At 48.9% G+C, this 63,164-nt stretch overlaps 3 protein-coding genes across 3 annotated transcripts in view; 2 read left to right on the forward strand and 1 right to left on the reverse strand.

Moving 5' to 3' along the window:
* Positions 1–16,827, forward strand: part of Lck (LCK proto-oncogene, Src family tyrosine kinase) — a 23,461-nt gene extending 6,634 nt beyond the window's left edge. Inside the window, exons 2-13 of the mRNA XM_021159293.3 lie at positions 8,267–8,376; positions 8,763–8,844; positions 9,015–9,105; positions 9,350–9,448; positions 9,726–9,829; positions 10,035–10,184; positions 10,465–10,617; positions 10,752–10,931; positions 13,232–13,308; positions 13,386–13,539; positions 13,620–13,751; positions 16,198–16,827. Coding sequence (XP_021014952.1) covers positions 8,272–8,376; positions 8,763–8,844; positions 9,015–9,105; positions 9,350–9,448; positions 9,726–9,829; positions 10,035–10,184; positions 10,465–10,617; positions 10,752–10,931; positions 13,232–13,308; positions 13,386–13,539; positions 13,620–13,751; positions 16,198–16,400 — 1,530 coding nt within the window. The 5' untranslated portion in view covers positions 8,267–8,271 and the 3' untranslated portion in view covers positions 16,401–16,827. The remainder of the gene's footprint in view (positions 1–8,266; positions 8,377–8,762; positions 8,845–9,014; positions 9,106–9,349; positions 9,449–9,725; positions 9,830–10,034; positions 10,185–10,464; positions 10,618–10,751; positions 10,932–13,231; positions 13,309–13,385; positions 13,540–13,619; positions 13,752–16,197) is intronic.
* Positions 16,828–22,725: 5,898 nt separating this feature from the next.
* On the forward strand, positions 22,726–47,244 carry Hdac1 (histone deacetylase 1). The gene is made up of 14 exons (XM_021159533.3): positions 22,726–22,855; positions 30,818–30,930; positions 34,517–34,634; positions 39,238–39,312; positions 40,432–40,570; positions 41,034–41,175; positions 42,121–42,213; positions 44,188–44,296; positions 44,377–44,517; positions 45,238–45,346; positions 45,433–45,563; positions 45,832–45,984; positions 46,392–46,440; positions 46,682–47,244. Exons 1-14 carry the CDS (start codon positions 22,807–22,809, stop codon positions 46,707–46,709), a joined length of 1,449 nt encoding a protein of 482 aa, XP_021015192.1. The 5' UTR covers positions 22,726–22,806; the 3' UTR covers positions 46,710–47,244.
* A 149-nt stretch (positions 47,245–47,393) lies between these two features.
* Marcksl1 (MARCKS like 1) lies at positions 47,394–49,660 on the reverse strand. The gene is made up of 2 exons (XM_021160903.3): positions 49,453–49,660; positions 47,394–48,652 (listed from the first exon to the last, which is right to left on the reverse strand). Exons 1-2 carry the CDS (start codon positions 49,537–49,539, stop codon positions 48,137–48,139), a joined length of 603 nt encoding a protein of 200 aa, XP_021016562.2. The 5' UTR covers positions 49,540–49,660; the 3' UTR covers positions 47,394–48,136.
* Between the last annotated feature and the right edge of the window lie 13,504 nt (positions 49,661–63,164).

Consider the following 63,164-nt stretch of genomic DNA (forward strand, 5'->3'; position numbering starts at 1 on the left):
CTGACTCCACTCTCCAAGTTAGAAACACTGGGGTGGGGTAGCCCTTTGATAATGGGCAAACGGTGCCTAGTGGACCAGACACGGCTTTGAGTTGGACCAAGGGCATTGCAAGTCCTACTGAAAGATGGATTCGAATCCACACCACTGTCATTCTTGAGCAAGGGGTGGACAAAGAGGAGGTTCTTCATTCATGCCAGAGCCTGTCATCCGCCATTCTAGAGTCCTGAGGACTGCCTTTTTTTCCCTTTCCATTACAGACAATGAGAAATTTACAGTTTTTTAATGTTGATCTCTGTATTTGTTGTTTTTTAATTTTTAAAAAATTTTATAAGATTAGATGTGTCGGGCTGGAGAGATGGCTCAGTGGGTAAGAGCACCCGACTGCTCTTCCGAAGGTCCGGAGTTCAAATCCCAGCAACCACATGGTGGCTCACAACCATCTGTAATGAGATCTGACTCCCTCTTCTGGAGTGTCTGAAGACAGCTACAGTGTACTTACATATAATAAATAAATCTTTAAAAAAAAAAAAAGATTAGATGTGTCTATGTACCGTATGTATTCAGTGCCCATGGAAGCCAGAGAGGGCATTGGATCTCCTGGGCCTGGACCTAGAGTTACAGATGGTTATGAGCCACCATGTGGATGCTGGGAATGGAACCCTGGTCCTCAGAGAGAGCAGCCAGCGCTTTTGACAAATGACTCATCACCCCATCCTGAGCTTTCATCTCTTTATATTGAACCTGTTCCTAATCTGTTTCCAACACATCTGGCTACTTGACAACCTTTGTTTTTAACCTCGACCAGTGAGGTGGGACTCACATTTTGTGTAAAAAGAAGCACCTTACAATTTAGAGACAGGCATAGCTTTGCACACCACCCATTCGCTCACACAGGGAGTCTAGCAAACATATGGTTTTGCATGATGTAAGCAAGATACTGGGTTATGTACACAGACTTGCATTCCCTGGTCAGGTGAATGTACATCTAAATGCATTCCAAGTAGAGAGAGAATTTCTTGATGAAAAGGCCTTTGTTGACGGTACAATGGTCAAGTGTGTGTGCTTGTGTGTGTGCTTGTGTGTGTGTACTTGTGTGTGTGCATGTGTGCTTGTTCGTGGGTGTGTGTGCTTGTGTGTGTGTTTGTGCGTGTGTGTGCATGTGTGCATGTGTGTGTGCGTGTGTGCATGTGTGTACACGTGTGTGTGTTTGTGTGTGTGCTTGTGTGCTTGTGTGTATGTGTGTGTGTGCCCGTGTGTGTGTGTGTGTACATGAGAGGGGGGTGATTTTGTGACAGGGTAACACTATGTAGCTCTGACTAGTTTGGAACTCCATCTGTAGCCCAGGATGTTTTAGAACTCACAAAGACCCTCCCGCCTCTACCCCCACGTGCTGGAATTAATTAAGGTGTGTGTCACCACACCTGGCAACGGTGGTCATGTTTCAGATGAGGAATCTTCACTTCCAGTTCTGTGTCCCTGTCTAGCTTCCTTTGTGACTTCTCATGACCCAACTCTTTGGTGTAAACAGATGCATGCAGGGGTGAACAGTAGAAGACAAGACACCTATCTGTAAAAGATGGATGCTTCTGATGTCTTCTTGTGTTTCTTGTGTTGGCTGGTTTGTTTGTTTGTTTTTTGCTTGCTTGTTTTATTTTGTTCTTTTTTTTTTTAAGATTTATTTATTTATTTATTTATTTATTTATTTATTTATTACATGTAAGTACACTGTAGCTGTCTTCAGACACTCCAGAAGAGGGAGTCAGATCTTGTTACGGATGGTTGTGAGCCACCATGTGGTTGCTGGGATTTGAACTAAGGACATTCGGAAGAGCAGTCGGATGCTCTTACCTGCTGAGCCATCTCACCAACCCTATTTTGTTCTTTTTTGAGACAAGTCTCTGTATTTGGTCCTGGTTGTTCTGTACTTGCTGTGCAGATACAGCTGGCCTCAAACTCAGGAAATCTGTCTCTGTGTGCTGGGATTAAGGAGATGGTCCATGACAGACAGCTGTGATTTGATTTTGCTTTTGCCAGAACCCAGCAGTGTGTTGTTGGGAAAGATCACTGAACGTCTCTAATCTCACAGATCTTCTTATGACTTATCTATTGGCTGGTGCGTGCATTTTTTAAAACTATGTGTGTGTGCGTGTGTGCACATGTGTGCATGTGTACATGAGTCTAGGTGTCTATCAAAGGAGGCAGAAGAGGGCATAGAATACCTTAGTGGTAGAGTTGGGAGACAACTTGTTGGAATCTGGGAGCTGAACTTGGGTCCTCTGCAAAAGCAGTATGAGTTCCTAGTTGCTGAGCCATCTCTCCAGCCCTCTGTGTACGCGTCTGTTCGCTGTGTACACATGTGTAAGCAGACGCTTCTGAATGTTTATGGGTGTGGAGGCCAGAGGTCAGGCGCCATGGGTTTTTTCTTTCCTTTTATTGAAACAGGATCTCACTGTGTAGCTCTGGCTGTTCAGGAACTCACTGTAGGAGACCAGGCAGCTGGCCTCAAATTCACAGAGATCCATCTGCCTCTGTCTCCTGAGTGCTGGGGTTAAAGACAGGCGCCACCACGCCCAGACAAAGTGTCATTCTTAGGGAGCTGTTCACCTTGACTTTCAAGGCAGGGTCTCTTCATCTGTTGCTCTGTGGTAAGTTTGGCTGGCCGGTGAGCTTCCAAATGATACCATCGCGCCAGACCTTGCACACGGGAACACAGGACTCAGGTCCTCGTGCTGTGCGACAAACACTTTCCTAACTGAGATGTCACCCCAGCCACTGTCTGCTCTTTAAAAATCTGTGTGCATGTGGGTGTGCATATGTCATAGTGTATGTGTGGAAGCCAGAGGACAAATGGGAGGCATTAGGACTCTCTCGATACCATGTCCTAGAGATCAAGGTCAGATCCTTGGCTTGGTGGCAAGGAAGATTACCTCCTGGGACATCTCACTGGCTCACAACCCCACCCTCTTCCCTTTAACATGGAGTCTCACACTGCACGTCAGGCTGGCTTTAAAAATCACGGCTATCTTCCTTCCTCAACCTCTTGAGTTTAAAGGTGTATACCAACACTCCTGATTTCTTTCTTTCTTTCCTTTTTCTTTTTTCTTTTTAAAGATTTATCTATTATATCTAAATACACTGTAGCTGTCTTCAGACACACCAAAAGGAGGCATCCACTCTCATTACAAATGGTTGTGAGCCACCATGTGGTTGCTGGGATTTGAACTCAGTTTGTAGACCAGGCTGGCCTCGAACTCAGAAATCTGCCTGCCTCTGCCTCCTGAGTGCTGGGATTAAAGGTGTGTGCCACCACGCCCGGCCCAAATTTTTTTTTAAGATTTAATTTTATTTATATGAGTACACTGTCACTGTCTTCAGACACACCAGAAGAGGGCATCAGAGCCAATTAAAGGTGGTTGTGAGCCACCATGTGGTTGCTGGAAATTGAACTCAGGACCAATATATATATATATATTTATATATATATATATTTATAATATATAATTTATTATATATTAATATATATATATTTATATAATTTATATATATATATATATATATATATATAAATTCAGGCTGGGCGGTGGTGGTGCAAGCCTTTAATCCTAGCACTCGGGAGGCAGAGGCAGGCAGATTTCTGAGTTCGAGGCCAGCCTGGTCTACAGAGTGAGTTCCAGGACAGCCAAGGCTACACAGAGAAATCCTGTCTCGAAAAACCAAAAAAATAAAAAATATATGAACTCAGGACCTCTGAAGAACAATCAGTGCTCTTAACCACCTTGAGATTACAAATTTGTACCCATCATGTCCTGCTACACAATTATCCTACCTACCTATCTACCTACCTACCTATCTATCCATTTATGTGTATGTACACCTGTGCATTGCATGCATACAAAAGGAGCCCCAGCATGCATATGGAGGTCAGAGGACAGTGTTGTGAGGATTGGTTCTCTCCTTCCACCATATGGGCCTCAGGGATTGAACTCAGGTCCTCAGGTTTGGCTGCAAGTGCCTTTACCTGCTGAACCATTAAGCAGGCCATATATATATATGGCCTGCTTAATATATAATATAATATATATATATTATATGTAAGTACACTGTAGCTGTCTTCAGACACACCAGAAGAGGGCATTTGGATCCCACTACAGATGGTTGTGAGCCACCGTGTGGTTGATGGGATTTGAACTCAGGACAGCAGTCAGTGCTCTTAACCTCTGAGCCATCTTTCCAGCCCCAGAGTCTCTTTATATAGCCCTGGCTGTCCTGAAACTCACTCTGTAGACCAGGCTGGCCTTAACTCACAGGGACCTACCTGCTTCTGCCTCCTGAGTGCTCAGATTAAAGTTGTGTGCCACCACGCCCGGTCTAGGCCCCAGTCTGACAGGTGACAGGTACTTTATGAAGGCCAGACCCAGCCCAGAATTCATTTCTTCCCTGAATGCTCTCTTAGTTCAAAACCAACTTCTTCTCCAGTCTCTGAAGATTCCTTCTGCTCCTTCTTCTGGGTTTCCTTCACCTCTGTATACCATCCATGGCTTATTATTATTATTATTATTATTTTTTTTTTTTTTTGGTTTTTCGAGACAGGGTTTCTCTGTGTAGCCCTGGCTGTCCTGGAACTCACTTTGTAGACCAGGCTGGCCTCGAACTCAGAAATCCGACTGCCTCTGCCTCCCGAGTGCTGGGATTAAAGGCGTGCGCCACCACGCCCGGCTTTTATTATTATTATTATTATTATTATTATTATTACTCGTTTTTGGCAGCAAGGGTTCCTAACCAAGGAGCCATCTCTCCAGCCCCTGAATCACCCTCCTTAACCCCAAACTTATCTCTCTGTTTTCCTTTTCTTTTTTTTTTTTTTTTTTTTTTTGTTCCTTTGAGACACACTGCATATCTCATTGGCCTGAAACTCAACATGTAAACCAGGCTAACATAGACCTAGTAGAAATCTGCCTGCATCTGCCTTCCAGTACTGAGAGCTCAGACTAAAGGCATAAATCATCACACCCAGTCTCTCTTGCTTTTTCCCACAGCTTCCAAAAATGTCAGTTCTAAAAGGTACCTTACTGCTCTAAGTACACAGACCATCTTCTGTGGGTACTTCGGTTATAGCTTAACCAACCTGTGTTTTCCTCGGGCCCATGTAAATCACAAACAGGATGCTCACTCACTCCCCACTCTTCTCTGGGAGTTCCTATCACTGCCAGCTGCTTTCTGGTCATAAGATAACTGAGCTGATAAGACAGCAATTGGAGCCATGACAAGTCGGCTTATGGTCTCACTGTCATGGGTTGAAGAAAGAGTGAATGTGTTTGTGTACTCATTCCTCTCTCTCTCTCTCTCTCTCTCTCTCTCTCTCTCTCTCTCTCTCTCTCTCTCTTTCTTTCTTTTTTTTTGAGACAGGGTTTCTCTGTAGCCCTGGCTGTCCTGGAACTCACTCTGTAGTTCCAGGCTGGCCTCAAACTCAGAAATCCCCCTGCCTCTGCCTCCCGGGTGCTGGGATTTGTGTACTCGTTTCTTGAGTCTCCCCCTCCCCACTCCAAGTTTCTGAGGCAAGGTCTCTTTGTATCCCAACTAATCTTGAAGTCCTGATCCTCCTGTCTCCACTCCAGGGCTGGAACTACTCACATGCAACACACACCAAGTCCAAGTCTATTCAGTGCTGGAGATTTGAAGCTTAGTGTACTTGGCAAAGCACTATCCACTGAGCTTCATCCACCACCGTTCTGAAGAAGTGTCTTGATTTGGCTTATTTCTCCATGGATGTGTATTTTTCTCCCATATCAGTACATTGTTTAAAGTCGAATACCCAAGAGGAAAGCACACTGAAAGTCCCAGGACCCATGAGATGCTCTGACTAGCTCAGATTGTGAGCCTGAAGAGGGTTACTCTCCAGTCTCATTTTCTCACAGTCCCATGCAGGGGTGGGTAAAGCTGCAGGGTACTTTGCAAACTCCCGTAAACTGAGCTAACTAACGTATGTAGGGTGGTGAAAAGGAGTTGACAATCTCAGTGACAGATGACAAGAAGGTTTGGACAAAATCAGGCACGCTAGCATTATCTTACTGTATTATGTTTTCAGGGGTTTCGTTCTTGATCCATTGAGTTTCTGAGAGAGGATGTCATGGAATCCAGGCTGGTCTCGAACTCGCTGTGTAGTGAGGATTGATCTTGAACTTTTGATCCAGCCTCTACCTCCCAAGTGCCAGGACCACAGACCTACCTGCACGACTATGTCTAGAATACAGCTAATATTTGAGCATAAGACCTTCAGATTCTTCAGCTGGGTCTTCTGAATTTTGCTAACCAGATGTCTCCCCTGCTCTCACATCCACTTGGACACAACATAAATTAGCAAGTCTTGTTTTGTTCCACTGCAAATGTGTGGCTCAAGGTGGGCCTCCCCAGGGCTTGCTTTGATCGTCTAAAATAGAAAGTCAAAGCTACGTATGACACTGTGCATCCAGCTACCTAAGATGCTGAGCAGAAAGTCAATTGAACACAAGAGTGCTGGACCAGCCTGGGCAATACATGGAAACCCTGTCTGAAAAATAAACACATAAACAAACAAACAAAACCAGAGGTTAGACCTCTGTAGGTGGGAGAATCTGTGCTTAGTCTCCAGGTCACCCAGTGATGGGTGTTGCAGGCGTCTGAGCAGGTGACACACAGTTTCAATTCTTTTATGTTTGTTTATTTGTTGGTTTGTTTTTTTTTCGAGACAGGGTTTCTCTGTGTGGGCCTGGCCATCTTGGAACTCACTTTGTAGACCAGGCTGGCCTCGAACTCAGAAATCCGCCTGCCTCTGCCTCCCAAGTGCTGGGATTAAAGGTCTGTGCCACCACACCCAGCTTCTTCTTCTTCTTTTTTTTTTTTAAGATTTATTTTTATTTATTTCATGTATGTGAGTACACTGTCACTGTCTTCAGACACACTAGAAGAAGACATCAGATCCCTGGTACAGATGGTTATGAGCCACCATGTGGTTGCTGGGAATTGAACTCAGGACCTCTGGAAGAGCAGTCAGTGTTCTTTTTGTTTGTTTGTTTGGTTGGTTTTTTTTTTCGAGACAGGGTTTCTCTGTGTAGCCGTGTGTGTGGGGTAGCCCTGTGTGTGTGTGTGTGTGTGTGTGTGTGTGTGTGTGTGTGGTATGTTGCAAAATAGATTAAACAACTGAGAGATGGAATAGGCCTTCTTGACATCAAAAACATGATCGAGAACCCCTTTATTAAGCCTAACACTCAGAGACAGGCACATCTCTGCAAGCTTGAGGCCAGCCTGGTCTACAGAATGAATTTCAGGTCTCAAGGCCAGCTTGGTCTACAAAGTGAGTTTCAGATCTCAAGGCCAGCCAAGACTATGCAGTAAGACCTTAGCTAAAATAAAGAAAAGAAAAGAAAAGAAAAGAAAAGAAAAGAAAAGAAAAGAAAAGAAAAGAAAAGTTAATCTTCGCTTGGCAAACCGATAATTGAGGACCAGTGCTCAGGAAGGAGGCACACGGGAGTTCCAGAGGCTTCAGAGGGAGCCTTGCTCTGACCTGGTTAGAGCACCTCTACTTCACTGGCTGTGTCTATGAGGTTCTGCTTGATTTCATTTGACAAAAAGTTTCCACAGCTAAACCAGGCAAGTGAGCCGAAGTAGTCACAGCCACCCGGGCTGCGCCAACAGGTTTCTCTCTGCTGCTGAGAAGCAAAGGCATGTTTGAAGAAACCCTCTGAAGGAGACTGTGGTTGAGTGTGGGGGTAGGGGTGCTGGGGTTGGGCTGAGGCTGAGGGTTGACTCTAAGGAGCTGGAACCTCTCAGCTTCGGTGGCTAGGCAGGGGAGTCGTAATGAAGAGGGACAGGTACCCTCCTTGGTGGAGGAGGCTGGAATGAAACTCTAGGTTTCCCCCAGAACTTGACAAAGTGTGTGTGATGTCTCCCAGGTAGTCCCCCCCAAAGGAGGAGGCTAGCAGAGCTGGGGAGGCAGGAAGTGGGTAACTAGACTAACAAAGATGCCTGTGGCGGTTTGCCCATCCCAGGTGGGAGGGTGGGACTAGCCTTGGGCCTGGGCCTCCTGTGAGCTTGTTGCTTGAGGGCTCAGAGTGAACCCAGTCAGAAGCTTGAATCCCACCTTTCAGTGCTTCTGTCTGCGGCCAATGGGGGCCTCTGAGCTGACAATCTCAGGTACTTCTTGTGACTTCCAGAGCAGGGCTCTAGGATGTCTGATGTTGGGGCGAGTGGCTTAGGGGCAGCTCCTTCAGGCCTCTCTACATTCCTTCAGGGATCATGGGCTGTGTCTGCAGCTCAAATCCTGAAGATGACTGGATGGAGAACATTGACGTGTGTGAAAACTGCCACTATCCCATAGTCCCGCTGGACAGCAAGACCTTGGTAAGAGGAAGATGGGATTAGTGAAGGGTTGGTGAAGGGATGGGGGCAGGGGAAGATAGGATTTGGTGGAGGAATGGGGGCAGAGGACATAAGATTGGTGAAGGGATGGCATAGGGTTGAAGGTTATGTATCCAGGAGAAAAAACTAAGTGGACCATAACTAAAGGCTCTGGAAAATAGCAGCACTCCTATCTTTCCTAGCATACATCACAGAAGAGGCCCAGCTAGAGGAAGGGACCTTCCTAATGTACACATAGTTGGTGAATTCAGAGACAAGGTTCAACCAGGCTGGAGAAACGGAAAGAAGAGTAGAGGAGAGGGGAGCAGGGGAGCTAGGGTCAGATCCTGTCTTTTTCTTTGACCCTAGCCTCATTTCCTACCCTGCAGTTGCCCATCCGGAATGGCTCTGAAGTGCGGGACCCACTGGTCACCTATGAGGGATCTCTCCCACCAGCCTCCCCGCTGCAAGGTGACTTCATCCAGCAGCCTGTGAAACATGATACGGCCTGGGGATGTTTGGTTGTTCGTGTCCATACTGTCTTCATCTTCTCTCCACCTTGTCTGCATCCTGTGCCTCTAGAATTCCACTGTTCCTGTCAGCCCCAGGCTGGCTTTTCTTGACTCTTCTTATCTTTACAGACAACCTGGTTATCGCCCTGCACAGCTATGAGCCCTCCCATGATGGAGACTTGGGCTTTGAGAAGGGTGAACAGCTCCGAATCCTGGAGCAGTGAGTATACTTCTAACCCACCTTGTCTGGTGTGTGGTGTGTGTGTGTGTGTGTGTATGTGTGTGTGTGTCCTCAGCCCTCCTGCACCCCTTACAGGCTCTGGCCTCAGCTGAGGGGTTTTGGAATGAGGTAGAAATAAATCTCCAGGGTGCTTGATCCAGGGGAGTAATTATCTGGCTTAATTGGGGACTCTGAGGGGTCTCCAGTGGCTATGTACACCATGATGATGGTCTCTGTGGTGCAGGAGCGGTGAGTGGTGGAAGGCTCAGTCCCTGACGACTGGCCAAGAAGGCTTCATTCCCTTCAACTTCGTGGCGAAAGCAAACAGCCTGGAGCCTGAACCGTGAGCAGGAGACCTCCGTGGGAATGGGGGTCACATCCAAGGATCTCAGAACAGGGCGCGGTCCGGGGAGTAGGGGATGTTTGGCTGGGATGGAGGAAGAATTGGACAAAGGTGGCACAGGCTTTTAAACCCAGCATTCGGGAGGGAGGGGCAGGCAGATCTCTGAGTTTAAGGCCAGTCTGGTGTACAGAGGGAGTTCCAGGACAGCTAGGGCCGCACAAAAAAAAAAAAAAAAAAATCGATCAACAGTCGACGGTCTTGCTTCTGTCTTATATAGTTGGTTCTTCAAGAATCTGAGCCGTAAGGACGCCGAGCGGCAGCTTTTGGCGCCCGGGAACACGCATGGATCCTTCCTGATCCGGGAAAGCGAAAGCACTGCGGGTGAGAGGGCTTGGTGGGCGGAGCCCGGTGTGGGCGTGGCTGTGAAGTGAGGGCGGGCGCCTCCGGGCGAGAAGGGGGAGGGGGCGGGGAGCTGTAGGAAACGGGGGCGGTGACCACCTGATTTATGGAAGGCCATCCGCCACATTTTCTTTTCCCTCTTCAACTTCTCTTCTCTTCCCTCCTCCCATCTCCAACCTTTCTTCAGGATCCTTTTCCCTGTCGGTCAGAGACTTCGACCAGAACCAGGGAGAAGTGGTGAAACATTACAAGATCCGTAACCTAGACAACGGTGGCTTCTACATCTCCCCTCGTATCACTTTTCCCGGACTGCACGATCTAGTCCGCCATTACACCAGTGAGCTCCGGCGGCATGCGTTCACCTGTGCCCATCCTAGCAGCCTCTCTCCCCCGCACCCAGTCCTTCTTAGGGACCCTCCAAACGTCTATCATTCCCCTTCAGTGGATGAGGGGTATAGAACCTGACCCTAGACCCTGCCGGCTAATGTTGAATGACCCACGTTTTCCCTCCCATGCCAGTCTGTTTCCCCTGCGAGGAAAGTGGAGAGAGGGTAGGGGCTGGAGGGAGCATCCAAGGTCTCTAGTGACCGCCTTTCCCTTCTCCTTTGTCCATGCAGACGCCTCTGATGGGCTGTGCACAAAGTTGAGCCGTCCTTGCCAGACCCAGAAGCCCCAGAAACCATGGTGGGAGGACGAATGGGAAGTTCCCAGGGAAACACTGAAGTTGGTGGAGCGGCTGGGAGCTGGCCAGTTCGGGGAAGTGTGGATGGGTGAGTGTGGCCCTCGGGACTGATTGGAAAGAGGAGAGGGAATGTGAGCTTCCTCTCACACTGGCCTATTCAGGATGGCTGCCTAGTTCGTCAGGATCTTGACCTCTGTAACTTCTCCACCCGTACCCCATCAGGGTACTACAACGGGCACACGAAGGTGGCGGTGAAGAGTCTGAAGCAAGGGAGCATGTCCCCCGACGCCTTCCTGGCTGAGGCTAACCTCATGAAGCAGCTGCAGCACCCGCGGCTAGTCCGGCTTTATGCAGTGGTCACCCAGGAACCCATCTACATCATCACGGAATACATGGAGAACGGTGGGTGCCCTGCTATGTCTAGCCGCTTGAGGGCGCTATTGTGGTCCCACTACCCTTTGGACCCAGGGAAGGAAGGTGCTTTTACAACTCTGACCTTCTAAAGACTCTTTTCTGGGTCCCTAAACTTTGGAAGAACGTTCCATCTGAGTCCCTGATCTGCAGTTTCTGTCCCTTTCTTCCAATGCGCACCTGGGTTTCAGAATGCTTGACCGAAGAAATGGTGTATGGTGCCTGAAGAGATCAGAAAGGCGTGTGGGATACCCTGGAGTTACAGCTGTGAGCTACTAGGGATCAAACGCGGGTCCTCTGGAAGAGCAGCCAGTGCCCTAAAACGCTGAGCTATCTTTCTAGCATGTTTGTTAAGGATCCAAGAGTCTGACTGCCTGGATAGAGTTGAGGCTTTATAATTGTATAGCTTTGGGCTGATCCCATCACAGCTTTCTGCTCCAAATAGTTCTTTTTCATCTGTAAAATAGTGGGTTTAGGGCCAGCAAGATGGCTCAGCAGGTAAAGGTGCTTGCTGACAAGCCTGATGAGCAGGAGTTCAATGCCTGGAATCCACAGGAGGGAGGGAAAGAGCTGGCTCTTGTCCTCTGGTCTCCATACGTGTGTAATGGCTCATGCATGTGCTGCCCCCTATGAATAAATTCATGTAATTAAAGCATAGTGGCACTAGTGGAAGAGCTGCATCTCTACATGGTTGCTATGGGGATGGAAGAGCAGTTCCTGTCCAGCCTTGCTTTTATGCGGGTTAGATTGTTTGGAGTGCAAATCTTCCAGGAAGGGAAACAACCCATTCATTGGTTAATGATACCTGGAAAGGGCAAATAGGCTTTCTTTTTGGTAGTTTCTTTTTTTCTTTTCGAGACAGGGTTTCTTCGTGTAGCCCTGGCTGTCCTGGAACTCACTCTGTAGACCAGGCTGGCCCTGAAGTCAGAAATCCACCCACCTCTGCCTCCTGAGTGCTAGGATCAGAGGTGTTTGCCATCATAACCAGCCGAAACCTGATTTTGATAATGGACACTGAGAAAAGCAGTTTGTGACCTAGGGATTTTCCCAAATACCCCAGGAGTGTAGACAGCGAAGGTATTTTCCTCTCTCTCTCTCTCTCTCTCTCTCTCTCTCTCTCTCTCTCTCTCTCTTTCTTTCTTCCGTCTTTCTTTCTTTTTTTGGCTCGGCTTTTCAAGACAGGGTTTCTCTGTGTCCCCTGCCTCCCTAGCACAGGGATTAAAGGCATGTGCCACCACCACCAGGCATTTTTTTTTTTTTTTAACACAAGGTTTCTCTGTATAGTCTTCTCTGCTCTAGAACTCACTCTGTAGACCAGGCTGTCTTTGAACTCACAGAGATCCCTCCATCTCTGCCTCCCACCTCCTGCCTCCCTAGGGATTAAAGCTGTGCATCACCACTCCCTGGCCTCTTTTTGTTGTTATTGTTTTTTGTGGGTTTTTTGTTTTTGTTTTGAGATAGGGTTTCTCTGTGTAGCTCTGACTCTCCTGGTCCCGAACTCCAAGATCTGCCTACCTCTGCCTCCAAAGTGCTGGGATTAAAATTGTGTGTCACAGTTGCTCTGCTAATTAGCTGAAGGAATTCATGACAGCTGGTAGGAACAGTGTAGAAGAGTGGTCCAGCTGGACAGGAAAAGGAAAGGAGAAACTTGTAGAAGACAAGAAATGAAGCAAAGAGACTTTGAAGGAAGAGTCTAGCTATCTGTGTGGAGAATCCAACAATAGTCTGTGATAGAGAAAGACAGGTCTATGGGAAGAAGACACAGGCATGAAGCATGTCAGCTTTGGCTGCTGTGGAGATGGGGCTCTGTCTTAACTAGAGGCAAGAAGCCTCTGGATCCTCTGCTCATATCCCAACCTAGCCCTCTGGAAAAGGCCATCCCATATGCTGAGCATCTCCTCCTTGTGCACAGCATCCCCCCTTATGCACAGCATCCCTCCTTGTGCACAGCATCCCTCCTTGTGCACAGCATCCCCCTCTTGTGCACAGCATCTCCCCCTTGTGCACAGCATCCCCACCTTGCACAAGCATCATCCCCCCCCTTGTGCACAGCATCCCCCCTTATGCACAGCATCCCCCTCTTGTGCATAGCATCCCCACCTTGCACAAGCATTCTCTCCCCTTGCTCACAGCATCCCCCCCTTCCACCCCCAAGCTCACACTCTTTTTTCTCAGTCCTCATTCTTCCTTGCCATGGTCAGGCACTGCTTCCAGATCCTAGGTGGATCTGGAAGGGTCTACAGGCTTCCTCCTGGGCAATTTAAGTCAACAACTCTTGCTTTTGCTCATAGGGAGCCTAGTAGATTTTCTCAAGACTCCCTCGGGCATCAAGTTGAATGTCAACAAACTTTTGGACATGGCAGCCCAGGTAAGGAGCCAGGCAAAGGGCTGGGTATGGCTGCAGATCAGTGGGGTAAGAACTGGTGACCTATTCCTGGCCTGCAGATTGCAGAGGGCATGGCGTTCATCGAAGAGCAGAATTACATCCATCGGGACCTGCGCGCCGCCAACATCCTGGTGTCTGACACTCTGAGCTGCAAGATTGCAGACTTTGGCCTGGCGCGCCTCATTGAGGACAATGAGTACACGGCCCGGGAGGGTAGGTGTGGGATAGAGAGGAGGTTCATGGCCAGCAGGAGAGCAAGCACACACAGGCGGACTAACTTTGCTTCTCTCTAGGGGCCAAATTTCCCATTAAGTGGACAGCACCAGAAGCCATTAACTATGGGACCTTCACCATCAAGTCAGACGTGTGGTCCTTTGGGATCCTGCTTACAGAGATTGTCACCCACGGTCGAATCCCTTACCCAGGTGAGCTTTCCTTAAGACAAGCAACTCTAAATCTTCAAGGAAGGGGAGCCAAACCATACCTTCCTGCTCACCTCTACCCAGGCTCAGACTCTGAAACCTCGAGTTACCTCTCTCCCATCCATTTGGGCTTGTGACTCCGAAATCTTCTGTTAGATGCTTCATTCCATCTCTGCCTCTGAGTGCCCACTTCCCAAAATTCCAGTTCTTCCTTGCTTGGTTATAGCAGAGGCTACCTAGTATGTCAGAAGTGGACAGGAGGTACAACCTTCCTCTCTCTCTCTCTCTCTCTCTCTCTCTCTCTCTGTGTGTGTGTGTGTGTGTGTGTGTGTGTGTTTGAGACAAGGTTTCTCTGTTTGGCCCTGGCTATCCAGGAACTCACCATGTAGACCAGGCTGGCCTTAAAACTCAGAGATCCATTTTGTCTCTGCCTCCAAAATGCTGGGACTAAAAGTGTGCCACCACTGCCTGACCTCCAGTTTCTTCATAGGAGATCAGAATAGTGCTTAGGCCACACTAAGTCATTACTAGTCATTACTCTGGGAATGTCATGTTGCCCTCTGAGCTTCAGTTTCCCCACACGTAGAACAAGAGACTTTGTGAAACACTTTGACCGAGCTGCTTAGTAAGCACTGATCTTTCCTACTGAGATGTCACAGCTAAAGAGAGAAGCCATGTAGATCCCTCCTTCTAGGAAAGGTCCTTACCCCGTGTTCAACCATGATAGGTAGGATTTTATTGAATGTCTGTTTTTTAGCCATTAGGTTTTTTTTTTTTGGAGACAATGTCTTACGTAGCCTAAGCTAACCTCTAACACTCTATGAATCTGAAGATGTCCCCTGAGCTCCCAATACTCCTGCTTCTGCCTCACTGGGAGGTGCTTGTATTACATAGCATGTGCCTATGTACCTGGGGATCAAACCCAGGTCCTGTGCATGCAAGGTAAGTGCGCTGCCCCTGAGCCATGCTCTAAGCCTGGGGGTGGGATTTTTCTAGAAGGAATTTGATAACCTCTGTGGGAAGAAAACGCCACAGAAAAGAGTAGGAGGTTATAGAGTTCAGAGGTCAGATTGGCAGAAACTTCCCACAGGCCCAAGGCAATAGGCACTTTAAATTTGATGTAAAGGCACTTTGAATCTCACAGTTAGAGGCTAGAAGAGTTCCCAGCTCTGGGCTTGTTCTATCTCACAGCCCAGTATTCATCTCCTAGGCCCAAAAGCTAGAGATACCTCAACACTGCCCTGGCTGTGGGCTCTCATCCCATCCTGAGCCCTGACTACCCCATCATTGCCATCAAATACGAACAACCCCAGGTACACCTTATAAAAGAACACCCCCTAGTCAGGCACCTCTTATATATGATTCTTTTAGTCCTCGTTAAAACTCGGTGATTCACTCTATGCCAGAAGAGGAAGCCGAGGAGGTGACCCAGTCAAGGTCCTGCGGCTGGCATGTATGTTATTGAGTGTGTCGGCACTATAGTCGTGGGCCTGACATTCATTCAGCAGGAAATGCTAGTGTGCCTTACCTTAATGAAGACTAGCATCAGGTTGGATTGGTAGTTCCATATTCTGAACCTTACCTGTGTTGGTCAGCATTCCATTACTGAAAACAAAAACAACCAAAGACTCCCGAGACATTTTCAGGTGACCCAAGCTTGGGTGACTTGCTGAGTAAGCCTGATGACCCAAGTTCAATCCCCGGTATTCCTGGAAGGGTAGAAGAAGAAAACCTGCATTCATTCATTCATTCATTCATTCATCTATTTTTGATTTTTTGGAGACAGGGTTTCTCTGTATAGTCCTTGGCTCTCTTGGAACTCACTTTGTAGACCAGGATGTCCTTGAACTCCCAGAGATCTGATTGCCTCTGCCTCCTGAGTATTGAGATTAAAGGCAGGGTGGCCTGGCTGAGATCCCATACTTAAAAATTGTTGTCTGAGGGGGATGGGGAGACTGGAGAGATGACTTAGTAGCTAAGAGCACTGGCTGCTCTTCCAGAGGACCTGGGTTCAGGTCTCAGCACCCATAAAGCAGATTACAGCTGTCTGTAATTCCAGTTCCAGAGAATTTAGTGCCCTCTTCTGGCCTCCTTGAGCACTGCACACATGCGATATGTGTACATGGAAAACACACTTACAGAAATAAAATTTTAAGCTGAAAATGGTGGCACACACCTTTAATCCCAGAAACACATGAATCTGAGTTTGAGACCAGCTTGATTTACAGAGTTCCAGGACAGCCAGGGATATAGAGAGAAACCCTGTCTTGAAAAACAAAAAACAAGAAACAAAAAAAAAAAGAAAGAAAGAGAGAAAGAAGATAGATAGATAGATAGATAGATAAAATAGATAGGAAAGAAAGAGAACTGGAGTCAGTTTAGCATCAGCCTTGCTTTTGAGTTTCCAAAGATTAAAGTCTTGATGTTTTTTCTTCCATCAACGTTCCAGGAATGACCAACCCTGAAGTCATTCAGAACCTGGAGAGAGGCTACCGAATGGTGCGACCGGACAACTGTCCGGAAGAGCTGTACCACCTCATGATGCTGTGCTGGAAGGAGCGCCCAGAGGACCGGCCCACGTTTGACTACCTTCGGAGCGTTCTGGATGACTTCTTCACAGCCACAGAGGGCCAGTACCAGCCCCAGCCTTGACAGGCCTTTTGGTCCCAAGATCCTCCCAACCACTGTGCCCTGGCTAGGGCAGATGGAATTCTTGTGGCATATCTGTGTGGCCTGTGCACCCATGGACTCTGACTCTGTACATGAAACCTGTGTGTGTGCCACACTTAATGCAGTTTCTGTCTTGTACACACATCTGTAGGTATATGGGTTCTACACATGTGTCTTATACCTGTGGAGCATGTGAGTCTAAGCCTTGAATACCTCCTAAGATGTCTCTTCCTATACTGTTCCATTTCCTGAAGCCATAGAGAGGAGAAGGCCTGGGATTGATGAGTGTCTCTGTCTACCACTGCCTTTCAGAGGGCCTCCAGGAAGGCAGGCCCTCCTTGTGGGCTGCCATCCAATCTCATGTCTCTGTGTGTTCTGCCCTGGTGCCTAGCACACACCAGGAGCTCAATAAAAGTCTGTTGAATTAAGGTTGTATATTTTTCTACTGCATACTTTATTTCTTTATGGCAAATAGTGTGGGGGGTCAGATGATGGAGACTGGGGTTACTGTTGGATCACCCACACTAGATTCTCCTGTTCTGAGTTGCCACTATCACTACAGGATATTCTACCTATAATCTAAGTGTATCTCTCCACTGAACATGGAATGAGCCATTATCATGTAAAACATATGGTGTGAAGCCCTGCTGATTGAGAGTCAATTCACCTGAGTCACAAGTGCTGGGGTCTCTGGGGAGTTATCACTCAAACCATGTCGTATACCATCTCAGTTAAACAAGACTAGTTTGAGCCGGGCGATGGTGCCGCACACCTTTAATTCCAGCACTTGGGAGGCAGAGACAGGCAGATTTCTGAGTACCAGGCCAGCCTGGTCTACAAAGTGAGTTCCAGGATAGCCAGGGCAAAACAGAGAAACCCTGTCTCAAAAAGGGCATCAGATCTCATTATGGATGGTTGTGAGCCACCATGTGGTTGCTGGGATTTGAACTCTGGACTTTCAGAAGAGCAGTCAGGTGCTCTTACCCACTGAGCCATCTCGCCAGCCCTGTAGATTTATTTTTATATCTGTAAATGTTTTGCCTGCAAGTCTGTATGTGATTACCATGTGTGTGTCTAGTGCCCTTGGAAGCAGATGTTGGAAATGGAGTTAGGGATAATTGTGTGCCACCATGGGGTGCTGGGAACAGTCTCCTATGCGCGCAGCAAGTGCTCCTAACAGCTGGGACATCCGTCTAAATTACCATGTCATCTAAAGTGTGTGTGTGTGTGTGTGTATGTGTGTGTATGAAGATCATATATATGATCTAAAAGGTTAGATCACAGCTGCTGCCCTGTAGAACAGATGAGTCACAGCTTGTGTCCTATACAGAACTTTCTCTAAGATGCTCCTAGCATGTTGTACGATGGTACAATAGTATTTATTTCCTAGCTTAAGGCTTTATAGCCAATCTAGCACTGCTACTGGCCCAAGCTCAGAGATCCCCTCCTATCTTAAGCCAGGCATCCCTTACCTTTAAAGTCTGTAAGTGCAAGGACTGTGCTTTGTTTTGTTGACTTCTGCCTGATCTCTTATCCTAATTTCCCGGGGCTAGGAAGGCCCAGCACTCCTAAGGGACATTTCACCTGAAAAACAAACAAATCAAGAGGGAAATCCTGAGTTGGGGTGAGAGTCAGGATAAGTGAAAGTCTGACCTTTTTACAAAAGTGTATGTGTGTGTGTGTTTGTGTATATGTGCATGCTCAGACGTGCATGTCATGGTGGAGTCTTGGTGTATGACTGCATATCGCAGAGTCAGAGGACAACATTAGAGAGTCAGTCCTATCTTTCTACCTTGTGGGTCTTGAGCAGCAAACTCATATCCTCAAATTTTTTTTTTTTTTTTTTTTTTTTTTTTGGTTTTTCGAGACAGGGTTTCTCTGTATAGCCCTGGCTGTCCTGGAACTCACTCTGTAGACCAGGCTGGCCTCGAACTCAGAAATCCGCCTGCCTCTGCCTCCCGAGTGCTGGGATTAAAGGCGTGAGCCACCACGCCCAGCCATATCCTCAAATTTAAGACAAGGACCTTTACTAACGAAGCCCGTCTCACTGGCCCAGGCCAGCATTCTTTACCCCTCTGATCCAACTTCACTTCACAAGTCCTAAACAGTAAGTGTGACTGAGTTACCTCCCTTTTATACGTGGCCATCAGTTTTTTTTTTTTTTCTTTTTCTTTTTCTTTCTTCATTTCTTTCTTTTTTTTTTTTTTTTTTTTTTTTTTTTGGTTTTTCAAGACAGGGTTTCTCTGTATAGCTCTGGCTGTGTCCTGGAACTCACTTTCTAGACCAGGCTGGCCTTGAACTCTGAAATCTACCTGCCTCTGCCTCCCGAGTGCTGGGATTAAAGGCGTGTGCCACCACCACCTGGCTCAGGGCCTCTTGAAGAACAGTCAGTGCTCTTAACCGCTGAACCATCTCTCCAGCCCCAGTGGTAGAGATTTTTGTGCTAAGGTTGGAGCACCTTAACCGTGGATAAAACCTTATGTATGCTCAGCAAATACTCCACCAGTTTTGACATTAGGGACACCTCCAGTCCACGAAGGCTTTGTTTGTTTGCTCCCCTGAACTCCCGACTTTCCTATATTTGGGTCCTGAGCACCAGGATTACAGACGTGCCCTACAGGGTTCAGTATTTTCACCTGTATTTTAAAAATAAGTAAGCCGGGCGTTGGTGGCGCACGCCTTTAATCCCAGCACTCGGGAGGCAGAGGCAGGCGGATTTCTGAGTTCGAGGCCAGCCTGGTCTACAGAGTGAGTTCCAGGACAGCCAGGGCTACACAGAGAAACCCTGTCTCGAAAAACCAAAAAAAAAAAAAAAAAAAAATAAGTGAATTCACTTAGCTAATTTCTAAAACTGGGAAGATTTTATATGCAAAACTCTAGATCTGGGCTGTCTCTTCAACAATGAGAGGTTTGGTTTCCTGGGTTTGTCTGTCCTAGTGGAGCAAGTACTGGCCATCCAGTTCAGTTGGGACATGAGTTTTCCATCCCTGCCAGGGTCCCTTCCACCCACTACTATCCTAAGCCAAGTGTTAATAGCTATTTATCACCAAACTTGGTGCTGCTGTTCTCAGGATAAAGAGGAAAGTAAAGAAAGAAATTTTTTTAAAAATCAAAGATTAAAAAAAAAGTCTGAAGCCAGGCGTGGTGGTGCACGCCTTTAATCCCAGACTTGGGAGGCAGAGGCAGGCGGATTTCTGAGTTCGAGGCCAGCCTGGTCTACAAAGTGAGTTCCAGGACAGCCAGGGCTACACAGAGAAACCCTGTCTCGAAAAAACCAAACCAAACCAAACCAAAACAAACCAAAACAAAACAAAAAGTCTGAGTTTAAAAAGTTAAACTCGGGCTGGTGAGATGGCTCAGTGGGTAAGAGCACCCGACTGCTCTTCCGAAGGTCCAGAGTTCAAATCCCAGCAACCACATGGTGGCTCACAACCACCCAAAATGAGATCTGACATCCTCTTCTGGTGTGTCTGAAGACAGCTACAGTGTACTTACATATAAGAAATAAATAAATCTTTAAAAAAAAAAAAAAGAGATCATATATTCCTGTAAGGAAGTTAAAAGCTCCAAGCTTTAAAATGAGCAAACAAACAATATCTGAGCCATAAGAATATAAACTCATTCATTTATACCACCTGCCTGGCCTCTGTGGGCATGTGAGGTTGTAACCCTTGCTCTACATCTTACAAATGCTTCAATACCCATGATTCTGTCCCATAGTGGGTACTGTGGACAGCCATGGAGCGGGGAAACTTTGGAGTCCTCTTCTGTCTACACTGCAAAGATGGGACAGGAGGCCTAGAAGCGATGAGGAGACTCACCTAAAGCCAGAAGGGTAGCAGCGGTGTAGAAATGGAAGTCTGTGACCTGGCCCTCTGCCATCACACAGCCTCCCTGTCACTAAAGGCCCTGTGCAATTCCCAAGGGAGTGACGCTGAGCATACAAGGGCTGGCGGTTGTGGTGCAAGCCTCAATCCCAGCTTTTCAGGACAGGGCTTCATTGTGTAGCTCTGGCTGTCTTGGAACTCACTATGTAGACTAGGGTGGCTTCCATTCACAGAGATCTACAGCCCAGTGCTGGTATTAAATGCGTGTGCTACTATGTCCAACTGTTGTAGGAAAAAACAAACAAACAAACAACAAAACCCAAAAAAACAAAAAACTCAGCACAGAGCCTTTTGGTGGATCAATAATGGCTACTTGAAGATTGGGAGCATGGGAGATGGTGGTTTTCTGCTATCTAGACACTCCCAGACATTTGTCAATGTGTAAGGACAATTTTGGGTGTCACAGTATGGGCGTGTGTGGGGGGTGTTGCTACTGGCATCTAAGAAGGCCAAGTAGTCAATTAACATCTAAAAGGCCCGAAGACAGCCCCTACAACAGAGAGTGTCAGTAATTGCAAGGTTAAGAAATTTTGCTGGGGAGGGGTAATGGAGGACTTTTGGGATAGCATTGGAAATGTAATTGAGGAAAATACGTAATAAAAAAATATATATAAAAAAAAGAAATTTTGCTGGCATGGCTTGAGGGTGGGGGAGTGGTGAAGGTCTTTTGTTTGTTTGTTTGTCTTTGTTTTTTGTTGTTGTTTTTTGAGACAGGGTTTCTCTATATAGCCATGGCTGTCCTGGAACTCACTCTGTAGACCAGGCTGGCCTCAAATTTTGCCTCTGCCTCCCAAGTGCTGGGATTAAAGACATGTGCCACCACTGCCCGGCTGAAGGTCTTAATCCCAACACTCTGGGGATAGAGGCAGGCAGATTTCTGAGTTGAAGACTAGCCTGGTCTACAGAGTGAGTTCCAGAACAGTCAGGGCTACACAGAGAAACCCTGTCTCTAAAAACAAAAACAAGGCCGGGCGTGGTGGCACACACCTTTAATCCCAGCACTCGGGAGGCAGAGGCAGGCGGATTTCTGAGTTCGAGGCCAGCCTGGTCTACAAAGTGAGTTCCAGGACAGCCAGGGCTATACAGAGAAACCCTGTCTCGAAAAAAAAAAAAAAAAAACAAGGTCTGGAAAGATGGCTCAGCAGTTAAGAGCACTGACTGCTCTTCTGAAAGTCCTGAGTTCAAATCCCAGCAAGTACATGGATGGTTTACAACCATCCATGAGATCTGACGCCCTTCTGGTCTGGTGTGTGTCTGAAGGCAGCTACAGTGTACTTAATAAATAAATAAATCTTAAAAAAAAATGCCAGGTGTGGTGGGGCACACCTTTAATCCCAGCACTCAGGAGGCAGAGGCAGGCGGATATCTGAGTTCGTGCCCAGTTTGGTCTACAGAGTGAGTTCCAGGTCAGCTAGGGCTATACAGAGAAACCCTGTCTTGAAAAACAAACAAACAAAAAAAGCAAAAACAAACGAAGAAACAACTCCTGCCCCCCAAAACAACAACTTAGGCTTTCAATTTAGAAAAATTAAGTTCTGGGTAGGTGAGATGGTTGCTGCCACCATGCCTGACCCGAGTTCAATTTTCTGGATGGATCGCCCCGCCCCCACCCAGAGACATTATTACGTAGGAGCACTCCCTTCAGGAAATTAAAAACTAAACACCAAGTTCTGTTACTTTGTCACGGTGCTCGGGCATATTGGATTTTGTCTTTTTTTTTTTTTAAAAGAATATGTACAATTGGAGCCGGAATTTAATTTGTAACACTGAACAAGCTCTTTCAGCTTTACCTGTAAAATTGTTTTGTTACTTTTTGAGACATGCTTTCACTAAGGAGAGCAAGTTGGCCTCAGATTACAGAGATCTTCCTGACTCTGCCTCCTGAGTGCTGGGATCAAACACATAGCAACCACGCCCAACTGAAAAGGTGCTTTGACATTAAAAAAGAAAAGTCCGTCAGAACTTATGAGCACATAAAGGTCTTGCCCCACTACAGTAGGCCTCTGGATATTTTCTTTCTGATTCTTGCCATTCATTTCTCTCTCCAGTTCTACTCCAAACCTAGTCTTTTAGCTGCGTGACCTTGCGCAAGCATCTTTCCCCGGAAAGCCTCGGCGTATTCTCGGTAAAACGAGAAAGTTGGCCTCTGATCTTTGCACACGCTCCCAACTGTGAAGCGGGCTGCAGAGTTTACGGAGCCGACTCCCTCTCCCGGGACTCGATGGTACGGCCCCCGGTCTCCCCCACCCCTCCGCGCCGGACTTTGGTACAGGCCCAGGGGGCCCGCGGTGGCTTCTCTAAGCTGCCCTTGCCCCCCGCCGAGTTCCGGGCCCGACCCCGCGCATGCCGATTGGTTAGAGTGAGGCCCGGGCTGTGCGGCTATAGGTGATCCCGGAGGGTGGGCGGGGCTACGAGGCCGGCCCCTCCCCCGGGTCGGACGCCGTAAGGAGCCGCGGGCGGGCGGGCGGACAGACTGACGGGAGGGCCGGGCGGCGAGCAAGATGGCGCAGACTCAGGGCACCAAGAGGAAAGTCTGTTACTACTACGACGGTGAGCTGCGGGTGGGCGGCGCGGGCCGGGCGTTGGGGAAAGGCTTGGGGAGGAGGCTGGGAGGAGGCTGAAGCCCCGGGGAGGCTGAGGGAAAGTCGAGGCTGAAGGAGGAGGTTGGAGAGAGGAAGTCGAGGCTGAGGCCGGAGATGAGGTGGGGGTCGTGGAAGGGGTAGCCTGCGGTAATCCCGGTGGCGGAGATTCTCGGGGAATCCGACCTGAAGTTGGAGTGGGATTCCTGGAGGGAAGCCTAAGCCTGGCGGCGGGGATCGGAATATGATGGAGACGGTTTGCCTGGATATCTTCCCCTGCTGAGAATACAAAGGTTTTTCACTGTCCCCATTCTCTCTTTCTCTTTTTTCTTTCTTTCTTTTGGTGAGTTCTGCAGGACTGGCCACTCATATCCCCTCCCCCACTCCATCCCCCAAGTCTATGAGTAGGGCCTGCAGTTGCTAGTTGGGAAATGGGGCTCCCCGGGGATGCAAGGAGAGAGGTGAATGAAACTTGTTAAAAACGACTTTTCGTTGAGCCAGCGCGAGCATCTTACTCTGTCCTGGGTTGTGTTTTCTGTTGGGGCTGGAGGGCTCATCGAGGCACATTTCCCGTGTTGAGTTCCCGTCTGAAGGGGGAGCTAGACAATGTCACAGGTATCTTTCGGTGTTAGCGCCGGGACAAGGGAATGTGGGGTGGAGGAGAACACACAGCAGGAGCCTCAGCCCAACCTGAGAGGAGCAGGTTGCCTGTCAGTGCTTAGGACCCAAGAACTGGAGTTACAAGCCAGGCCCTGGCAAGTGGAGCCAGCAGCAGGGGGAGGGGACAGCACCTTTATCTGAGAAAGGGTCTCACAGTGTAACTCACGTTGGTCTTCGTTTAAGCCCCTTCTACTTACTCTGACTCCAGGCTTACACCACTTAGTCCAGCATTTGTGGTTTAGGAATAGCAGTTGAGTTGTTCAGGGGACATCTAGCCAGCCAGCCAGTAGGCAGTTGGCTGTTTAGATCTGAAATTGTCGGTATAAAATAATTCAGATAGTAATTTTAGCTGGATTAGAAAAGGGTGTGATAACTCCAGTTGTAGAGGGTGAAGAGCTATGTTGATTTTTTTTTTTTTTTTTTGAAATGGTCTCTGTATACCCTGGTTAGCCTGGAACTCACTTTGTATACCAGGCTTCCTTCCTCCCCCCTCCCAAGTGCTAGGATTAAGGCATGTGCCACAACCCTGGCCTGTCTTAATTCTGAAGAAGTGGACTAAGAAGGTTCAGTGGTCCTGATTGCTCCTTCGCTATGCTGTCTTTCAACTGTTAGCCACATTCCTGTTTCAGTCTTGCCCAGTGCTGTGGGGTGACCGACCTTAGCCACCAAGCCTGGCGTCTTGTTTCTGTTCTGTTTTGTTTTGACAGGCAGGGTCTGTCTCTAACAGCCCTAGCTGTCCTGGAAGTTGCTTTGTAGACTAGGCTGGCCTCTGAACTCAGAGAGATCGCCCTGCCTCTCCCTCCTGAGTGCTGGTATTAAAGGGGTACACCAGTGTGTCTAGCAGCCTCATTTTTTTGTTTAGGTTCTTTTTGTTTGTTTGGTTTGGTTTGGTTTTGGTTTTTCGAGACGGTTTCTCTGCGTAGCCCTTGCTGTCCTGGAACTTACTCTGTAGACCAGGCTGGCCTCAAACTTAGAAATCCGTCTGCCTCTGCCCACCAAGTGCTGGGAATTTTTTTTTTCTTCTTGTTTTTTTGTAGATAATACATTTCTTGGAGAAAAGTCTCCATATCCCCACTTCTTAAAAGGTTGGGTAGTATAATAGGCATAATTTTTTTTTTAAGAATTATTTATTTTATGTATGTGAGCACACTGTAGCTGTCTTCAGACACACCAGAAGAGGGCATCAGATCTCATTACAGATGGTTGTGAGCCACCATGTGGTTGCTGGGAAACGAACCCAGGACCTCTGGAAGAGCAGTAAGTGCTCCCAACTGCTGAGCCATCTCTCCAGCCCCATTTTTTTTTTGAGATTATAATAGAATTACATAATTTCCCCTCCTTTTCTCTTTTTTCCTCAAGACAGGGTTTCTCTGTATAGCCCTGGCTGTCCTGGAACTGGTGCTGTAGACCACTAGATTGTTCTTGAACTCACAGAGATCCTCCTTTCTCTGCCTCCCAGGTGCTGGGATTAAAGGCCGGCCGGCCCTAATACTTCCTTGCAGAGGTTTTCCTTGCTTTGTCAACTCTGAGAAAGGAGGGGCCTGAGAGATGGCTCAGCAGTTGGTAGTGCATACTGCCCTTGCAGAGGACAAAGTTCAGTTCCTAGCATCCACCTTGGGAGGCTCACAGATGTCTGTGACTCCAGATACAGGGATCCAGCGCCCTCTTCTGGCTTCCACAGCTCCCTGCACTCACGGGTACACCCATACCGCAGACACACACAGCAGTTTAGAGCACTTCCTACTGAGATGCTGCGCTCAATTCCCAGGGCCCCCACAGCCACTTGTAACTCCTGTTGGAAGGAATCCGGTGACCTCTTCAGGCTTCAAGTGCTAGACGGGAATGTGGTGCTTGGACATACACGCAGGCAAAACTTCACACACACAAAAGAGTGGGAAAATCTTATTGCTTTTCCCAGAATAGGCTTTCTCAGACTGTCCTAGAACTGGTCTATAGACGAGGTGGCCGTGAACTCAAGGAGATCTGCCTACCTAGTTTTCCTGCTGGGACTAAAGCCTGCGCTAGTGGGGAAGTGCGGGGAGGGATTGGGGCGGGAGCTAGTTTGGGGTAGGTTCAGAATAAGTGGAGAGAAGAATGCTTTAGCTTGCAGTTTTTTGATTGATTGGTTGGTTTTTTGAGACAGGGTTTCTCTGTGTAGCCCTGGCTGTCCTGGAACTCATTCTGTAGACCTGGCTGGCCTCGAACTCAGAAATCTGCCAGCCTCTGCCTCCCAAGTGCTGGAGCTAAAGGTGTGGGCCACCACTGCCCAGCTAGCTTGCAATTTTATTTTTGAGACAGGGTCTCTGTGTATTCTGCCTGGCCTTGGAACTAACAGAGACCCACCCGCCTCTGCCTACTAGTGCTTGCACTAAAGGTGTGTACCACTACACCCTTCTAAGAGAGGAAGTTTTTTTTTTTTTTTTTTTTTTTGGTTTTTTGAGACAGGGTTTCTCTGTGTAGTCCTGGCTGTCCTGGAACTCACTTTGTAGACCAGGCTGGCCTCGAACTCAGAAATCTGCCTGCCTCTGCCTCCCGAGTGCTGGGATTAAAGGCGTGCGCCACCACGCCCAGCGAGGAAGTCTTCTTTTGTGGCCTTGAAAGAGTCTTTACAAAACCAGGTGGGTGGTGGCACACCCTGTCTTGAACAACCAAAAAAAAAAAAAAGGCATAACAACAAGAGAGGTTGCAGTGATGGCAATTATGGAGGGCACAGGTGAGAGAGTAGCCAGCATCCGTACAGGGCTACAGGTCTGCTTGCTGTCAGTTGGGTTTGTGACAAAGAATTGTTCAAGTTTGAAGGCAGAAATAGGGGGGAAATGCTGGAAAGCCTCCAGGTGAAGTAAGAGTGTTCTTGAGCCATCAGGGAAGCACTTTCCTGCCATCTTGAGAGGCAGAGGCAGGAAGGTCTTGGAGTTTCTAGCCAGCCTACACAGTACAGTGAATACAAGACTATTCCTCTCATGGAATGTGATGTAGGACTTTGGAGAGTGGGAACTTTAGCAGTTGTGAAGGAGAGAGCCAGGGGAGAGTAAAAAGACTTCAGTCGTAGAAAAGAGACTTCCGGTTGGGACTCAGCTCTTGCTGTCAGGTTTGCTGGAGTAGGCAAGCCACTTTACCTTTTGTAAGTCACCTTTCCCTCGCCTCCCTTCCCCTCTCTCTTCTCTCGCTTCTTCTCTCCCTCCTTTCCTTCCTTTCTTTTCTTTCTTTCCTCTGTGACAGGGTTTCTCTGTGTAGTCTTGGAATTTGTTCTGTAGACCAGGCTGGTCTCTAACCCACAGAGATCCTCCTATCCCTGCCTTTCAAGCACTGGCATCAAGAGTTGTGTGCCACCATTGCCTGGCTTTCTAGAAAACGGAAAGAACAGTTTCTATTGAGAGCAGTAGTGAGAAAGAACATTTAGAATGCATGGTTCCCTTATTTGGCCCCCAGTATTAAAAAAAGAAAGTTAAATTGTCTAAGTGGAAGGGATTTTGTTTGTAGTTCTGGCTGTGGCCTGGAGTCATCAAGCTGGCCTCCAAGTTACAGAGACCTGCCCGACTCTGCTTCCCAAGTGTTTGCTGCCGCTGTGGCCAGCAAAAAGAGTGAATTTTTTTGGGACGAGGGGATACAGTAGCCCAATTAGAATCCATTAAGCTGTGAGTGGTGCCTGGAGCCAGTAGTTCCATACTTGGGAGACTGAGTCAGAAAGATGGCTGGACTCTCAAGCCCAGCCTGATCCACAGTGACACTCTCAGAACAATAGACTCACGTCTTCGGTCATCTGTATGTTGAAACGGTCTCTCTAGATTTCAGACTGGCCTTGAACTCAACTCCCCTCTTTGCCTGTGGCCGTGATTATTTGCAAGCCACCATTCACAGAGCTCTCTAGATTAGATGCAGACTTGAAGTAGGTGCCTGGGAACCTAAGGTGCCTTTCTCTGTCCTGGATTTGGAGTCTTTCTGACAGTTTATAGCTGTGACCTTAGACAGGGCACTTAATTTCCCTGAGTTAAATGTAATCCATTGCATGCTTATTGAGTTCATGATGTAAACAGTATATAGTCTTTGCCTTCAAGTCTTTTTTTCGAGACAGGGTTTCTCTGTGCAGCCCTGGCTGTCCTGGAGCTCACTTTGTAGACCAGGCTGGCCTCGAACTCAGAAATCTGCCTGCCTCTGCCTCCCAAGTGCTGGGATTAAAGAAAGGCGTGCGCCACCACGCCCGCTGCCTTCAAGTCTTAGGAGTGTAAGTAAGTGTGTATATGCAAGATGAGTTAGGTGCTGTGTGAGTTCTTTTAGTTTAATCACTTGGATCTATAAAGTATTTGGAGCCTGAACTGGCCCTGGTAGCATGAGCCCATAATCCCAGCAGCCAGGGAGCCGAGACAGGAGAATGAGGTTTTTTTGTTTTTAAAAAAGATTTATTTATGCCAGGTGTGGTGGCGCAGCCTGGTCTCCCCAGAAGAGAGCATCAGATCTAATCATGGATGGTTGTGAGCCACCATGTGTTTGCTGGGATTTGAACTCAGGACCTTCGGAAGAGCAGTCAGTGCTCTTAACAGCTGAGCCATCTTACCAGCCCAGAGAATGAGTTTTAACTAGCCTGGACTGCATGGTGAGGCCCTGTCTGAAAGAATCTTTTAAGGAGCAGGTAAAAGCGCTTGCCATAACCTGGTGAGCTGTGAGAGTTGAAAGGACGGACTCGGGCTGGTGAGATGGCTCAATGGGTAAGAGCACCCGACTGCTCTTCCGAAGGTCCAGAGTTCAATTCCCAGCAACCACATGGTGGCTCACAACCATCTGTAACGAGATCTGGCGCCCTCTTCTGGAGTGTCTGAAGACAGCTACAGTGTACTTACATATAATAAATAAATAAATCTTTAAAAAAAAAAAAAAAAAAAAAAGAAAGGACGGACTCCTGAGAGCTGTCCCTGGCCTCACATATGCTCTACAGCACTGCCTCGCTCAGTCACACACAAGCATGATGGTGTATTTAGCCCGGGTTTGAGGATCTGTTGAAACTGAGGATATGTTGGATCAAGGTGAATACCATGTGTGTGATGCTGTTAATCTGGTTTGTCTGTATTGCAGACTGGCAGACATTTTCTGTGAAGCGAAGGGAAGGGCCAGGCAGTAAATATTTTGTTTAGGGCATGTTTTTGTTTTTTGTTTTTTTGGGTGGTGGTGAGGCTGTTTCAACATAGGGTTTCTCTGTGTAGCCTTGGCTGTCCTGGAACTCACTTTGTAGACCAGGCTGGCCTTGAAATCTGCCTGCCTCTGCCTCCCAAGTGCTGGGATTAAAGATGTGTGCCACCACTGCCTGGCTTGGCTTTTGTTTTTTGATATGGGGTCTCACTCTGTAGCCCTGTCTCACCTGGAACTTTCTATGTAGACAAGGCTGGCCTTGAACTCATGAGACACTCTCACCGTGTGTCCCAGGCTAGCTCTCTAGCCTCCTGCCTCAGCCTCTCAGGTGTAAGGATTACAGGTGTAGATTGCCATACCTGGTTTATTTTAGGCGTCATTTTGAACATATAGTAGATTGGTCTCTGCAGCAATTACGTAACTACTCAGGTGCTATATGAACTAATGGCTAGGCTGTTCCTAGCAGAAATTTACTTATGAAAATACACAACCAGGGTGGTGGTTGATGGACAGCCACAGAGGAAGCAGGAAAGGCAGTCAGTGTCTTTTTTTTTTTTTTTTTTGTGGTTTTTTTGAGACAGGGTTTCTCTGTGTAGCCCTGGCTGTCCTAGAACTCACTCTGTAGACCAGGCTGGCCTCGAACTCAGAAATCCGCCTGCCTCTGCCTTCCGAGTGCTGGGATTAAAGGCGTGCGCCACCACGCCCGGCGGCAGTCAGTGTCTTAAGTCAGGGTTTCTGTTGCTGCTACAGAACTTCATGACCAGAAAGTAAGTTGGGGAGAAAAGGGTTTATGGGGCTTGTACCTTCATGTTGCAGTCCATCACTGAAGGACGTCAGGACAGGAACTCAAACAGCAAAAACCTGGAAGCAGGACTGATGCAGAGGCCATGGAGGGGTGCTGCTTGCTGGCTTGTTCCTCGTGGTTTGTTCAGTCGGCTTTCTTACAGAACTCAGGACTGCCACCTTGGGCATGACCCCACCCACAATGGACTGGACCCTCCGTCATTAATTACTAATTGAGAAAATATTCTACAGGCTGGCCCAGAGCCATTTTCGCAGTTGAGGTTTCTCCTCTCCAGTGACCATAGTTTGTGTCAAATTGACCTAAATCGAGTCAGCACAAGGTAGATTGAACGAATGTTGACTTCCAGCCTATTGAAGTCATAGCCCGGAGGCAAGAGGAGCCAGTAGATGTTCGGAGCTGTACGTTAGGAGAAATAGCTGGTCATGATGTGGCAGGCAGAGAGCTTGAATCGCAGGCTAGGAACCAGTTAGAAGCAATTTCTATAGCTGAAACAAGCAACAAGGAAGTTTGGTTTCATCTGTAGGCTGTGGGTTATAGTCCCAGGTAGTAGTGAGTGGTTTGTCGTGGAAAAGGAATTCTGTAGAGGTGCAGTGAGTTGAGTCACCACACTGCCTGTTCATTCCCAGTCAATTTTATCCCATGTATATGTGTTCTAGATTCACCCTTAAATACTGGCTTATGTAGGAACCACAGGCTCTTCCTTTTATTTAAGGTGAGGAATATTCATGGAAACTAGAAATGAGCATTAGAGTTCTGGGAGTTTGCTGGGTCCTCCCAGGAGAGTGTCTAACTGTGTTACTAAAGCTGCCTCTCTAAGAGCTGGAGAGGTGGCTCAGTAGTTAAGAGCACTGAGTGTTCTTCAAGAGGACCAGGGTTCAATTCCCAGCACCCACATTAGGCATTTACCAGGAGACACCTGCACCAGCATGTACATGTCCATACACATTTATGTGTAATTGAAAATGAAATCTTTTTTTGTTTGTTTAATTTATTTATTTTTATTGTATGTGCATTAGTGTTTGAGGGTATCAGACTCCCTGGAACTGGAGCTTCCATATGGTTGCTGGGAATTGAACTTTAGACCTCTGGAAGAGCAGTCAATGCTCTTACCCACTGAGCCATCTCTTCAGTCCAAAAATGAAATCTTACAAACCAGAGAACCCGGGGTTATCTGTGGTGTCTTTAATCCCAGTACTTGGCAGAGTTAGGTAGATCTCCGAGTTTGAAGACAGTGTCGTCTACAGAGTGAGTTCCAGGACAGCCAGGGGTGCACAGAGAATCCCTGTCTGCACAGGGGTGCACGGGAAAACCAAAATAAATAATAAAGCAAACTGTCTTCTCTTTCAGGGGACGTTGGAAACTACTATTATGGACAAGGGCACCCCATGAAGCCTCACCGAATCCGCATGACTCACAATTTGCTACTCAACTATGGTCTCTACCGAAAAATGGAAATCTATGTGAGTTCCTGAATGCTGCCCCTGCCTGCCTTGTCAGCTTGGGTTCCCTGCCTGCATTCTTTTTTGGGGGGGGGGCGCGGGGTTCGAGACAGGGTTTCTCTGTGTAGCCCTGGCTGTCCTGGAACTCACTCTGTAGACCAGGCTGGCCTCGAATTCAGAAATCCGCCTGCCTCTGCCTCTCAAGTGCTGGGGTTAAAGGCGTGCGCCACCACACCTGGCTCCCTGCCTGCATTCTTTAGTTTCCTTTTCTCAGCTGCTCATTCATTCAGTGGCTATAATTTGGCGAGTAGATGAAGATTCTGTTTTTCTATTTTTAAGCACTTTAGTGTCAGTACGTGTAAGCTAACCAAGTTTACCATGTCTGTGTAACAATTCAAGAATGCTAATGGTAGAGAGGTGAGAAGTGAAGAAAGGAGCCGTGGAGGCTGAAGACAGACTAGAAAGTCAGGGATGAGGCTGTGGTTCTAGCACTTTGGGAGAGGTAGGATTGGGGTTTCAAGGCCACTCTCGGCAATTCACAGCCAGCCCCGGTACAGGAGACCCTGTCTCCAAAGAATGAAAATACCTAGAACTTAGTGCAGCGTTCACAAAGGGACTGGTATCCAAGTCAAGGGTTGGACATAGGCACAGACAGAAGTGAGGATGACATGGTGTTTGGAGAAAGTAAAAGTCTTAAGTAAGTGCACTGTAAGGCAAACATGGAAGCCCAGTGTGTGGGTACTGAGGCCGTGGATGGCTGGGGATTCAAGGCTGGCCTGGGCTACAGTCTTAAATGAGTTCGAGCTAATCTTAGGCTAGAATAAAACCTTGTCCCATCGAAAAAAACCCAACAAACATGCTGGGTAGTGGTGCTTTGAGTCCCAGCCTTTAGGAGGCAGAGGCAGTCACATCCCTGAGTTGAGGCCAGCACACAGTACACAGACAGACAGAGTATGGACTGTTTCTGACTTGGGGGCTCTCATTGTCTTCATTGAAGCACATAGCTGAAGATGACCTTGGCACTTGTGATCCTCTCGGCTCCCCTCTGAAGAGCTGAGTTCCAGGGTTCCACGCAGGCACACCTTCTTATACAGCGCTGTCGCTGTCTTCCAGTGCTGCACTTCCAGCCTCACTGTAAACTCATGTCTTGTTCCCACATACAGCTCTAACTAATTTTGTCTGAGCTTCCAATTTTAAAAGAAAAACTGGAACTTTGGATTATATAATACTGCCTAAGTTTAAAATGTTGGCTTGAGGTTTTGTCTTTGTTTTAATTTTTGGCTATAATTCCCAAATCTGTTTTTATTTTTTAGCATATGTGTAAAGAATACCAATGTATGTGTAGACTAAATTTGGCTTGATTCTCAGTTTGCCTCTTCTGCAGGCAGTGTGGTACAGATCGAGAGCTTTTTTCCATTTGGTTTGTTGAGGCAGGGTTTTGTTGAATTCGTAGTCCCAACTGGCCCCAGACGTAGGCAAACTACCGGCCTCCCAAACACATTGTCACAGGTTGGCTTCCAGCTCAGTCTGTGGGGAACGATGACCTTGGGCTTCAGACCTCCTGCTTCCTCCCAAGGCCTGGATTACCAAGATTTATTTATTTATTATATGTAGTTACACTGTAGCTGTCTTCAGACACTCCAGAAGAGGGCATCAGATCTCATTACAGATGCTTGTGAGCCATCATGTGGTTGCTGGGATTTGAATTCACGAGAGCAGTCAGTGCTCTTAACTGCTGAACCATCTCTCCAGCCCCATGTCTAGTTCTTACAGCACTGGAGACTTGAACCCAGGACTTCATGAACACTAAGTATTCTGGCTGCTCTGCAGTGGCGGATACTTGTTAGCTGGGTGTGGTGGTGCATGCCTTTGCTCCTAGTACTTGAGAGGCAGAGGTAGTTGAGTCTCTGTGAATTCAAGGTCAATGTGGTCTACATGTCAAGTCCCAGGCTAGCCAAGACTACATAGAGACACCTTAAAAATTTCTTAAAAATAAAATGCAGGACTGGAGAGACTGCTCAGCTGTTAAGAGTACTGACTGTTCTTCTGAAGGTCCTGAGTTCAAATCCCAGCAACCATATGTTGGCTCATGACCATCTGTAATGGGATCTGATGCCCTCTTCTGGTATGCCTGAAGACAGTAACAGTGTACTTTACTCATAAATAAAATAAATATTTAAATTTTTAAAAAAAAATACAATGTAGCCGGGTGGTGGTGGCGCAGGCCTTTAATCCCTGCAACTGGGAGGCAGAGGCAGGTGGATTTCTGAGTTCCAGGACATCCAGGGCTACACAGAGAAACCCTGTCTCAAAAACCAAAAAAAAAAAAAAAAGTAAAAATCAAAGGAATAACAGCAATAGGGAGGCCAGGTACCTTTGGGATTATCCCAGCAGAATGAGACAGGCTCAGGGCCTCTGGTCACTCTATGGCACAGAGTTTGCTGTTAGTGGCTGTCTTCATAGCTTGAGTAAACTAGCAATAGCAGCAGCCTCCTCAGAGATAGAAAGTGGATGAATCTACTTTCCCAGATGCCTTTGTCCAGTTTTCCGAGCCAGTGGAAATGCCTGAAAAAGCAAGGAGGGAAAACTGACAGACGACGAAGGTGGCTTTGAACTGTTGATTTTCTCCTCCCTCCCTACCTCCCTCCCTCCCTCCCTCCCTCCAAGTGCTGGGACGATAGGCATGAAGCACTGCACATAGCCCGTGTTGTGCTGGGGCTTTGTGCGAGCTAGGAAAGTGCTAGGCCATCTTAGCTGACTTCCCAGTCCTTTCCTCCGTTGTTAGAGGGAAAACCCTTTTTAGAAGGTTCTTAGCAGAATCCCAGCCTTGATGGATTTTGTGATTTGATCCTGTGGGTGGGTTTATCAGTATGTTTCCAGGGAGAGTGCCACTATACCTGGCTCTTTATACAAATATGAGTGTTTTTGTTTTGCCTGCATGTATATATGTGCATGCAGGTCAAAAAAAGAGGGCATCAGATCTTCTGGGACTGAAGTCACAGCTTTGAGCTTCTGTATAGGTACTGAGAACCAAGCCGGGGTCCTCTGGAAGACCACACAGTGCTCTTAACAGCTGAGCTGTCTCTCCACTGCCCGCCCCCCCCTTTCTCCCTCCCTTCCCTTCTCTCTCTCTCGCTGTCTCTCTCTGTCTCTGTCTCTCTCTCTCTCTTTCTTTCTTTCTTTCTTTTTTTCAGGTTTTTCCCAGACAGGATTTCTTTGTGTAGCCCTAGCTGTCCTGGAACTCACTTTGTAGACCAGGCTGGGCACAAACTCAGTGGTTTATAAAAGGTTCCCCAGACTAGGCATGGCAGCACACACCCTTAATCCCACCACTAAGGGAGATAAAGGAGAACCAGGGGAGATAAAGGAGAACCAGCAGGATCCCTGAATTCAAGGGCAGCCTGGTCTACAGAGCAAGTTTCTGGATAGCCAAGGCTACAGAGAAAGTCTTAAACCACCACTGCTCTTCTCAAAACAAACTCGTAGCTTGATGTTTTGGCTTATATTTTTTTATCTCAGCACTCAGGAGCAGAGTCCAAGTGACTCATCTAGAAGAGTGACGTGACGTTGGTCAAGCTAACTTGCTCTTTCTCCCTATACCCTCTAGCGTCCTCATAAAGCCAATGCCGAGGAGATGACCAAGTACCACAGTGATGACTACATTAAGTTCCTGCGTTCTATTCGCCCAGATAATATGTCTGAATACAGCAAGCAGATGCAGAGATGTAAGTATGTTCCGTTCCCATCCCGCTCTAGAGCTCCCCATTGGTTTCTTTTTTCATGGGGAGGACCACCCGTTGGTCCCTATTTAGTTCACAACTGATGTGTCTGGCTTCCCAAAGGTGCCAATGCATTTTCTCATCTCATCTGGCTTTCTGTGTCCTGATCGTAATTACAGAGTTAGACTTGTCCAGTTAGGGCTCCTGTGCTGTTCCAGGCATGCTGTAACTAATGAGCAAGGCCCTGGGCTGCCAGGTAGCCAGGAGACATTGGTCCTGCTCTTAATTGACTGCACGAGATACTTCCCCTAAGATTTTTGTTCTGTAAAATGGGATGAACTGTGTAGGTTCTGATTTCTGTCCAGTTACAATTGCTTGAACTTTGCATTTAGTATTTAGAGAATGCAAAGGACAGACTAGATGATGTAATCTTTGAGATGAGGTGGTCCCACCCCTGCCTGCTGGGCTCTGACCCTGCAGGTGCATCCCATCTCAGAAGCCATGCCTCATTTGTACAACTGGGATTGTTTTAGTTGTGAGAAAGCGTTGGTTAGATCTGGGACTTGATTGTCACACCTGAATTGTTTCTTTTGGGATTGAAGTGTCCACTCTCTGATCTTGCTGACTTCATGGAGTTCAGTCATTTGTTTCCCGCAGATGGTTTTAGGGGTTTCCACAAAATGCTGGCAAAGGGGAGCTATCTGAGTTCTCAACAAAACAGGCTCTCGTTAGAAAGGCAAGCCTGGTGTCTGTCACAGCAAGAAGATGGAGCTTTCAGGTTTTTTTTTTTTTTTTTTTATGTAAGTACACTGTAGCTGTCCTCAGACACTCCAGAAGAGGGCGCCAGATCTCATTACGGATGGTTGTGAGCCACCATGTGGTTGCTGGGATTTGAACTCTGGACCTTTGGAAGAGCAGTCGGGTGCTCTAACCCACTGAGCCATCTCACCAGCCCAGCAGGGTTTTTTTAAAAGCACTTATTTTTTGATGGTCCTGAGATTTTGTGTCTTGGTTTGAATGCTCAACTGCCACCTAATCTGCTAATATGCTAAGTGTGTGTGTGTGTGTGTGTGTGTGTGTGTGTGTGTGTGTGTGTGTGTTGAGTGCTGGCTTTGCTGAACTGGAGTTTCAAGCTTGCTGGGTAAGTGCTGTGCACCTACCTGAGCTACTCACCTCTCCCTTTGTGTTCCTGTGTGTGTGTCTGTCTGTGTATCTGTGTGTGTGTCTGTGTGTTTGGGGGGTATGTATGACAATGGCCTGTGTATAAAGGTCAGAGGACAACTTTGGGACTAGGTTCTCTCTCTCCTATCTTGGATTCCAGGGGCTAAACTCAGGTCCTCGACTTTACTGCAGGTGATTTACCTGCAGAACCATCTCCTACTCAGTTATGTGTTGTGAATCAAGTCTTGGAGTTTCTCTCAGGCTCTCTAAGGAAGACAGCAGTACCTGTCTTATATTTGAGGCTAATGCATTCATAGTACCTACCTTCAAGGAACACTAGCTTTTGATATTATGTAATATATCTGTTATTCACAAATCGTCAAGACAAACAAAATAAAAGGCCTTCCAGAGTGAGCAGGTTCTTTTCCAGTCAGTATTATAGAGTTGTGTGTTAAGATATTAGATCTGGTGGGGCTGGAGAGATGGCTCAGCTGTTAAGAGCACTGACTGTTCTTCCAAAGGTTCTGAGCTCAATTCTCAGCAACCACGTGGTGGCTTATAACAATCTGTAATGAGATCCAATGCAACAATGTACTCACATACATAAAATGAGTAAACCTTATTTTTTTTTTTTTTAATGTCATAGTGTTATGGGAATCAAAGTAGCAAAGACTTCAGATGTCATTTAGTGAAGTGCTTGCTTTCTTTCTTTTGTTTTTTTCCGAGACAGGGTTTCTCTGTGTAGCCCTGGCTGTCCTGGAACTCACTCTGTAGACCAGGCTGGCCTCGAACTCAGAAATCTTCCTGCCTCTGCTTCCCAAGTGCTGGGATTAAAAAGGCATGCGCCACCACAGCCCGGCAGCTAATATTTTTTAAATCAAAATGGGAAGCTTAAAAAAAATAAAAATATTGGGAAGCTAAATAAATGTAATTTCTGGACCAGTTAATCAGATCCTGGTGCTCCTGGTGAGAACATGCCAATGGCGAAGGTGGTAGGGCCGTCAGGGCAAGCTGTCTGGTCTGTAGACTTGACTGGAAGGGTGGAGAAGAACTGCAGACCCCTGGCTGGAGTGCAATCATCGGTGTCTCTACATTTCATAGCCTGGCCTCACCACTTGGGAGGCGGCGGCTGCAAGGTTGCAAGGTGGTCTTTAAGGCCACCTTGGAATGTAGAGTAAGAGCCTGTCTCAAAACCAAGACTGCGTTTGTACTGCGCATTAGCAGACTTGTTTCTGTCATCACTAAAGAGTATGCTATAACAGCCTTCATGTAATATGCTCCAGAGATGGCTTCAACTAAACAGGAGTTTCAGGCCATCTGGGGCTACACAGTGAGACCTCATCTCAAATTCCAAACAAAAAGCAGTGAGGTTTTACGTACAAAAAATATTGAAAGTCCATGTTTCCTCACAGTCCAAGAAGATGTGATTAATACATTTGAAGACTGGGCACTGATTCTTATTCCTATACTAGGCTGTCTCTTCCCCTCCCCTCCCCACTCAGTGACTATGCAGAGGTGTGACTTGTATCCCAAAGTTAGGGTTTTATCCTCGACAGGGTTCTAGAGTGCTGCGTTTGTCGTTGCTTGAGACAGGGTACCTGCTTGGTACTTACTCTGTGAGTAGACTACCCTGCGTAGAGACCCTCCTAGGGGATGATATTACAGCCATGCCCTTCACGTGTGCTCTGTCTCCAAAGATGCTGCTTTTTAAAAGAAAGTCTCCTGGAGCCAAGGCTGGGCTTGAACTTAACTACATAGTTAAGTTGACATCTTCATTATTCTCCTTCCTCCTTCCAGGATTACAAGTGTGAGCTGTATGTTGGATTGGGTCCTGAAGGTTAATCCTTTTCTCATCCCCACAAGGGAGTATAAACCAGCCTTTGGAAACTCAAGTACCAGGACCAGAAGGAAACAGTCAGAGGGGGAGTTACTTGCTCCTGAATATATAGCCTGACCCCAGGGACCAAAGTTCTTATTGGCATAGCCTCTTCCAGTGTTTACCTAGAAAATGAGGAAAAGCCACCCACTGCCTGCTTCCTAAGTAAGCACCAGATTCGGGGTACTCGAAATTATTGTAGCACTAGATTAGTGGCTTTTAAAAATTTATTTTCATGTGTGTATGCAGTGTGGGGGTGTGTGTCACAGTCTATGGGTAGGGGTCAGAGGGGTTGACTCTTTCCACCTTTCTGAGAACTACAGAGATGAACTCTGGTCACCAGGCTTACAGAGCAAGCACTTTTACCTGTTAACTCAGAGTTGAGAATGGTGAAGGTTATTGCAAGTACAGCTGCGTCCTAATATGTTACCAGAATCCAGAATGGCCCCTTGCTAGCCTCCTCTTCTCAGGGCTCTTCCTCCGTGCTCCACTTTGGGAGCCCTTATTGATAAAAGACCAGGGCAGGAGTAAGGATAGCCCCACTCTCGCCCCTGGCCTCAGCAGCCACTTTCCTTAGGTTTTTGTGAGAGCCTGGGGCTGCTTCCTGTCTGTATGGTTTCATTTGCATTACTGTTTGTGTGTGTTTCCACCTCCTGCCCTGCTTGGTACTTTTACCTCATGGGCCTAAAATAACTCGAGTTATCACTTGGGTATAGTCAAAGCACTGGCCTGTAGTAGTCAGGATACCTAGGTCCTATTCTGATTCTGATACTTATGGTCATACAGCCTTCGGCAAGTCACTTACTTCTTTGCATGTCCTCGTTCCAGTGCACAGTGGTCCTGTCTTGTCCAGGTCTTGGAGCTGTGAGTACTAAATGAGAGTCTATGTGCATAAAGCACTGTGAAAGGAGCAGGATACGTTGTCTCAGGACAGGCAGCAGCATATCAGGAGGCTTGAGTTGTGCCTCTGTATTAGCAGTTCGTTCACTTCTCTGAGCTCATTTCCCCATTTATAGGACTGGGCCAAATTCTACCTCAGAAGATTATGTGGGGATAAATGGATCAGGTATTTAAAGCACTCAGCAACATATGAACTCTTCCGGTACTCAGCAAGTAATTCTGTAGGTCTCTGCTCACTTCGCCTTTCTGAGTCAGTTTCTTCATTAAAAGTTCGGAAGGCAGTCCACCTCAGAAGACTGTGCGCGGATAAGTGTATCAGGTATTTCAAGTGGTTAGAAGTGACAGCATGCTGTAAACACTCACCACGTGAGGATCATACAGGTTTCCTTGGCCAGCATTTGCCAAATTGCTAAACACTTTCCTATAAGGTTTTTAATGCTGTATGCAATAGTCCTAGCTACTCAGAAGGCCAAGGCTTAAGGAAAGGTTAAGCCAGGAGTTCAAGACCAGCTTGAGGAGCACAGTGAGGCCATGTCTCCAGGAGGTTAGCCTGGGCTAGAACCCAAGCTTTCTGAATCTAAACTGTTTTGTTTTTCTTCTCACTGTTGTAAAAATCTAAATAGAAAACTGAAGGAAATTGTGGAAGCTAACCTTTGCCTTATTTCTTTCAAGTCAACGTTGGTGAGGACTGTCCGGTATTTGATGGCTTGTTTGAGTTCTGTCAGTTGTCCACGGGAGGCTCTGTCGGTAAGGAGACTAAATCTGCTTCTTGGGCTGTGCTGGACAGTTGCTGGGAGATCTGTCTGCCTTTTAGAGGAGGGCCTGGTTGTGCTGACCTGTGACCACCAAGAGTGATTCTGTGGGGTTTGACTTTCAATCTTAAACACAGTATTGACAGCTGTTGTTAATTCTCCTCTCCTGCCCAGAGAGCTTAGATATAGGAATATCCTGTAGGCTTTAAGGGGTTGTTAAGACACTGTATATAAATGCAGTTTGTGAACTGCAAAGACCTGTGTCTTATTTTAACTTCTGAAGTCATAAATATTCCTCCCAGGTCATTTGACTGTAACTCTGAAGTACCTTAGAACTGCCCTAAACCCTACCAAATGCAGCCACTCATGGGTTAAGGATGGAGACACATTCTGAGAAATGTGTTCGTGTATAGTTTGGACAAAGGTAGATGGTATAGCCTCCTGCACATCTGTACATGTAGTATACATGTAGTACATGTTATAGCCTCCTCCTGCACATCTGTACTTGACATGTAGTATAGCCTGTTGTTTCTCAGCACCTGGATGAACAGAATGTGAGATTAAATCAAACGCCAGAAAAAATGCAGAGGCAGAGGCACTTACTGCTTATTATGAACAATTACTGCCCTTGCTCAAGGGTTTGGTTTCCAGCCCCCATATGGCAGCTAACAACTTAGAGTTTACTCTAGTTCCAAGGGCTCCGGTGCCCTCTGGGCACTAGGTACTCACGGTGCACATGCCGTGCATATATATCCGTGCAGACAGAATACTCAGTTAACTGTAGACCCAATATACAGGGGTGCAGCAACATTTCTGTTTTAGGGGGGGTTTTGTTGTTTCGTTTTACAATAAGGTCACTATGTAGCCCTGACTTACCTGGAACTCACTTAGTAAATCAGGCTAGCTGCAAGCTCAAGACGTCTGCCTGCCTCTGCTTCCTTAGTGTTGGGATTAAGGGTGTGTGCTACCACCAATAGCATACACAACAAACCCTGCCTCAACAATACCAAAAACACCCCCTTAAGACACTGTAAAATGAATAAAGTACCTCCCGTTGAGTTGGCAGGGCAAAGGGAACGGCTTAGTAACAGGCTTGTGCTCTTTCCTTGCTCAGCAAGTGCTGTGAAGCTTAATAAGCAGCAGACGGACATCGCTGTGAACTGGGCTGGGGGCCTGCACCATGCAAAGAAGTCCGAAGCATCTGGCTTCTGTTACGTCAATGATATCGTCTTGGCCATCCTGGAACTGCTAAAGTATGCCTGCCTGGCCTTGTGTCTTGGAAGAGCACCTTAGGCCAGGTTCCCACTTCCCTCTCCCCCTGGGCTTGCTTCCCTAGTTTGCTTTTCTTGTGGCGTGCTGGCTAGGATGTGTTCCATGAGTGTCTCTGGCCATCCTCTCCTTTTCGGGGTCTTGGTTTGATCTGAGCCCACGGCAAGATCTGGGGCAGGCGCTGCTAAGATCCTGCCTCCAAAGTGTCCTTGTGTGACTGGAGTTGACCCTGGCTGTAGAGTAGGAAGATCGGACATGGTCGGCTTGGTCAGGCCTCTGGAGACTCCCCGGCCACTCTTCCACCTTCCTTCAGCCAGTTTCCACGTCTCTGGTGCTTAGAGATACCTGAGGGAGGCAGCTAGCCCGGTAAGCTGGGACCTGGCGCCCTTGGCGCGTCCCATCCCCAAAGAGCCCCCAGGGCCCTTATCACCTTCTGATCGATCCTAGGTATCACCAGAGGGTGCTGTATATCGACATTGATATTCACCATGGCGATGGCGTGGAAGAGGCCTTCTATACTACAGACCGGGTCATGACTGTGTCCTTTCATAAATACGGAGAGTACTTCCCAGGAACTGGGGACCTACGGGTGAGAACTCCCTTTAGAGACCAACCAACTCACCTTCAGCTCTAACTCTCCTATCCTGTGTCACTAGAATCTACTTCTTGCCTCTTTGCCATTCAGAGTACCACATTATTGTTTTGGGGCACCTACACAATCTCATTCTTTATTCTGGAAGAGGACTATTAGGACGTAAGGGGTCAAGAGAATTGAGGGTTTTCTGGCTCGTTGTCACAGCCTCCTGATCACAGCTGGGTTGCCTCACACTTTTATGTGACTTGCGTTTGGAGTGAGGGATTGCGGCTCCCAGGAGTCATCTTCCCCCTTAGCACTGTGACTGAAGGCAGTGGACTCGCCCCAAAACACTCCATGAAAGCCTGAATCTTACATGGAACAGTTAATGGACTTGGGCCCCTCCGAGGGCTGCCCCATCTGTCTGTTAGCATGAATACAGTGAGATCGGTTTGCCCTGCCAGTCGCCCTTAGGTGGGAAATGCTACTAATTAAGTTGTTTGATACCACAACATTCGTGTAAGTCACTTTTGCTATTAGAAGTGAATTGGAAGGAGCTCTCTTCTATGACTTGCCCTCCACAGCTTTCTAGAAAGGACAGAAGAAAGGCAGAGGAGTGTATAGTCAAACTCTGGGCAGAGCTGACGGAGGCGGGTTTTACTTCTGTGACTTGCCCTCCACAGCTTTCTAGAAAGGACAGAAGAAAGGCAGAGGAGTGTATAGTCAAACTCTGGGCAGAGTTGACGGAGGCGGGTTTTACTTCTGTGACCCACCTCCTGGCGTGCTCTTAACTAGGTGGTAGCAATTTTCAGGAAAATTGAGAGACTGGGGGTTGGGCTTCCTCTGCCCTTGCAGATCTCATGGGCTCAGCACCGCTGTCTTTTCTCCTTAGCCTTCCAGCCCCATCTTTGAATCTCCTTCTTTTTGTCTTTCAATTTGAATGTCGTCCCCTTTGATTAGGACATTGGGGCTGGCAAAGGCAAGTACTACGCTGTGAACTACCCACTTCGAGACGGCATTGACGACGAGTCCTATGAAGCCATCTTCAAGCCAGTAAGTGCCTTGGGCTGTGTTGGGATTGATGGAGGGGAAGATAGCAAAGCGCCTGTCATGGCCGAAAGATGGTTCCTCCAAGTGGCTGACTGGAAAGGAAGGGTTTTCAACTTTGGCTGCTGTGTGGTATCAGGAAACAACCATCTACATAATTTGTTGCTGCCGTCCGTCTGTGAGTCTGGCCTTTTGCTCACAGTACAGTAACATGTAAGGTGCAGTCTTTGTGGGAGGTAAATTTTATGAACCCGACAGTCTGTAGTCAGTTGTGTGACAAAACTTTTTCCAGGGGTGACATAACACACGTGTCTACTCACCACACATAGGGAACACACAACTGACCAAGATACAGAGCCCACCAAAACCCAGCTTAGTGAGCCACTGAGGATCAAAACTGGGGTTACGTACAGGAGTGGTGGTAAGAGGACACCTATAGGAATAGAAATGTCTTAAAGATAGCTGCATCACCAAAGCCCTCCCCACAAAAGCTCACTGCCCAGCCTTCAGGCAGCTCAGCAGGCTAGAGAGGCAATTCCGGGAGCCTGAGTTGATCTGAGCCTTTCCCAGGCAGCTCAGCAGCTTCTGTTTCTTCCAGGCAGCCTGTCTAGTCTGAAACTCTTCTTTTTTTTTTTTTTTTTTACAGCTTTTACTGCTTTGTCAGGGAGAAGTCCTAGTGAATCTGTTCAGTTTCAGGGACTTCCTGAAGCTATTTTGAGTTGTATACCTTCCTGCTAAGGAGCTTCCCTGCAGGATGGAATCAGAAACACAGCACTGATGTGTTTGTTCTTTTGTTGCTGTTCGTGGCCATTTAAGCAGAGATTATTTGGCAAAGCAGAGATTACATGAAAGATGGGAGCAGGCTGGTCTGACAGTGATGGCAGCCCTCAGTGTTCTGTGTCCCACATCGCTGGAGTTGGCTACTCAGAGATGATTTGTTCTTTTGATTATGGTCTATTTTCTGAGCTTTTCATCTTTCTTTCTTTCTTTCTTTCTTTCTTTCTTTCTTTCTTTCTTTCTTTCTTTCTTTCGATTTTCGAGACAGGGTCTCTCTGTTTAGCCCTGGCTGTCCTGGAACTCACTTTGTAGACCAGGCTGGCCTCGAACTCGGAAATCCGCCTGCCTCTGCCTCCCAAATGCTGGGATTAAAGGCGTGCACCACCACGCCCGGCTGCTTTTCATGTTTCTTAAGCCTTTTACTACTCTCTACACATTTTAAGAAAGTGGGGTTTATTCTAGTCTTTATAGACTAGCTTGCCTGGGAAAGCCCCCAGCTGTTTAGCCTGTCCAGAGACTGGAAAGGCAGTGTGGCATGTTCTACAGGCACCTGCGGTTGGAGTCCTCAGCATCCTGACTGGAGCCTGCATTTTTACAGGGGTGCCTAGGTTAGGGAGAAGGTACACTGAAGTGCAGAGGCTCTCACCACTGCAGTCCTGGCCTGGAACTCACTATAGACCAGACTGGCTTCTGACACACAGATCGTCCTGTCTCTGCCTCCTGAGTGCTGTGACTAAATTGTGCTACCATGCCCGGCCTTGAGCTGGATTGTTTAATAAGTTTTGTGGTCACACAAATGCCTACATGTGCTTAGTAGTAAAGATGACAGAAGCTCTACTTACAGGCTCCTGAGGAACAGTATATGCTTAGGTTTGAGAATAAAATGTACAGAAATAGATGAAACCTATAGGGACCGAGGAGTAGAGCAGGTGCAGCGAGAGGTCGGGAAGTTTCTGAAAGGAAGCAGCTTGGGAGGTCGGCAGTTATAAAAAGGAAAAGAGGAGGGAGTTGACAGACCAATCAAAGCTCAGTTGTGCGAGCTGTGATAATCTTTACAGATGCTTTTAAGTCAGAAACCTCTTGTCTACCACACAGTATCGGGGAAATAAAAGGAAAAAAAATGCTGAACCTCTTTCTACCTCTGGACCTCACATGCTTTTTTTGAGATTGGTCATAACCAAGGTGTATCTTTTTATTTTTTAGGTCATGTCCAAAGTAATGGAGATGTTCCAGCCTAGTGCAGTGGTCTTACAGTGTGGCTCAGATTCCCTGTCTGGGGATCGGTTAGGTTGCTTCAATCTGACCATCAAAGGTGAGTCCAGGTAGCATACACATAGGTAGACAGGGTCTGCCGGGTTCCCCTGTAAACCAGCATCCCTTTTCCTTCCAAAGGACACGCCAAGTGTGTGGAGTTCGTGAAGAGTTTCAACTTGCCCATGCTGATGCTGGGAGGAGGTGGCTACACCATCCGGAATGTTGCTCGGTGCTGGACTTATGAAACAGCCGTTGCCTTGGACACAGAGATCCCTAATGGTATTAGCTCCAGGGCCAGGTTAGGCTGGGTGGGGGCTAGATGTCACCTGCCTTCATTTACAACTTTTCCATTTGCCCCTAGCCTTTCATACTTTTCACCGAGGTTCCTGCCTGTTATTTTGTGGCAGGCAAACCATAGCCATCAGTTTTTCCTAGTCTTGTCCTCCCCCTGTTTTTGGTCAGGACATTGTCAGTTATTTAGATGTTTGATTTACAGTGCGTAGGCTTGTGAATGCAGAGTGCTTAGTGTTCTGCACTGGGGGCTTGGATCCTTCTCCGCCTAGTGACACATACTCCACTGGGGTTGATACTGGAGTTATGTTATAGACATCAGTAGGTCCTAAGTGTAACCTGAGCCTTTAATAAGGATGGCGCACGCCTTCAATCCCAGCCCTTGGGAGGCAGAGGCAGGCAGATTTTCTGAGTTTGAGGCCAGCCTGGTGTACAGAGTGAGTTCCAGGACAGCCAGGGCTACACAGAGAAACCCTGTCTCGGAAAACCAAAAAAAAAAAAAAAAAAGGAAGCTCTTGGCCAAAGAAAGACTTTATCTCAAAAAGACAAAGCAGAACAGATTAAAACTTTGTATGTGTCCTAGTTTGTTCTGTCTTCTCTTTTTTTAGGTGGGTAAGCAGACCCAGAGAAAGAAAGCTTTCTATGTGTTTCCATGGGCCCGGTGGTGGCCATGTCTTTATCTTCACTGTTCTCTCCCGTTGCCCGCAGAGCTGCCCTACAACGACTACTTTGAGTACTTCGGACCGGATTTCAAGCTCCACATCAGCCCTTCCAACATGACCAACCAGAACACTAACGAGTACCTGGAGAAGATCAAGTGAGTGTGCTGCCACGTTGTCTCTGTTTAACAGGCCAGATTCTGCTTTGTCTCTACCTACAGCCCATCCACCCTCTCTCGTGTAGGCAGCGTCTCTTTGAGAACTTGAGGATGCTGCCCCACGCCCCTGGGGTCCAGATGCAGGCCATACCTGAGGACGCCATCCCAGAAGAGAGTGGGGATGAGGAGGAGGAGGACCCCGACAAGCGGATCTCCAGTAAGGCTGGCTCCAGGGCCTGTCCCCTGCGCACGTCCCTTCCTTCCTGTCCCGTCTCCAAGCTGCCCGGCTGTGTGCAAACATTGGTTTTGAGACCCCTTGCCTCCACCTGGCTTGGTAGCTTTCCTTGGTGTCTTGATGAAAGGTGCTGGGGATGGAACCCGGGGTCTTCTCATCCAGGCAGGTTCTCTGCCACTCAGTACCTGTGGGAGGAAGGCACTGGGCCCCTTGCTCTCATACCAATGTTTCTCTATCTACTGCCTCCCAGTCTGCTCCTCTGACAAACGCATTGCCTGTGAGGAAGAGTTCTCGGACTCAGATGAGGAGGGAGAAGGTGGTCGCAAGAACTCTTCTAACTTCAAAAAAGCCAAAAGAGTTAAAACAGAGGATGAAAAAGAGAAAGATCCTGAAGAGAAAAAAGGTGAGTTTGGATTAGCTCAGGAAGGAGCTGACCCAGACCCAGCCAGCTCCTTTGGACCTTAAACTGAAGGTTTGAGTCTTGAGTCTTTCAGTGGCTCCTAGAAGTGATGAGAACCACAGAACACTGACAGTGACACTCTAGTCTCTGCTGGCTGACTGACCCTGGCTCACATACCACCCAAGCCCTTTTCCCAGTTTCCCAGGGGGCTGCCTCTGCCTGTGTTCTTGCTGAAACAGGCTGGGAAACCGGTCTAACCTGTTTTCAGCCAACCTCGCCAGAGGACCTGGGATAGGCTTTTCTCATTTTTCTATAACCAGTGAACTGTGGTATTGAAGAAGGGGTTTCAGGATAGAGGAGTCCCAACTACCTGACAAGACTTCAAGCATACCTGTTCTCTTCTTTTCTAGAAGTCACAGAAGAGGAGAAGACCAAGGAGGAGAAGCCAGAAGCCAAAGGGTGAGGAAAGGGGCTGTTGGCTCTTTGTAGCACTAGAGCATCATCCCCTTCTGTGCCCTACCACTGTGAGAGGAGGAAGAGCAGGGGCAGCTGGTCCAGCTTACAGAGGCCTCTGCATAACTAAGAAGCCCAGTTTCTAGCAGTCACCTGGGCAGCCAGGGTCCTATGGAAGTCACTATAGCCATGTTTGTGCTTCAGGGCCACTAACATGGGTTTTCTCATGCGTCTGTTCTCTCCGCAGGGTCAAAGAAGAGGTCAAGTTGGCCTGAGCAAGGTCTGCAGCCCCATCTTCTCCCCAAGTTCCTCACTTGCCCTCAACTTCTCAGATTTTATATTTTCTATTCCTCTGTGTATTTATATAAAATATATTAACTATAACGTCCCCAGGGACCAGAGCACAGGGCAGTGGTGCTAGGAGGGCTCTTCCCAGAGCAATCTTGTCCATCCTGCCGCGCCCCCCCCCCCCCCCCCCCCCCCCGTTTGCGTGGAAAGAAAACAACCAGAAGAGAAAATCCTGAACTGCCAAGTGCCTGCTTAGGAGCTCTGCTAAGATGCCCCTGTTAAACTTTTTAGAAGGGGTCTGGGTCTTTTAGGACCCCTTTTCAGGCTTGGGTATAGTAGCCATTTTCAGATTGGTTCTGTTTATACCTTCCCACCCATCTTGGGCAAACAAAAAAACTTAGACATTGCCCTGTCTTCCCCCAATTCTGTAGGTGGAGGTTGATAGCCTAGCTTCCTTTTTGAGATATTTTCATTTTGTGAAACTCTTTGTAATAAAGCAGCTCATTTCTATACCCTCCTGAGCTTGTTTCCTAACAGTGTCTGTCCCTGGTTGGTTTAAATTCTTCCCTGTCTCTTGTGGGTAGTCACCTGCAGACTTACCTGCCTTTATCCTTCAGGTCGGTGCAGTCCTCTTACCCCACGCCCCAGAAGACCACTCATGAAAACATCACTAAAGGGACAACATTTATTCCTTTTCCAAATGTTACAGTAAATCCGGGTGGAAGAATGGTTTTAGCAGTTAGAAAAAAAAAAGTACAAATCTGGGGTTTGGCCATTAAAAGTTATTTACAACAATGGGAGGGGGGAAAAAAGACAACAAGAAGTTGTTTCACATTACAGACCTCCCTCCCTCCCTCCTGAAGCCTAACACTTGCTTATCAAGTCAGAGACATGGTTCATTTCACAAGCTGGAGGTTTGAACTTGAGTAAGACATTTATAAAAACCCAGACGGGGCAATGTCCTCCCCAGCCCAGGTGCCACTAGGCACAGCACAAGAGACTAAGAATTCAACAGGGAAAGGCTGGACACTCAGGGTTTGGGAGTATAAGCCCCCACTTCTGGCTCAGGGGGTTGAGAAGCAGGATAAACAAAACGAACTTGGAAAAGAATTGGAAACCCAGCAATTGCCTTCTGCAGGGATGGGGCTCGGGAAGGAGGTAGGGACAGGGCATTTCACATCACTAACCTAACGTGGGAAACCGTAAGGGACCATCTTCAACTGGCCTTAAGAGTAAGACCAAATGGCTGATGGGAGAATCCACAGGAGGGCGAAAAGGGAGCGTGGCTGGGAGGGGGCAACAAGCCCCTTCCTTTCTGGGCACAGGAAGGCAGCCAGGGCACAAGGTCCAGGCAGTGACCTCACAAGGACAGCACAGTTTTTGCAGCTTAGAGATCACCCACCTGTCCCCACCCCTACTCATTCTGCTCAGCACTGGCAGGTGTGGGGCCACTCTCTGGGCCCGAGGGAGTGGATGGCTCTGCAGCCTGGGGCCCTGCCTCCTCTTCTGTGTCTCCTTCCTTGGAGGCAGCACTAGCCTCTGCCCCCTTGGCCTGGGGCTCTTGGCTCTCAGGGGTGGCAGCGGCCTTCCCTTCTTGGGCAGTGCCCTCGTCGCTGCAGGCGCTCATCTCGCCCTGCTCCTGCTCTTCCTCTGTTGGCGAGGAGGCTGAGGAATCACCCCCACCCTCCTTCCGATTTCTCTTGAAGGACAGGCCACTCAATTTGAAAGGCTTCTTGAAAGAGAATTTCTTCTTCTTCTTGGGGGTCTCCTTGGGGGCGACCTCCCCCTTGGCCTCAGCTTCCTGGCTAGGGGGCGCTGGCTCGATGGCATCACCAGTAGCCCCAGCTGCCTCATCTGTTCCGTTCACGGGTGGTGACTCCCCTTCACCCTTGGGGGTTAAGTCTCCATTGCTTCTCACGTGGCCATTCTCCTGCGGGGCAAAGGGGACAGTAGTGAGGGCCCGGGCCCTTCTTCCCCTCCCCCAGCCCGCTTCTGGTCTCTCGCAGGCCACTGCGGAGGTCCAAAGGCAACCAAGTCTGGCTTTGGCCTCACTCCCATCCAACATCGCCCTCACCCCTCACAGGCGCGCAGGGACGAGCGCAGCCAGCAGGAGGCGCTGGGGTTCGGGCCCCCACCCCCCTCCCGCGGGGCGCGCTCTCTATTTTCCGCGCGGAACCTCACCGGGCCTGGATTCTTCGCCGGCGGGCCAGCCTTGCCCAGCACTACTGGGCGGGAAGCAGCCCCGGGGCGCTGCCTCTCCGCACTTGGACGGCCTATTTTCCCAGGCTTGCGCTTTGTGTGATCAGCCCCCACCCACCCCAGAGTCTCCCCGCATCTCTGCTCCCCACCGCTTCAAAAGCCACCGCGGGCTGCCGGGGTCGGGGCTCCAGATGGGGCGCCCTGGGCGCCGAGTACCAGCCCCGCGGCCCTAGACGCCCCCTTGGTGCGGCCTAGCAGCGCCTTTGTTCCCGCGCGGCCTTCGGGGCGGCCTGGGGGCAGCGCCCGCGGGCCGGGCGCGAACAAAGAAGGCGACGAGCCCGGCCGGCGCCCCCTCCCGCCCCTCCCCTCGTTCGCCCGCGGGGGCTGCGGCGCCGAGAACAAAGGGACCGGGCGGGGGAGGGGGCGCCGCGTGTCCCGGGCCGGACAAAGCGCGCGGCCCCGGCCCTGGGCCCCAGAGTGGGCGAGGCCGGCGGGCTGGGGGCCGGGGTCCGCCGCTCCGAGCGCACTCACCTGTCCGTTGGCCTTCGCGGGGGAAGCGCCCGCTGCCTCCTCGGCGGTCACGTCGCCCCGGGGAGCCTTAGAGCTCTGGCTGCCCATGATGGGGGTCTGCTGGGGGCGCCCGGAGCCGCCCCGCGCTGGCGCCGCAGGGGATAGTTCGGCTGGGACGGCCCGGCGGGCAGAGGGGTGGGGCCGCGTCCGAGGGGGAGGGGTACGGGGGGCAAAGCGCGCTGCACCCCCGCTCCGCAGCCGACCCGCTAGCTGCGCCCACCGCTGCTGCGCTCCGCGCCAGAATGCCGCCCGCCGCCCGCCGAGCCGCCTATATGTACGCGCCCGAGGCTCGGGGCGGGGCCGGACATTTAAATGAGCACCCAATCCGGGGTGGAGGCGGGGTCGGGCCCGGGTTCCTCTCGTGCAGTGGGCAGTGCCAAGCTGTCTGGTTCCCCCATCACTTGGGACGACCAGGGGCAGGTAGGGTTCAGTGTGGGAAGGAGAGAGGTTCCCGGTCGGTCCGGGAGATGGACTGGGAGGAGGCCGTCGATGAAGAAGCACTCAGTCATCCCCAGCCCACTTTCAGCCTGACTCATACTCCACAGTGGAGAGGCCCCCAGTCCCTGGTTCTACACTGGCTCCTTGAACTCTTGGAAGGGCTCACATGTCCAGACTCGTCAGAAGGCTGGTGCTGAGTTACACTCTAGAAATTTGTCCAAAACTCACGCGCGCGGACACAAACACACACCCACCCACACACATATCCTCTGAGTTCGGCGCCCCCTCAGGCCAGAATTCAAGTCCCACCCACGTCCCTGTCAGTCTATGTGCGGCCACCCTGGGGGGTTGACCTAACTCAGGTCAGAATGGAGATCCAACAAGTAGGTCTTCTGGGTATGTTGGTGGCAGCTCTTACTCCTCACAGCCTAAATCCATCACCAAGTCTCTGTCTCTCTCTGTCTCCCCACCCGCCGTGTGTGTGTGTGTGTGTGTGTGTGTGTGTGTGTGTGTGTGTGTCCCTTTGTAAGCAAAGAGCCTGGGGCGCAGAGATGTTTAAATATACCTGACTTAGGCCTGGCTTCCCTCCCCTCAAGTCCGTGCCCATACACTGAGACTTCCGCATACAGGTACCATAAAGCCAGGGAGGCTCAACAGATTCCAAATACCCCTTCCTGAATGTGACAGGAATCGTTTGGATTTCTTCCACAACTGTGACACACTATTATGGATAAACCCCCAAACCTACCCTGTTTGAAGACCCTGGTCCTTCTCTATTTCCTTCTTTGGACCAGGTAGGCCAGTTAGAATCCCAGAGTCCTTGGCTGAGCCTATATATGTTTTCCAATGTGTACAGCTACTTCCTCTTGTCCCCCAATAGGAAAGGCTTCAGGCTAGAGGAAGCCGAAGGTGGTGAAAGAAAGGCATCTGATGTCCTGAACAGCTCAACCAATATGTCCCTCTGTCCTAGGAGAGGCCTCCTGGGAGACCAGAAGCTGTAAGGTGCAAACACCCCCAGGGCCTGAGAAATCAGGGAACCGCACACAGATGTGACCATCGAGGGGTGAGGTGGTGTCCACATTCTGTGTTTACTCCTGTGCCCATTCCCACCCTGACTGATGCTACAGGACTGCCTTCTCATTTCACCCCCAGCTCAGAAGAGGAAAGTGACGTGTCCCAAGGAAACAGCAGCTACCGGTAGCAGCATAGGGTGAAAAAAAAAAAAAAAAAAAACAAACCCTTAGGAATTTCCTATTGAGAAATGGGGCTGTCAGATGAGGGTGAGAAGCAAGAAGAGAATTATTTGGGGACAGGGAGGGTCACAGTGTTCCCACTGCAGGTCACTCACAGAACAGTAGCTCTCTCTACCTGTTACCACTAAGGGATGGCTGTCCTGACCTGCTCTCTATCTCAGCCACAATAAGAGACCCACAGTGCTGCCAGGCGCTGCCTGTACTAGCTAGCAGGACTCAGATGGAGTGTGTGTGTGAGTCCTTAGGGAGGGGGGTTGAGGTCAGAGGTTAGGAGGAGATCTCAAGGCTCCTGTTCTCCAGGCACTGCCTGGTGGGGACAGAGACAAGTCTCTGGGAAGATTCCAGGAGGAAGAACACCAGGGCTAAAGACCCCGAGTCTCTAGAGCCCCTAAGAGCCTGGGTCACAGGGAAGGTTCTACATCTTCCCTGAACATCCCTGGAGGCTGAGGAGGGGGTGCCAGGGTCTCAGCAAATCTAGGTCCTAGCAGCATCTGACCTCTGGGAAAGAGAAGGTGCTGGGGCTGTGGAGGCAGAGTACAGCAGCCCCCACACTGCGGCTCTCTTCTCCCCAGCTGCTGCCAACCGGGACAATGTACCCATTGTTCCGGGATGCTGAGCCTGTCTGCAACTGTGTGTCTGTTTGCTGTGTGTGACTTCTTCTTCTTATGGCTTTGTGATTGTGTGTGACTTTGTGATTTTGTGTGTGTGTATGTGTGTGTGTGTGTAAAAGAGAGAGAAAGGGAGAGAGAGAGAAGAGAGAGAGAGAAAGAAAGAAAGAGAGAGAAACCCTAGGTAGGTACATTTGTTACTGTATGTTTTGTGAGTCTGCATCTTTGATCTTTGTTAGAGAGCTTTGGTGACAGCTGGTGACTCTTGGAGACTTTCAGGGTGAATTCTTGGCCTTCCTGGAGACGGCATGTTGGTAACTGTTGGTGAGTGTATGCTGGGAACTGGGCTGAGTGTATATGAGGCTGAGGAAGAGACTGAAGAGTGGCTATTTTTTGTGGAACTCTTCGCAGGGGGGCTTGTGTGCATTAAGGAACCACGGAAACTGTGGTAGACTGTCCCAGTTAACTTGAGGATCTGGAGGGGTCACTGGAGTGGCGAAAACTTCAACTGAAGAGTTGCCTAATTCAGACTGACCTGTGGGCATGTCTCTGGGCTTCTGCTCTGAGGCTAGACAGGGTTCCTTGATTGCTAAGTATGTGTGAGGGCCCAGCCCACTGTGAGTGGTACCCTCCCTAAGCAGTTGCTCTTGACTTGTGTAGGAAAGCTAAACTGAGCATGCGCCGGAGAGCAAGGAGCATTCTTTGGTGGGTTTGGCTGCAAGCCCCTGCTTGAATTCTCGCCCTGACTTGCCTCAGTTGTGGACCGTGACCTAGGGGTTATAAGTCAAATAAACCCTTTCTTCTTCTAAATTGCTTTTGGTCAGTGAATTGTGGGTTCTGCCAGGATGGAGGAAAAGAGCAGTGACTGGGATAGATTGGAAGTGAAGATGGTTAACACACCCCTCATCACCTGCCCCAGACCCATGTTAACACACCCCTCACCTGCCCCAGACCCATGTTAACACACCCCTCACCTGCCCCAGACCCATGTTAACACACCTCTCACCTGCCCCAGACCCATGTTAACACACCCCTCACCTGCCCCAGACCCATGTTAACACACCCCTCACCTGCCCCAGACCCATGTTAACACACCCCTCACCTGCCCCAGACCTATGTTAACACACCCCTCACCTGCCCCAGACCCATGTTAACACATCCCTCATCTGCCCCAGACCCATGTTAACACATCTCTCATCTGCCCAGTTCTCCTAGTAAGAGGCCCTTGCTTGCTGTGGTCCAGGGCTGAGCATGGCAGCCTGTGCTTTCAATCTCAGCATTTGGGAGCAGAGGCAGGTTGATATCTGTAAATCTGAGCCCAGCCTGGTCTACATGGTGTTCCTGGACAACCAAGACTGTGTAATGTGAACCTATCTCAAAACAAACAAACAAACAATGGAATTCTGGGTTAAAGAGATGGCCCAGTAGTTAAGAGCACTAACTGCTCTTCCACAGGACCTGGGTTCAATTCCCAGCACCCACAGGGCAGCTCACAACTGTCTGCAACATCAGTTTCAGGGAATCACATCTTTTCTCCTGGCCTCTGTAGGTGCACAGACATGCAAGCAGGCAAAACACCCATACTCATAAAAATAAAATGAAATTGAAAATAAAATGTGCTGGGTGTGGTGGCACACGCCTTTAATCTTAGCACTTGGGAGGCAGAGGCAGGTGGATTTCTGAGTTCAAGGCCAGCCTGGTCTACAGAGTGAGTTCCAGGACAGCCAGGGCTACACAGAGAAACCCTGTCTCGAAAAAAATAAGTAAATAAAAATACAATAAAATAAGAATAAAATGTAAAAAGGCACCCTGTAAGCAGGCTTCAAGAGTAGATACCAGGTGAGCCATGAGGGTGGGTGTATCAACTGAGCTGGGGGCAAGGAAGCTTTCTAGTGGTGAAAACTGCTTATGAGAAGAAGGCCTTGGGATAGGAGAAGACTCTGAGGGGGCTTGGTTCTGCTAGAGCCTCTAGAGAGTGCTACTTGGCCTTGTCCAGATCCCAGCTCCAGGATCTGTATCTTCTAAAGCATCCTCATGAGCAGAAACCTCAGATCTGGCCTGGGCCAGCGTCCTGCTCACACTAAAGAGGGGGTAAGTGTTGAGACACAGGGGTCCTGCTCACAGAAGCTCTCTATCTAGGAGGACACGCAGTGGTTTAAGGAAAAGCCAGACTCGAGGTTGGATGAGGGGCCAGTGGGCCTTGCGGAGGAAGAGGTTAGATCAGGGCGACAGTGGAAACTGAATTTTCTATGGGGGAAGGGGTGGAAGGAAGAGCCTAGCCTGGGACAAGACAGGATCCTTGGTTTCAGAGACTGAGTGTAGAGACAATGGGGAGAGGGTGATGCTGCCCCTCCTTTCCTAGGTTGGATGATAGCCAGTGAAACATCCATTGAGTGAGGCTGGGCATCCGAGGAGTCTGGGGAGTTGCGAAATCTCGCCTTGGTGGGTTTGAGGGGTCCAAAGGATATCCAGAGGACATCAAGCAGCAATCAGAATTGGACACACTTCTGTACATAGATATACAGATTTCCTGAGCCAAAGGCCAGAGCCTAAGGTATGGGCAGTGACCTGAGAGAGCAACAGTCAGGTTTTAAGACAGAACTAACCCTGGGAAATCAGGGCCTCTGGTTTCTGCTGTGTGAGCTCATCCAGGAAGTACCCAGGCTTCAGGAGGACTACCTGGGCGGGGCAGGCAGCAAGGGAGGGCCTGGGAAGAAGCCAGACTGAGACAAGAGCTTCCAGAATACAGATTGAAGGAGATCCCTGAGCACACGAGAGATCTTCGGAAAGCCAGGCAAGACTGACAGATGGCAACGCTGGTGGCTTATGGCATTGCCTGAGCACATTATCCTAAGACCCCAGAGGCACAGCCACCACGGTTCTCAGTGGCCGAAGAGGGGGCAGAAACCTAGTGGAGGGCTTCGATGAGAGTAGGGTGAAAACAAGAAGCCAGCAGCAGCTGAGAGAGAGAGAGAGAGAGAGAGAGAGAGAGAGAGAGAGAGAGAGAGAGAGAGAGGCACTGGGCTCAGAAGGAGGCATCCAGAAAAACACTTCAGGTGACTAGGAGTCGTTAGGGGCTTGGCAAAGAGGAGACCAGCAAGAATAGGGCCAAGACCCTCAAGTACTGGCTTCTGGACCCAGGGTTACTTCTCATGGGCCTGGGCTCTCTGGGTTCCAGCTCAATTGGCAGCAGGTATCAATTCAGTCAATGCTAAGCCTTGAGCCCTGCTATGGATTCTGGGCCACTGCAGGGGAGTTCTGAAAATTTCCCTTTCAGAATTTTAGGCTGTCCCGAACTTTTGTTTTCTGTGCCTTCCTTTCCTTTGAAGTATATATGTAAGAGTCTGGGGGGGGGGTACTGGTGCCAGAGCAGGGTTGATGGCACATGAGCTGATTGGATGGGCACGTTCTCTGTGGGGCTTGGTTGCACTGATAGCAGAGGCTCGTGCTCCTGGCTCAATTCCCCAAGCTTGATGAGGTCACCAGAAATTCAACCCAGTTATCTGGGTTGTGTTGAGCCTGTCCTTGCCCTGACTCCCTCCCTCCTCAACTCTTGGGCACCTTTGGGGAAAGACTATCCTACAGTAAAGCCTGGATTGCTTATAACTTTCCAGCCAAAATCCCCCACAAAGGGGAAGTCCCTCTTACCAGGGAAACTGAAACTTGCAGTTCATCTCCAATCACACCCTTTCCTCTGCACAGCCTCCGTGACACCCTTTCCCCTCCCTCAGCCTCGTCCACCAGGTGATCTAAGGCATGCTACCCTCCAGCTTTGTAACTGTAGGCAAGTTCCCGCCCCTAAAGTCACGCTTTGCCATCTCTGTCAGATGAGGACCTTGGGAGCCACTGAGGTTATCACAAGGTGTGGTATTACCTAAACATCCATAGCTATGAAATGGGAATAGCGACTCTACCTTCTCCCTAGGGCTATTTAGTGTAAGTTAAATGAGCTAGGGGCATGAAGGGAAGCCCAGAAGCTCTGCACTGGAGCATACAGATCCCGCAGGCATTCAGAGATGTTCTCTTATTCTTTCCTTGACTCACAGAGTTTCAATTCTACACCTATTCATTCCCTTAGAGTGTTGCACTTACTCTTACCTTGGGACATTTGGGACATTTGAATGTGCCCCATCCCTCTATAGAGAAAACCTCATACTCTCTGAGTTTCCACTTTTCTTTCTTTCTTGTTTGTTTTTGTTTTTTCGAGACAGGATTTCTCTGCATAGCCCTGGCTGTCCTGGAACTCACTTTGTAGACCAGGCTGGCCTCGAACTCAGAAATCCACCTGCCTTTACCTCCCGAGTGCTGGGATTAAAAGTGTGTGCCACCATGCCCGGCAACTTTTCTATTTTTTATAGTGCCTGTGTGTGTGTGTGTGTGTGTGTGTGTGTGTGTGCCTGTGTCTATATGTGCCTCTGCCTCTGTGTGTCCCTGTGTGTCTCTGAATGTGTGTGTGCATCTCCATGTGTGCTTATGTGTTTCTTCTCTCTCTTTGTGTGTGTGTGTGTGTGTGTGTGTGTGTGTGTGTGTGTGTGTACTCGTGTGCATGCACAGTTCAGAGTTTGAGTCCCCAGGATGGAACTCAGGTTTTCAGGCTTTGTGGAAAGCTACATCGGCAGCTAAGTCACCTCTCTGGTCCTCTATCTTAACACCCAGATCAAAACATTCCCCAGGAGATTTCAAGATTCACTAAGGGGGAAGAACAACTCTCCCCAGGGAAGACTCCATGTTCCTGGGTTCAGAGCTTCTGCTCAGCGTCTTTCGCTCTGTATCTCCTTATTCCAGTAGGAAACAGGGCTGAGCCAAGACTCGGCCCAGCTCAGCTCAGCTTAGCCTTTCTTTAGCCACTGCTCTGAGGAAGACCTGCTTTCCCCTGGGATGTATAATCTCACTGCTCGTTCGCTCGCTCTGCCACTAGACACACTCTCCACCATCCCAGGGGGACTTTCTAGTGCAGCTTGTTCAATGTTTGCTGTTGCAATGTTGGGGATAGAAACCAGTTATCTCAGCCAGCCTGAGCCATCCTTATGTCCACAAGATATGTATACCAGCACTGAGATAGATCCCAGCCCCCTGAGCTACACCCCAGCCCCCTGAGCTACACCCCAGCTCTCTAGATACACCCCAGCCCTCTGAGATACATCCTGAACAGTTTTGTTGTTTGTTTGCTTGCTTGGTTGGTTTTTGAGTAATTAAGGAATGAAAGGTATATATAAATGTGAAATCAAACATGCTCCATTTGAGGCCAGGTCTGGTGACATCATTAACCCAGGATTTAGGAGGCAGAGGCAGGAGGATCACTGTAGGCTCAAGGCCAGCCTGGTCTACAGAGTGAGTTCCAGAACAGCCAAGGCTATACAGAGAAACCCTGTCTCAAAAACAGAAACCAAAAACCAAAAAACTAAAAAACCAAAACCCAACCAACTAACCAAGCACCCACACTTCATTTGGCTTTCTGGCTCTCAGCGATTCTGTATTGCTCTTAGAATGCAGCCTGCACCTAGTAATTAAGGTCTCCACTAACTGGCCCCTAACACACGGTCTGGCTTCCAGTGCAGCCTCGTTCCTCCTCCCTTCCCACTTTTGCATCATAATACACTCTGCCTGACTGTTTTTCCATGTTGTCTTGAAAGGAGCCGCGCTTGTTGCAGTCACCAAAGCCAGAGGAGGCCGAAGCCGTCAAGAGAAGCAGCCAAGGCCGGCTGGCACTCTCTGAGCCCCACGCTCTCACTGCTCAGGGCTGGAACTAGAGGCATAACCTTGGAGCTGAACTCGAAGACGCCCAGAGAGCTCCATGGAGAGAGCAGGCTGGCACTGAGTGGGCAGAGGAGCCTGACTGAGAAGGAGGTACCTTCCTCGCTAATAACACCCCGGACAGTGCTACATTTGAAGCTTTAGGGCATAGGAGGACCCACTAGAGACAAAGTATGGCTCCAGAAAGCCAGGGACTCCAAGCCGGACTCTGGATGAGGGACCTGGAGGGAGAGCCAGTGGTGTACCAGGGAGGAGGGAGTGACCCTGGAGTAGGGTGCCCTTGAGGCTGGGGGAGGAACAGTTTCTAAAAAGAATGGGTGATCTATGGATCTATTCACCTGCCAAATGTGGTAACAGGTCATGGGAGAGGAGAAAGGAGGAGAAAGGCTGAGGGTGGCCTGAGGGTCTGGCTCAGGCCAGTGGGTGAGGTTTGCAGTGCTACACAGGGCTAGCCTAGAGCAGAGAGGGGGCTGTGAGTGGAAGCAGGGTGATTTGGGTCAAGATGACTTAAAGTGCCTTTGGGATGTCACTGGGATCTGTGAGTTTGGAGTAAAAATATGTATTACACAGAGAGAGACACAGACAGACAGACAGACAGACAGACAGACAGACAGAGAAATAATCTGCCTGCCTGCCTGTCTCTCCTCCCCACCTCTCATGTTTATGAGAGGCTATAGAGTAGCGATTGAGATCTCTGTCCCCAGCCCAAACCCTTGTCCTGGACTCAGTGGCCTTTAGAGGTCACTCTGGATGTCCCCACAGGGACCTATAGGACACAGAAAATAGGCCCAGGGAAATAGATCAGAAGGGACAGAATCCCAGAGAAGAGTCAGTTGGACTGGTCTAAAGAAAGGCAGTGTTGCCGGGCAGTGGTGGCACACGCCTTTAATCCCAGCATTTGGGAGGCAGAGGCAGGCAGATTTCTGAGTTTGAGGTGAGCCTGGTCTACGAAGTGAGTTCCAGGACAGCCAGAGCTACACAGAGAAACCCTGTCTTGAAAAAAACAAAAACAAAAAAACAAAAACAAAAAAGAAAAGCAGTGCTGGGTGACTGGCTCTGGGTGAGGGAAGGGCCATAAAGTCTCTACTAGGGTCAGCCAGGGGACTGGGCAGTGGCAGGTGGAGGAAATGCCCTGGGAGTGTGCTGGTCTCAGGAAGTTAGATGCTGCTGTGTCATCCCTTTCCTTTTATTTATGACAGGGTTTCACTATGTAACCTTGGCCAGCCTGGAACTTACCTATTTAGACCAGGCTGGCCTCAGACACTCTGTCTACTGAGTGTTAGAATTAAAGGCATGTGTCAACCATGCCTGGCCCCCACGGAGTGTCTTAATCAGAGTGGCAGCCCTAAGATTCCTTTCTTCTGGCCTTGGGCACTTTTAGCCATACCTTGATGGGGAGGTGTGGGTAGGCCCACTGCTGGCCTCAGCACCACACAGGACCTGGAAAACTGTGTATGAGCAAGCACAGGCAGATGCCTGAAGGCCAAGACCCAACCTACTTCCATGGACCCTCTCTACTTTAAACTTGTTCATGGCTCCCCTACAGTTCCCTCCAGCCCCGTGTTCTCCACAGCTCTGACCCTCAGCTGACCTTGGCCAGCAGGCAAACCTAGTTGTATGTCTAGTAGCCTCTGACTGAGATGAGACTTGAAGCTCACAACTGCCCAATCTCTCCTCCCTCCCCTTTGCCCTCCTTCCTGGAATACTTTGGTCTGTGCTCAACCCCCTACTCTCAGGGTCTTCTCAGCTATCACTGGGCGTGGTGGCACACGCCTTTAATCCCAGCACTTGGGAGGCAGAGGCAGGCGGATTTCTGAGTTCGAGGCCAGCCTGGTCTACAAAGTGAGTTCCAGGACAGCCAGGGCTATACAGAGAAACCCTATCTCGAAAAAACCAAAAACCAAAAAACCAAAAAAACCAAAAAAAAAAAAAAAAGAAGAAGAAGAAGAAGAACCACAGCTCAAGGGATCCCTGGAGCCTTCCTGACCCTTCAGTGGACCAACTATGCCCCAAAGAAGTGATATCATCCTCCAAAGACCTTTCACTCAGATGGCCTGTGTCTCTATCTTTTTTTTTTTTCTGGCATGAGTTGTCTGCCCTGATGGGTGTTCACAGATGACAGGGGTGGAGGGGGAGGACCATGGGGGTGTAGCAGTCAACACGTTGTATATGACTGGGAAGAACTGAGAGCTCCCTGCACACACACACACACACACACACCAGGAGGAGGCAGTTCTGGGGAAACAAAGCTATTTAACTGGGACACCAAGAGCAGAAACTCAGTGTCCCCAGAAGCAAGGGGGGTAATCTTCATAATAGGGGACACCAGATCGTGTGGGGTTCCCAGGCCACCTTTGCTTGTCATTGGTTTGGCACAGGTGGGCCTTGGAATCATTACACAAACAGACCGAAGCCTGTATCCCCAGATTCCTAGAAAACAGACACCTGTGACATTCCTCTGACGCTGCAAGGCACAGGAAATTTGGCCGAACATTCCACGTGTCCTGAGCTCCAACAGCCACAAATGTCTTTGCCCTGATGCCTTTGGATGAGTCATTTAGCGTCTGTGGGCCTCAGGCTCCGCATCTGAGGACAATTTAGGTGCGGATGGTTCCCTTCTACAGATGGAATCTGATGCTTAAAGAGAAAACTCGTGCAAAAGGAAACTAAGTCTTGGTCTTTTGGGCTGCTGCCAAAGCAGCTCACCCCCCCCCACCCCCCCCCCCACCCCCGTCTTTGTTTCCCCCTGGCCCTGCCCGGGTTTGGGTTTGCATCCTTATAGGGACGTCTTTGCATGCACAGGATGCTTAGCTGATCAACTGTCTCTTTTCTTTAAGGTGTTCTTCTGAGGAATTTTCAGGCAATCGCCACTCCCCACCCTTGTCAGGTCTTCCCAGAGCCTTCTGTCTAGATGGAACCTGCTACATTGAGGCCAGCCCATCTCCTCCCTTTTGCCCACAAGGCAACCGGACTGGGAAGGCTGAGGTCGTCTCGGCAGGGGCTGTGGTTAGACAGGACTGAGGACTTCCTTCAGGGCCTGCAGGATGTTACTATTCTGGAAAGCAACCAAAGTCCTTGGACTGATGCACTTCCGGGAAGAGCCAGGTCCATCTGCTTAGACCAGTCTTTTGCTGCAGTGAATCAGCTGGGCAGCTATCCTGGGGGACCCTCCTGGGTCCTGTTTAAACCCAATGCACATCTCCTGAGATCACAAACACAGCAAACAGGAGTAGAGTCACAGCAGTACTTCAGCCAGAGGATACGGGTCACCAACCAGACATATGCTGCCGTCTCTGTGTCGAGTACTTCCTCGGGGGTAGAAAGGGCTGATCCCCTCAGTCTCCAAGCCGACAGAGCTTCCTGATCAACCGATTCAGCATTACTGAGTCCACTGTGTGTCAGGCACTGTCTAGACCTATGAGCAAGATGGTCCCTGCCCATCCCATATGAAGTAGCACCTGGCCCATCCCTGTTCTCAAATACAACTAGTTGCTTATCTCTGATGCATTTTTATGGCCTATTCTTAGCAGAGTATAAGCTCCAGGGAAAAGGAACCTCAAAGGTCCCTTCTCAGGGGTGTGATGCCCAAGAACTCAGTGGAGGAAAAAAAAAAAAAAAAAAAAAAAACTCAGCAGACTGCCAAAACAGGACCAATGATAAATAAACTGACTTGGAGCTCAGAGGCAGGGCAGACACACACACTTCAGAGCCGTATAGAAATAGGAAGCAAGCCTGGCGTGGTGGCGCACGCCTTTAATCCCAGCACTCGGGAGGCAGAGGCAGGCGGATTTCTGAGTTCGAGGCCAGCCTGGTCTACAAAGTGAGTTCCAGGACAGCCAGGGCTACACAGAGAAACCCTGTCTCGAAAAACCAAAAAAAAAAAAAAAAAAAGAAATAGGAAGCACACAGGCACAGGCAGGATGATTGTCCCTGTCAGAGTCCTTTTTTTTTTTTTTTTTTTTTTTGGTTTTTCGAGACAGGGTTTCTCTGTGTAGCCCTGGCTGTCCTGGAACTCACTTTGTAGACCAGGCTGGCCTCGAACTCAGAAATCCTCCTGCCTCTGCCTCCCGAGTGCTGGGATTAAAGGCGTGTGCCACCACGCCCGGCTCGTCAGAGTCCTTTAAGCCAAGTCTGAGCTGTTCTTTTCTTGCCCACTAACCACCCTGGGCTGGAGTCACTCTTGTCCTGGGACCTTCCTAGGTAATAGCTGGGGACAAAGCTGATGTTATGTTTTTTTGGAGACAGTCTCTCTGTGTAGCCCTGGCAGTCTTAGAACTCCCTGTGTAGACTGGGCTGGGGTGGAACTCAGCGAGATTTGACTGCCTCTGCTTCCTGGGATTAAAGACCTGTGCTACCAGTCAGTTCTCTCTCTCTCTCTTGCATATATGTGTCTGTGTGTATATTACTGGAGTGAAGATGCCCCCAGAGGTCAGAAGACTCACAAACATGCATAGTCAACTAAACTCAGGCTCTCTGGAAGAGCAGCAAACACTGTAAGCTGCTGAGCCATCTCTCCAGCCTGTTAACTGTTTTTTTGTTTTTCTGAGAAAGGGTATCTCTGTGTAGCCCTGGCTGTCCTGGAACTCACTCTGTAGACCAGGCTGGCCTCGAACTCAGAAATCCGCCTGCCTCTGCCTCCCAAGTGCTGGGATTAAAGGTTGTGCACCACCATGCCCGGCTGTTAACTGTTTTGAGCTCCTTCTTTGGTGAATAGGCATCTCCCATCTCTCCTCCACCCTTGACTTGGTAGTATCCCACCTTTGTGCTTCCTTAAATGCTGTTTTTTTTCTCTCTGCAATGCCCATCCTCATACCTTCCCAGAAAATTCCAATCTCCATTCACAACCCAACCCAAGGTACACTCCCCTTGTAGCCTTCCTCAGGAGAAATGCATCCCTACCCAGGGGCAGTAATCCTAATTCACCTATATTTGCCAACCTTTAAAAAGAAAGATACAAAAAAGAAAAAAGAAAGATACATTCGTGGGCAGGCAAGATAGCTCAGGGGGCATTTGCTAACAAGCCCTCCGACTTAAATTTAATCCCCAAAACCCAAATGGCGGAAGGAGAGAAATGATTCCCGCGGGTTGTTCTCCGACCTCCCTACACAGGCTACATCTCACACCTACTCCTCCAAAAAAAAAAAGGAAACTACTAACTACTTTTTAAAACTCATGGAGTGGAGGTCAACGCTCCAGAGGCTGGATAGGCTGGATCTTTTTCTGGCTCCTCGACCTTCCCCAACCCCCACCATGGCTCCTCCCAAGTTCCGCCCCTCACTCCCGCTTGGATGGGTGCGCAGAAACCGAGTTTCTTCCTTCAGGCTAGGAACTGGTAGTTAGTGTCAGGCCACTAGAGCTTCCACCCGAAGGGCCCTGTGCAGGGCAGCAAGGTGGGGGACCTGGCAGTCCACGCCACGCCCCTTTACCCGAAGACCAGTACCCAGGTCCAGCCACGCCCTTCCACAGGGCTGGAATCCCCCGCAGGCCCTTCCCCTCCCCCTCAGGCCCCGCCCCCGCCCCGAGGGTCCCGCCTCGCGTCCAGACCTCCGGACTTCCTCCAGGGCTCCGCCTGGCCCAGACCCGCCTCCCCATCGAGAATCCCGCCCCTCTCTCTCTCTGG

The sequence above is a fragment of the Mus caroli genome, unplaced genomic scaffold (genome assembly GCF_978045245.1).
Source record: "Mus caroli unplaced genomic scaffold, Mus_caroli_1 scaffold_6, whole genome shotgun sequence".
NCBI lineage: Eukaryota > Metazoa > Chordata > Mammalia > Rodentia > Muridae > Mus > Mus caroli.

What these genes read in the sequence shown, in the direction of transcription:
- Marcksl1 (XM_021160903.3), bottom strand. Translation starts at nt 49,539, where the DNA reads ATGGGCAGCCAGAGCTCTAAGGCTCCCCGGGGCGACGTGACCGCCGAG. An exon ending in CCGCGAAGGCCAACGGACAG is followed by an intron (nt 48,653 to 49,452) that starts GTGAGTGCGCTC and finishes TTTGCCCCGCAG; the next exon opens with GAGAATGGCCACGTGAGAAG.
- Hdac1 (XM_021159533.3), top strand. Translation starts at nt 22,807, where the DNA reads ATGGCGCAGACTCAGGGCACCAAGAGGAAAGTCTGTTACTACTACGAC. An exon ending in GGACACAGAGATCCCTAATG is followed by an intron (nt 44,518 to 45,237) that starts GTATTAGCTCCA and finishes CGTTGCCCGCAG; the next exon opens with AGCTGCCCTACAACGACTAC. An exon ending in GAGTACCTGGAGAAGATCAA is followed by an intron (nt 45,347 to 45,432) that starts GTGAGTGTGCTG and finishes TCTCTCGTGTAG; the next exon opens with GCAGCGTCTCTTTGAGAACT.